General features: G+C 38.7%; 3 protein-coding genes across 13 annotated transcripts; 1 reads left to right on the forward strand and 2 right to left on the reverse strand.

Moving 5' to 3' along the window:
• Positions 1–488: 488 nt before the first annotated feature.
• Positions 489–9,220, forward strand: LOC111194821 (uncharacterized). 7 transcript variants are annotated; one of them, XM_049477955.1, is made up of 8 exons: positions 489–598; positions 2,098–2,167; positions 4,374–5,298; positions 6,800–6,896; positions 6,989–7,090; positions 7,173–7,348; positions 7,716–7,817; positions 7,909–9,220. In XM_049477955.1, the coding sequence occupies exons 3-8, from the start codon at positions 4,376–4,378 to the stop codon at positions 8,807–8,809; spliced, it is 2,301 nt and encodes a 766-aa protein (XP_049333912.1). In that variant the 5' UTR covers positions 489–598; positions 2,098–2,167; positions 4,374–4,375; the 3' UTR covers positions 8,810–9,220. The 7 variants fall into 7 exon arrangements, with proteins under 7 accessions (XP_049333912.1, XP_049333903.1, XP_049333952.1 ...); XM_049477979.1 differs by lacking the exon at positions 489–598 and adding an exon at positions 1,860–1,894; XM_022679927.2 differs by lacking the exon at positions 489–598 and adding an exon at positions 1,920–1,990.
• A 45-nt stretch (positions 9,221–9,265) lies between these two features.
• Positions 9,266–16,189, reverse strand: LOC125801397 (uncharacterized). 2 transcript variants are annotated; one of them, XM_049478074.1, is made up of 6 exons: positions 15,909–16,189; positions 11,619–12,699; positions 11,245–11,435; positions 10,969–11,092; positions 10,319–10,464; positions 9,266–9,354 (listed from the first exon to the last, which is right to left on the reverse strand). In XM_049478074.1, the coding sequence occupies exons 1-6, from the start codon at positions 15,913–15,915 to the stop codon at positions 9,347–9,349; spliced, it is 1,557 nt and encodes a 518-aa protein (XP_049334031.1). In that variant the 5' UTR covers positions 15,916–16,189; the 3' UTR covers positions 9,266–9,346. The 2 variants fall into 2 exon arrangements, with proteins under 2 accessions (XP_049334031.1, XP_049334021.1); XM_049478064.1 differs by having other exon boundaries at positions 9,327–10,464.
• A 7,456-nt stretch (positions 16,190–23,645) lies between these two features.
• Positions 23,646–49,657, reverse strand: bub1 (BUB1 mitotic checkpoint serine/threonine kinase). 4 transcript variants are annotated; one of them, XM_015608507.3, is made up of 28 exons: positions 49,134–49,657; positions 48,744–48,803; positions 48,413–48,554; positions 47,305–47,501; positions 45,455–45,495; positions 45,278–45,360; positions 45,090–45,133; positions 44,690–44,862; positions 44,390–44,514; positions 42,171–42,371; positions 40,059–40,273; positions 39,537–39,586; positions 39,320–39,436; positions 38,693–38,800; positions 37,748–37,826; positions 36,992–37,064; positions 36,478–36,652; positions 36,077–36,143; positions 33,519–34,973; positions 32,299–32,539; positions 30,892–31,138; positions 29,491–29,631; positions 29,131–29,231; positions 28,119–28,280; positions 27,782–27,939; positions 26,043–26,220; positions 25,814–25,920; positions 23,646–24,209 (listed from the first exon to the last, which is right to left on the reverse strand). In XM_015608507.3, exons 1-28 carry the CDS (start codon positions 49,154–49,156, stop codon positions 24,014–24,016), a joined length of 4,959 nt encoding a protein of 1,652 aa, XP_015463993.3. In that variant the 5' UTR covers positions 49,157–49,657; the 3' UTR covers positions 23,646–24,013. The 4 variants fall into 4 exon arrangements, with proteins under 4 accessions (XP_015463993.3, XP_007259947.3, XP_015463994.3 ...); XM_007259885.4 differs by having other exon boundaries at positions 36,077–36,146; XM_015608508.3 differs by lacking the exon at positions 42,171–42,371 and having other exon boundaries at positions 36,077–36,146.
• Positions 49,658–52,537: the final 2,880 nt, after the last annotated feature.

Consider the following 52,537-nt stretch of genomic DNA (forward strand, 5'->3'; position numbering starts at 1 on the left):
AGCTAATATTGCCCTGGCTTACCCAAACACTCGGGGTTCCTTAGTGTGGGCAGGCTGCATTAACAGCTAAACGTTAGCGATAGTGCTAATGCTGCAGCTTTAGTGGGAATCTGGAAATTTAAGCTTACTGCAAATAAACAATAGTGATTTGCTCAGCTAAATAAACAGTTTTCAGGAGAGAAATCTGTGTAGATTAACGCCTATGGAGTCAAAAAAGGGTCATAAAGATTTTGAGTTTGTAAAACAGAAGTCACAAATGTGTGCGAAGCTCTAGCTGCAGTTGCGAATTTTGACCCTGTTTTACGCCTGATTGGCACAATGGAGAAGTTTGCCCTGAACGTGGACTTACAGGCTGCTCAGCCTGTAAGGCTGCATCCCGCCTCCTCGATCACAGCCAATCAAATAACAGCATAGCCAAAAGCCCCGACCATGGCGCTAAACCCCACCCCCTCGACCAAAACCAATGAAAAAACAGAATCGTTAAAAAGCTCCGCCCACAAGCACAACCAGTGAGAGACGAAATCACGAAGCCGCGCTGGGATTCAAACTTTCAGTCTGGACAGTAACTGCTGCTGCTGATGCTCCTGCTGCATGTTCGGTAAGTTCTAACTTTAAATATATTTAAACATGTTTTAAAGGAATGTCCAGTTGAACAGAAATATCAGTAAAAAATGAATGAAAACTAGTCAGTTCCTCTGTGTTGTTGAGCTAGCTGAGGAGCAGCTCCCAATGTTTTTAACATGTTGGCTAACGTTAGCTAGTTAGCAGGCTAAGGAGCCAGTACACAGAACACAGCAGAACACAAGCTTTCATGTAAAGACAGTGTTGGTGTTTTAGCTAGGTCAGAATGCTATTGTAAATAGCTTACAAAACTTTAAAGGAAAATGCACATCTTTCTGGTCTAAATGCAAAGCAAGTAACATAGAAACAGACTGATTTAGCCTGTTGGTCTGATTTAGCCTGTAAAAACAGGCTGAAGTTTAGCCTTGTGGTTATTTCATATTTAATCAAACTTATTTCATATATAGGGTAACGTTACCTGCCTTCAGTGCTCAAACGTACAGACTGATATAATTGCACTTATAATATTCAATCCATACATGTTTATATACTTATATTTTCATATTTAAGCTGCTCTGATATTTTTTACTTAAAATGCACTAATGTGGATATAAAAATTGCAGTGGTCTTAAAAAAAGAATACTAAAGATAATTGCTACCAGGTTGATTGGAAGCCCAGAAACTATTTTGTTTTACGTTGTTGTTTGATACTTCTTCTTAGCTGATGTGACATGTGCAAGCCTCGGAGGCTGAGGGGAAACACATTTAGCCTGACATAAAGGCTGATTGGAGGGCCAAGTTTACTGTAGTTTATAAGCATTCCTTAATTATGATGCTCCTAAAGCCGATTAAAGTGCCAGTGATCATTATACATAGATGCTTATTATATATCCTTCCAGGCTGGTATGAAGTGTGCTTGCCTCAGAGGCTGATGGTAAATACTCTTTGCCTTCCAGGCTGGTATGAAGTGTGCTTGCCTCAGAGGCTGATGGTAAATACTCTTTGCCTTCCAGGCTGGTATGAAGTGTGCTTGCCTCAGAGGCTGATGGTAAATACTCTTTGCCTTCCAGGCTGGTATGAAGTGTGCTTGCCTCAGAGGCTGATGGTAAATACTCTTTGCCTTCCAGGCTGGTATGAAGTGTGCTTGCCTCAGAGGCTGATGGTAAATACTCTTTGCCTTCCAGGCTGGTATGAAGTGTGCTTGCCTCAGAGGCCGATGGTAAATACAATTTGCCTTACAGGCTGGTATGAAGTGTGCTTGCCTCAGAGGCCGATGGTAAATACTCTTTGCCTTCCAGGCTGGTATGAAGTGTGCTTGCCTACGAGGCCGATGGTAAATACCTTTTGCCTTCCAGGCTGATATGAAGTGCGCAAGCTTCAGAGGCTAATGGGAAACCATTTTCTGTCTTCAAGGCTGATTGGAAGGATGGTGATAATTTACTGTAATTGATTTAGCATCACTTATGCAAGATGCCTCTGAGGCTGATTAGAAGACCAATGCTAATCTCCCTTTTTTGCATTTTATGTACCTTTCAGGACGATGTGTGCAAGTCTAAGAGGCTGATGGCAAATACTTTTTGCCTTCCATTCTAATTACAGAACCAAGGTAAATTATTAAGTGTCACTTTATCAAGATGCCTCTGATGCTTAGAAGACTAGTGATAATTTCACAGATGTTTGTTATATATTTTTCAAATAGTTTTATTGTCAATTCTGCATTTGTTAAGGACATACAGAGGATTGAAATTGTGTTACTCTCCTACCCAAGTTGCAGCAAAAATAAACATTAACAATAATAGATTCAATACAGATAAACTAAGTATATAAATATATGGCTGATTTGAAGTGTGTTTGCCTCAGAGGATGATAGGAAACACCTATTACCTTCCAGGCTGATTGGATGGACAATGACAGTAATTTATTTAAAATTATGTACTTAAGATGCCTCCAACATAGATTATAATGCCACTGATCTTTCCATATTGTTGCTTGATATAATTTACACTTTGATTTACTTCATGGGTGATTTAAAATTGAAATCATTTGAATCATGTTGAAAGGCTCATAACCTTAAGGTTGTTTAAGAAGTCAATGATCACTTTGTAATGTTACTCGGGTATATGTCTATTAGGCTGAATAAAAAGTCAGTGATAATTTACCTTAATTAACATGAGTATATTATATGCCTTCAAGGCTGATTATATGATAAACAATAATTTTAGTGTTACTTAGATATATACCTCAGAGGATGATGTTAAGTGTACAAACTTCAGAGGAGCATGGAAATATACCTTATGACTTCCAGGATGATGGAAGAGCAAAGATTTTCGCTAGAAATACTTTTTTTGTAAAAGGACATTACCTCCTAAGCTGATAGAAAAGACCATAGGTTGATCAGAAGGTGAGTGGTCATTTTCATGTCACAGCTCTGTTTGTAGCAGATAAAGCTCGGGAATAAAAACAGTGCAGTCATTTTGCATAAGCCATGATATGTCTGGCTATCTTGCTGGGTGTAGGATATTTATTTCTGTTTTCATTATTTCTGTTTTTCATGATTGTTACACTGGCATTCTTTATTTAAAGGGATAGTTCAGGATTTTTGACATGAATCTGTACGGCATCCCCATTACCAGTGTGGTGCATTCACTCTGACTGACCCCCGACAGCGTCCTGTGAGCAGAGTTCTCGTCCAGCTTTGGTCAAGGAGAAAGTAGTTGGGCAGGTTTGCTGGAGCCAGGAAAATAAAGCGTTTCTCTTCCCTAAACAATATGTGTTCAAAAGAGTGATTTATCTGCTCCAAACCCGCTGTAGAAAAAACGGTCCCACCTTGTAATCACTCGGCCCTATTTTCTCTAAATTCGTATGAACACATATTGTTTAGGGAAGAGAAACGCTTTATTTTCCTGGCTCCAGCAAACCTGCCTAACTACTTTCTCCTTGACCAAAGCTGGACGAGAACTCTGCTCACAGGACGCTGTCGGGGGTCAGTCAGAGTGAATGCACGACACTGGTGATGGGGATGCAATACAGATTCATGTCAAAATTCCCCAACTATCCCTTTAACAGTATGTATAGTTTATATCATAAAAGCATATTCTTTTTCCTGTTCTCTATGGAATATCACTCAAACTTTGCTTGTTTTGTACATGTTGGATCATAAATGCAATTATGATATTATACACTGGGTGTCTACTACACTTATCGTCTATTATCATTGTTACTTATAGGTGCAATTTGTAGTTCTACAACTAGACCATCTGTTTCTATGTATAATTTGTTAGCAGCCTGAGTACATTTTAGAGCAGGTATTATGTGGTTGGTTATTTATTCCCAGCACTGCAGTGACACTGATGTGGTGGTGCTTTGTTAGTGTGTGTTGTACTGGTGTGAATGGATCAGACAGTTTGCTGGAGTTTACAAACATCTCAGTGTCACTGTTGGACTATGAATCGTCCACTAACCAAAACTATCCAGTATCCCAAATTGTAGAGTAGAAGTGTAAAACAATATAGATAAATAACATTTTGTGTTGCTGTATTAATGCTCAACAACTCCACTCCAAGGTAAACCAGTAGCATAAAGGTGCACCACTAATGTTACAGTTGGTAAATCTATGTATATTTCATGTTTTCCTAAAAATCAAAATACATCACCTTGCTTATAATATTGCAATATATTACAATATTTGTATTAATACCTCTGTATCGTGTTGATTATAAAATTGCCAGTTTTTGTCAAAAGTGTCCAGTTGCTCTTTGATCCTATTAATATTATGTTATAGGTTATTTAAATATATGCCTTTTATTTTCCAGCAATGGAGGCACACTGGATTGCTGCAATTGAGAGCTCTCTTCGAAAAGAGGCAGATCCTAAAGTCAAGAGGTCGATTCAAGTACTGTCTGGTCAGAGTCAAGATGCCTTCATGTCTTCACATCTGCATTACCTTGAAGAATGTGGCCTTGGTAACTTTGTAGCCATGAAGAAACGACATGCCAATCATTTTCAGTGGCGATGTGAAAGAGCCAGTCACTGCAAGGGGAAGTCTACTGGAGACCCCCAAAAAACAAGAGCCAACAGTTGTGGGGCCTACGTATCTTTCACATTTGTAAACAAGAACTGTTATGATGGGTGTATTATACGACTCATGAGTGACCATTCTGGGCATGATCCTAACAGTCCCTTAGAGAGCACTGTAAATCGGATTCATCCTGGTCTCACTGACTACATTTATACCCTCATTCAGCAGGGTCACACAAATGCTGAAATACTGCTCTGTTGCAAAGACTGGTCGGACACACAGAGCCAGTCGTATCTCAAGGACAGAAGGTACCACGTAGCACCTGATGATATTAATTTTATACGGAAAAGCTATAATGCACATACTCACATGGATTTAAATGACTGTGTTAGCGTGGACCGATTAATCAAAAGTAAGTTTAAAGATGACATCATCTACTACCAGCCTTTGTCACACTCTGAAAAGCAGGCACTCATCATTGTTTTTAGCACACCTTGGCAGAGAGATCAACTGAAGAACTATGGCTCTGACATGATATACCTTGATGCAACATATAAGGGTATTACCCAGTATGGATTCGCTTTTTATGCTGTCATCATTAAGTCTTCCCAGGGTCGTGGAGTCCCAGTGGCCTTCTTCATTTTAAGTGAGGAATCTACAGAGAACCTAAGTATTTGTCTTCAAAAGCTGCAAGAGTGTGTTAATCCCTTTCAACCAAGGTAAAACTAAAAGGTCTAAAAGGTAATGGATTACAATAAATATGGAATAGGAAACTGTATTTTTGCTCTTAAATGTATATTCAGCATTTGTGATGTGCTAATGTCTAATATATTTTGAATTCTGAGTTTTTATTATTTGCCTGGGATATTTCACAATTCACGATTACTGGAGAAACTCGGCTGTGGCAGTCTTGACCCAAGTTTTCCTTCTACCTATAGCGAATTGTCCAAACATTGGCTGGTGTCCAAAATTGAATTTGTCATTTAACATAAACTTTGGCCTGACGAGAAAAATAGTAACTTAAAGTAGCATTAAACACCTTTGACTCATACTGTAGCTGCATTTTGTAGTTCAAAAATTACAGACTGTAGTCCATCTGATTCAATGCATACATTGTTTACCCCTTTCACCCTGTTCTTCAAAGTCAGAACCACCACAGAGCAAGTGTTATGTGGGTGGTGGGTCATTCTCAGCACTGTAGTGACACTGACTTGATGCTGATGTGTTAGTGTGTATTGTGCTGGTGTATGTGGATCAGACACAGCAGTGCTATTGGATGTTTAACACTTCAGTCTCACTCCTGGACTGAAAATTGTCCACCAACCAAACCTATCCAGCCTACAGCATCATGTGACCGCTAATGAAGGACTAGAGGATGACCAACTCAAACTGTGCAGCAGCTATCGTCTATGACTTTACATCTACAAATTGGACCAACAATGTAAGAATCTCTGACTTGAGTTGACAGTGTTTCAAAACTCCAGTAGCACTGCTGTGTCTGATCCACATACACTAATACAACACACACTAATATACCACCACCATGTCAGTGTCACTACAGCACTGATGATAATATATCACCCACATAATACCTGCTCAGTGGGGGTCCTGACCTTTTGAAAAACAGGGTGAAATGGGTTAACAATGTATGCAGTGAATCATATTGTATACAAACCGCACCAACAGTACCAGGCAAAAGTGTTTGGACACTTTGCCATTCAATTGAATGATCATTTATTAAAACTGTTTGGTATAACTCAGTTATGTTTCTGAACAACTGATGTAAAACTGGTAAAGAATGTAAAAAGGGCACTAGGAAAGACTGCTACCACCCAAGCTGATTACAAAAGCAATCATTATTTGTGTTCTAACTTGTTTTGCAGACATTAGATGCCATCAATACAGATGTACTAGACACTGTATTCCAAGAATAATACAAAATCCTATCATCCACTGGACAGATAAGAAGGCCAATGGTCATTTTACGTGGTACAATTTTGAATAGAATTCATGTGACTACAAGGCTGATATTAAAGACATAGACCTACCTTCTAGACTTTGTTAAAAAGGCACATTTCCTTCCATGCTATTTCTCACACACACACACACACACACACACACACACACATATATATATATATATATATATATATATATATATATATATATATATATATATATATATATATATATATATGAAATTATGTATTTTATTTTCAGGTGTGTCATGGTAGACAGAGATCTTAAGGAAATCAATGCAGTGCAGAAAGTGTTCCCACACACTAGAATACTGCTGTGCTGGTTTCACGTTCTTCAGGTAAAATTCCCCCACAACCACAGAATAAGATTTCATTTAGCAGAACTGTGCATATGTTTTATTATGCATGTATTTCTATATGTTCTATATAGGCAGTTCATCGCTGGATGCAACGCCAAGATGAATGTAAAAAGCAACCAGCTTTGAAAAATGAAGTCATCAGGGCAATGATAGCACTCAAACAGTGTGCAACTGTAAGTTGCTCACATAGTTGTGTCCAAAATATTTTGTCTGTTGATAATCCTTTAAAACTAATGTTAGTCTTTGCTTTTTCAGGAAGCAGACTTTGAAGAGAGGTCAAACCAAGTAGTAGACAGCATTGATGAACTCTCAGGCACAACAACTATCTCAAACTATTTAAAAATGCAGTGGTTTCAACATTCCAAGATGTGGGCCAACTTTGGAAGAAGAGTATTCCACCAAAATAGTGAAACCAATAACTTGGCTGAGAGGTTTGGATGTCTGTAGTCTCCTGCATTGGTTACCAGCCCTGGTTCTACATATTTAACGTTGCTCAAAAACACATAAAAAAACTGATGAGGAGCATGGAAAGGGCAGTACATAAAGTACTTCAGGACCAAGGCTGCAAACCACTTGGCTAGCTTTTTTTTGTGTTCTTCAGTCATTTTACTTAAATAGTCCAGTATAATACTTGGACTTCTTTTTGGTGTGTTGTTTTGTGTTTCCTTGTTTACTGAATAAGGCAACTGAATGATATTTAACTTGAAAAATACTTTATTGTAAGTGTTTGCAATTTTCTTCAGCTCATTCATCTTTTAAAATTTCAGCAGATTTTTGAGCATCTGTTTTGTTTTTCAGATTCTTTTTCAGCATGAAATACCAATTTCTTCAAGGGTATGCAAACAGACGTGTAGATGACTTGCTTCATCTTTTGAGTGAGAAGGTGGTGACATATTACAGGTTAGTTGACAGTTATTACTGAACTTTTGTGTTTTTAATTACAATATTTTACCCATTTTTAACATTATTTTAAATATGTTCTGTCTTTAAGCTACCTGGAAGAACTCTACAAAGCGGGCCGGATAACTGAGTTGAAGAAACCAGACATGGGTGAACTTGTGTCTAGGATGAAATACAAAGGCTTGCATGACAAAGTTGTTTTTCAGTCTGCTGGCCAAATATTAGTACCTTCAGAAACCAGTGAGGGAAAGTGTTATTTTGTTGATCTCATCACAATGCTCTGTGAATGTGATTGGGCTGAAAGGGGAAACCTATGCAAGCACATTGCCTTGGCAAAGCACGTTTGTGAAGAAAGAGATGTGGACATAGATGAGTGCAGAAGGGAATTGGCTTGCTGTCTGTCAGAACAAGGCAGTTATGAGTGGGATGGAAATTACTTAATTGTACATCACAGGCAAAGTTTTGGAGTTGTAAACTTGCAAACAAAGCACTGCACATGTCTTGCTAGTAGCTTAAAAGAAATATGTGTGTGCCTTAGAGTTTCAGAGATCCTAGTCCTGCGGGATGGTCCAGAAGAGAACATTCAGTCATTTGAAGGTGTTTCAAACCATGTAAAAGAGCATGTAACCCCATGCAAGACTGTAAAAGAAATGATAGGGGCATTGTACAACTGGTCTGAGAGCACAGAGTTCTGTGAAAGTCCAGAATTACTGTCTGCAGTTAACAGAGTTTATCAGCTTGCTTTTGGACAGTACAGTAGCAACACAAGGAAAAGAAAGATTCAAAAGCTTCACAAGTACAGACTAAGAGTCAATGAAGCAAAGAAAACAATACAGAACATGCACTCGTACACGCTGAAAAACAGCTTAAATCGTGCAATGCGCTCACATAGGCCTGACTCACACTTTAAAATTACTGCATTTAAAAAAAGAGTCAGAGATGGTAAGCACCGTATACACTTCCGTGATACTAATAAAGCCATGCAAAAATAAAGTTGCAATTGTGGCCAGTATGACTTTTCTGTATTTTGTACTGGGGCTGTCTCCAGTGATTACTACAATAACAATTATAATATATATTATAATTGTAAAAAACAAAATCTTTGAATGTTAACTGCCATTTCTGTCCATATCTCGTTTCTCCAAAAGCATTCTCAACAGCAGATAGTTCCATTAAATAAAAGAAAAACCCAGATGCAGTGTTTCAAATTTTATTAACTTTATTAACATAAATTTTTCTTCTTAAACAATAAAATGCAATCACAGTTTCTGTAGTTATTTAAGAAAAAAAATGCAGAAAAGAAAATGTATTTGTGTTAGGATTGTTACAATAATACCTGGAATAATGTACAGTATATGAAATATAATAAACATGTTCACAAACATATACATGGACCTTTTTTTATGTTAGGAAAATAAATGTACATTGACAAGTCAACTTGACATAATAAAAAAACTATATACATGTAAACCGTTTTATTAATGTCTGTGCTGGGTTCTTGGTTCTTAATGTCTGTGCTGTCCCTTGGATTACGTGGCTAGAAAAAAAATTCTTGGACTAATAACACCACAAACATATTTGGCAAAATGAATATAATGACATATACCAATCAGACATAACATTATGACCACCATCATGTTTCTACACACACTGTTCATATCATCAGCTTGGCAAACCACTGACCACATAGGAGAACTCTGTAGTTCAGACTGGTTCAGTACTTAGTTTGTAGTATGTCTGTTTCTCTATATACTTGATTACCTTGTTCTTCAAATCACCCCCGCAGCATCACCACAGAGCAGGTGTTTTGTGGGTGGTGGATCAGTCTCAGCACTGCAGTGACACTGACGTGGTGGTGGCTTATTATTCTAGTGTAAGTAGATCACACACAGCAGTGCTGCTGGACACCTCAGGGTCACAGCTAGATTGATAATCGTCCACCGCCCAAGACTATCCAGCTTCCTGGGCAGTGTCCTGTGACCATTAATGAAGGTCTAGAGGAACACAAATTGTGCAGCAACAGATGAGCTCTTGTTTCTGACATTACACCTACAAGGGGGAGCAGCAAAAACAGTGGGAGGGGCCAAGTGTGTACAATGAGTGGACACAGTGTTTAAACACTCCAGCAGCCCAACACACACTAACACACCACCACCACATCAGTGTCAGTGCAGTGCTGAGAATGATCCACAACACACATAGTACCTGCCCTGTGGGGGTCCTGAACATTGAAATACAGGGTAATAAAGTATACAGAGAAACAGATATACTACAGTCTGTAAGTGTGGAACTACAAAGCGCTCCTATTTGTTTAGTCAACCTGATAAAATGTACAGGGTAGAAATGTGGAGATGGTCATAATATTGCACCCCATTGATGTATGAAGATGAATTATAGGTTACATGATTGAATTTTAGTGTCTTTCAACAATGGTGGATACAAACGATAGAACACACTACACTACAATTGAAATACACAAGAAAATATATTTCAAGTCTTACCTTTAAGTGCTGCAATTTGTGCATCAGCACATTCAGTGAACAGGTTTTCAAAGATATGCAAGAGTGAGAATCCAAGTCCATGGGTAGCCAAGTTGAACATGCCAGCCTCTGCTTTTATGCCTTCACTGGCTGTTTTGATCATTTCTCTTATAGAAATAAATGTATGATTAGTTTACAGTAGGGCTGTAATTCTACAAACATGACACTGAATTTAAATTGTTTTTACAAATATTTTTTTCTTTTGATCCGCAAATGAGTGTAATCCAATTTCCTTCCATTTGTTTCTTAATTAGCATGAAATAATGACAGATGTGCTATGATATTTTAATAAAATAATAAGAAGCAGAATATAAATAAATGCTGTGAAATGAAACATAAAAAAATTTAATATTCCTGGTTTTCAAAATATAAAAATATTTAAAAGACAATTATGTATAAAAGAGGATTGACTTTCTGGAAGATATAAGATATGTTTTTCTATTTTACATAAAGTATTATCATATGTTTTAATTATGCATCATGGTCACATTGGAGTACATCTGTATTTTTTATCTGTACATCAGATATAACTGTTTAGGAAAAGGTGTGGTGTTACTTTTATAATATAATTTTAAACAAATTCTAAATTTGAAATTAAAACAGACTCTTACTTGAATAATGCCAGGTGACCAAGGGCCACATCGGTGTCTCGTTCCTCTAATAACTTCACCTTACTGAAAGGTACTTGTGTTGCCACAAGGTGACTAAGGCTTTGGCTCAGATCAACTACCTCCCCTTTGAACATAGAAGAACATTCAATTTAATCTAAAGTTCTGAAATAAGATTAATAAGTCTTAAATGTTCATAGACATTGCTGTACAGGATACACTTAAAAATGAAAATGTTAATATTCTACACTGCACTACATGTGGTAATCTGTACTGTACCCTCTGTCAGCTTGCTGCACATGGAGGTCAGTGTTGTAACTGGCCTTGGACAGACCCCTACATTGTCCAGTTCTGTCTTGAGACTAGCTTTTTTGTTTTTGTCCATCCTCAGGTACGCCACACAAGATGCAAGGGACATGCCCTCTGGTGGCCCAACTCTCCTTTTCAGCTCCTCTACAGTCACTGAATATCTTATTAAAAAAATCATGTCATTAATTTCAAACAAGGGCATTATATATTATAGGGTTACTTCTTCACTGATTCCTATACTACTGATCACTAATCTGGCTTCTGCCTTCACACAAAACATTATATGAAAACCACATAACATTTAACTACAATCAAATTCACATATTGTAACTTTAAGTACACACCTCTTTTTACGATGCCCAAATCCAAGAGGTAAGATGGCCTCTACCTCTTTAAAGAGGATCTCAGATGGACAGGCATTGCTGCAAAGGGTTGGGCTATGGGGAGTGCTTATGTTATTAGGTCCAGAGGTGGATGCTATTTCTTCAGTGGGTCTTATTGCTGGGGTCGGTGCTGGTGGTGAAGTGATGGCTGAGGATGGTGCTGGCGGTGAAGTGATGGTTGAGGATGGTGCTGGGGTAGGTGCTGGTGGTGAAGTGATGGCTGTGAATGGTGCTGGTGGTGAAGTGATGGCTGTGAATGGTGCTGGTGGTGAAGTGATGGCTGAGGATGGTGCTGGGGTAGGTGCTGGTGGTGAAGTGATGGCTGAGGATGGTGCTGGTGGTGAAGTGATGGTTGAGGATGGTGCTGGGGTAGGTGCTGGTGGTGAAGTGATGGCTGTGAATGGTGCTGGTGGTGAAGTGATGGTTGAGTATGGTGCTGGGGTCGGTGCTGGTGGTGAAGTGATGGCTGAGGATGGTGCTGGCGGTGAAGTGATGGTTGAGGATGGTGCTGATGTAGGTGCTGGTGGTGAAGTGATGGCTGTGAATGGTGCTGGTGGTGAAGTGATGGCTGAGGATGGTGCTGGTGGTGAAGTGATGGCTGAGGATGGTGCTGGTGGAGAAGTGATGGCTGAGGATGGTGCTGGTGGTAAAGTGATTGCTGAGGAAGATGTTAAGGTGGGTGCTTGTGTTAATATCTTGGCTGCAGTAGAAGACTGTACAGGATTGGGGGGCTTTTTTGAGGGAAGAACTAAGGGGTGGCAGGCTCTTTTGCGGCTGCGGGTCATTGGGGCAGATTGTGAAGGTGGAGTAGAGGATGGTGCTGGGGTAGGTGCTGGTGGTAAAGTGACAGCTGAGGAAGATGCTAAGGTGGGAGTGTGTGTTAAAATCTTGGCTTTGGTAGAAGACTGTAAAGGGTTAGAGGGCTTTTTTGAGGGAAGTAGTAAGGTGGGGCAGGGTCTTTTGCGCCGACGGGTCATTGGGGCAGATTCTTTAGGTGGAGGAGAGGATGGTGCAGAATTTCTCACAGGCCGGATAGTTCTTCCTACAATAGCAAGCCACAGACAGAGACAGACTGTCAGATAATAATGATGAATAGAGACAAAGAAATGAATCAGCTTGTATCACCTAAATTTTAGGGAAAATGTGTTTAGCAATCAGGTGACATTCTGATACTCAGCTGGACTTGTGGGCTAATCTGCAACATAAAAAATAAAAGGTTAATGATGCTGGAACACTGCATGTTCAAGGTATTATGACTATTCCTATATATCACAGGCTTACTGTGTGGTCTTCGTGTTGACTGTCCTGGTAAAGTGAGTAGAAACGTATACAGATATATTGTTATGTAGTACTCAGTAACAAGTAGCTAATCATGTAGCAAATCACCCTCTCAATATGATATACGATTGCCTTTCTTACAGTCAGGAAAACTTATTTTCCAGTAGAGTTATATTAAATTCATAAACATGCAGTGGATAATCACCTCTGCAGTCACAAACCTGACATAGGCTATATGTAAGCCCATTATGTGTCATGGGCATTCATGGGCATGTAGTGAAGTAGTGAAGGCTTAAATGTTTCTACAAAAATGGTAAATTATCAGCTGCCACTTAAAAAGCCTGGAAGATGAAATTCTTCTGCATTAGGTATTAAAAAGTTGAGCTTTTTACATCAGGCTGACATCCAATTAACTGACGCTAGATAAGTAATTTTACAACTTTAAAAAATTATTGTTCATCCTGATTCTTTAAGAATTTCTGTTCCATCAGTATTACGTTAACAGTAGCTTCTAAGTAAATATTACCAAAAAGGCAGCAATATGAAATAATTGGATGTTTAATTAATATGACAAATACTATAAGCCAATAAGCAACCTGTTAGTCTTTGAAATTAGTCATTTAATTTCATCATTTTGATGCAACATAAAATAATCACTGGCCTTTAAATCAGCCTGGTAGGTAGCTTACTTTCCTTAAAGATGGTGCCCTTTACGTTAGCCTTGAACAAATGTACATACCTGAGAGTTAACAAAATGCCTCAAAATACAGCATAAAAATATATTTGGTCTTCTCGTCACCCTAGAGGTTTATAGTCTATGCCATCAGCCTTTGAGGCATCAGTTAATGGGTAAAAATATGCAATTTTACAATTGCACCACTTACTTCAATTAAAATGTAATATCACTTATTACTCTCTTCCATTATCCTGGATTCCATCAGCCTCTGAGTCTTCCTAACTTTACATCAGCCTGAAAGGCATATAACTAAATAGATGTTTTTTCTAATATATAGTAATAGTTGTGATTTTCTAATCAGTTTTTCAACATGGCACCTGTGATACCAGATTTTAGGTAAATCAAATGTAAATGTTGTCAAGAAACAATGATAAACTATAACTCATATTTACATGCTCCAATCATCCTGGAATTGTATCACTGTATTTACAATCAGCCTCTGAGGGAAGTAAACTTCACATCAGTCTGAAACATATGTAACAAGCATCTATGTGAAATGTTCATTGGTTTTCTAATCAGCTTCAGAGGCATCCTGCATAACTAATGATAAATAATTACAGTAAATCATCATTGACCCTTTAATCAGCTTTGAAGGCAAAAGGTATTTACCATCAGCCTCTTAGGCAAGTACACTTCACCAAGAAAGAGTATGACAATGGATGATGAACACTGCCCTTCTAATCAGTGTCAGAGGTATCTTGCATAAGTGATGCTAAATCAATTACAGTAAATTATCACCATCCTTCCAATCAGCCTTGAAGACAGAAAATGGTTTCCCATTAGCCTCTGAAGCTTGCGCACTTCATATCAGCCTGGAAGGCAAAAGGTATTTACCATCGGCCTCTGAGGCAAGCACACTTCATACCAGCCTGGAAGGCAAAGAGTATTTACCATCAGCCTCTGAGGCAAGCACACTTCATACCAGCCTGGAAGGCAAAGAGTATTTACCATCAGCCTCTGAGGCAAGCACACTTCATACCAGCCTGGAAGGCAAAGAGTATTTACCATCAGCCTCTGAGGCAAGCACACTTCATACCAGCCTGTAAGGCAAATTGTATTTACCATCGGCCTCTGAGGCAAGCACACTTCATACCAGCCTGTAAGGCAAATTGTATTTACCATCGGCCTCTGAGGCAAGCACACTTCATACCAGCCTGTAAGGCAAATTGTATTTACCATCGGCCTCTGAGGCAAGCACACTTCATACCAGCCTGGAAGGCAAAGAGTATTTACCATCAGCCTCTGAGGCAAGCACACTTCATACCAGCCTGGAAGGCAAAGAGTATTTACCATCAGCCTCTGAGGCAAGCACACTTCATACCAGCCTGGAAGGCAAAGAGTATTTACCATCAGCCTCTGAGGCAAGCACACTTCATACCAGCCTGGAAGGATATATAATAAGCATCTATGTATAATGATCACTGGCACTTTAATCAGCTTTAGGAGCATCATAATTAAGGAATGCTTATAAACTACAGTAAACTTGGCCCTCCAATCAGCCTTTATGTCAGGCTAAATGTGTTTCCCCTCAGCCTCCGAGGCTTGCACATGTCACATCAGCTAAGAAGAAGTATCAAACAACAACGTAAAACAAAATAGTTTCTGGGCTTCCAATCAACCTGGTAGCAATTATCTTTAGTATTCTTTTTTAAGACCACTGCAATTTTTATATCCACATTAGTGCATTTTAAGTAAAAAATATCAGAGCAGCTTAAATATGAAAATATAAGTATATAAACATGTATGGATTGAATATTATAAGTGCAATTATATCAGTCTGTACGTTTGAGCACTGAAGGCAGGTACCCTATATATGAAATAAGTTTGATTAAATATGAAATAACCACAAGGCTAAACTTCAGCCTGTTTTTACAGGCTAAATCAGACCAACAGGCTAAATCAGTCTGTTTCTATGTTACTTGCTTTGCATTTAGACCAGAAAGATGTGCATTTTCCTTTAAAGTTTTGTAAGCTATTTACAATAGCATTCTGACCTAGCTAAAACACCAACACTGTCTTTACATGAAAGCTTGTGTTCTGCTGTGTTCTGTGTACTGGCTCCTTAGCCTGCTAACTAGCTAACGTTAGCCAACATGCTAAAAACATTGGGAGCTGCTCCTCAGCTAGCTCAACAACACAGAGGAACTGACTAGTTTTCATTCGTTTTTTACTGATATTTCTGTTCAACTGGACATTCCTTTAAAACATGTTTAAATATATTTAAAGTTAGAACTTACCGAACATGCAGCAGGAGCATCAGCAGCAGCAGTTACTGTCCAGACTGAAAGTTTGAATCCCAGCGCGGCTTCTTGATTTCGTCTCTCACTGGTTGTGCTTGTGGGCGGAGCTTTTTAACGATTCTGTTATTTCATTGGTTTTGGTCGAGGGGGTGTGGTTTAGCGCCATGGTCGGGGCTTTTGGCTATACTGTTATTTGATTGGCTGTGATCGAGGAGGCGGGATGCAGCCTTACAGGCTGAGCAGCCTGTAAGTCCACGTTCAGGGCAAACTTCTCCATTGTGCGCCTGATTGATGGACCAATAGGAAAGCTTTATCTAGACCAATCAGGTTACGGGGTTTGTTTAACCAATCAGAACACTGGGTGGGTCTCTGCAGCTCGGAGTACTGGGCGTGTCGAAAGGTGGTCGTCTATTGGTCTATTGGAGCTGTCTTTTCAGCGTGGCCGCCATTTTGGAGTCGGTCACCATGCGCCCCCCAGTGGATTAATTTACACTGAGTTTAACAAACCGATAATATTAATAACTAACTAATAATAAAATAAGTATTTCAGTATGAAAGCACGTATTTGTAATGTGTGACAGTGTCCTGAATCATAACTACATCTCTGCTGTTTGTAACAAACCAAAACGTGTGTAAATCGGGTAAAAATTGGTAGAGTTGTGAATATTATTGTTTTATTAAACTCCTTCCTCAGTGTAAATTGATCCACTGGGGGGCGCATGGTGGCCGACTCCAAAATGGCGGCCACACTTTTGACGCGCCCACACCTTTCGACACGCCCAGTACTCCGAGCTGCAGAGTCCCACCCAGTGTTCTGATTGGTTAAACAACCCCCGTAATCTGATTGGTCTAGATAAAGCTTTCCTATTGGTCCATCAATCAGGCGTAAAAACAGGGTCAAAATTCGCAACTGCAGCTAGAGCTTCGCACACGCAGCAGAGAAGATGAATGAGAGGATTTTTAGCTCCACACTGAAAAACACCCACTGTCACATTTACAACCTCACAAATTCCATGTGATTTTTGGTCTGACCCAGCTTAAGCCATTTGAGCAGTACTGATTCACACATTCAAGAGATTGGATTTACACATTTAAAAATATATATTTATATATAATTAAAATATTTTTTCACATTTGTACATTTGAATTATTATTAATATTACTTTCTGTTTCAAGTTTGCACATTCCAGTTAATTTGTGGATTTGGATTTTTGTGCATGCAGTTGTTTAAACGCAGTTACAAGTTTCAGTACATTTGTGACTTCTGTTTTACAAACAGCAAATCATAAAGCCTTTGCAGTCCATGCACTGTTTGTTGTTATGTCAAATAATCTATGTGCCTCTGGGTCTTTCTTTCACTTTGTTAGGGCTTGTTGTGTTGAGATGCCGGTTCAGAAATATCCTGCAGCTTCACTGCAGCTTTACTGACCTCAGCGCTCATCTTGTTGGAGCATCAGGTTAGTTTTAGCAGCTTTAAACTCACAAGTACTGAGAGCACAACCAATAGCATTAACGTCAATATACAGCAATAAAAACAGCTTTTTAGACATGGGAACATGCTGTTATTATTATTAACTGTTGTTGGAAAGCACTCTGAAACTTACAACAACATTAGTCTAAAAATATCTAGACTATCTAGAATATCTAGATCTGCCTAAAGCTCCTGGAGAGGGCATAAAAAACTTTGCTTTTATACACTCTTATATTTTAAGCTATATAAATATAAGAGTCTATATAAATATAAGACAATGCATTGTCATCTTTTTAAAATTTCAGACTTACAACAGAAATCAGTAACACATGATATAAATAATGTTTAATTTGTAAATTGACCTTTACTCTCCTGAGTAATTACACTTTCATTGTAGATAACAAGTACTGGAAACCCACATTGACATGCCAAAAGTCATGGGATAACAGTATACAAAGTAATTATGTAGTATTACCTCAGGGGACAGCCTCGGAATGCCCACACCTGTATAAGTTACATAAGTGACCATAACACTAATTATTGATGTTTGAGCGAATCCTAATGGTGGGTCCCAGATATATGGAACATTCCAATTTCAAAATATTTCCACATTTAACATTCCTCGATCCACAGTGTCGTGTTTAGGTAATTTTAAAGAATTTCTATAGTTCCATTTATCAAGTCATTTAAAGACAGTGTAAAGGACAGTTTGTGTATTCTGATTATGTAGTAAACTAAATCTACAAAAATGAAGATACTTGTTTTTTCATTGGACAACAAGCATATTTACATTACATGCAATGTTCTTGCGTTTGTAATAATAATAATACATTTAATGTAACTGTTGGGTTAATTCTTTATATAAACATTAACATTTTTAATAAAGATAAGTTACACAATAAAAACATTAGTATAAAGACAGTTTGGTTTATAATGCACGAGAAATCTTTTTTTTTTTACCTTTTTATTTTATTAATAATTAGTCAGTCGAAAAAAATATTGACAGATTAATTGATTATCAAAATAACTTGTTACTTGCGACCCTATTTCTGACACTGTATAATCCACTGTTCTCTAAAACACCAAAGACTAAAGAACAGCTAAAATAAGTAGCTGCATCTTAAAGCCTGAAATTAGTTTATACTTTGGTCCCTTTTTGTGATTTAGCTGTTTCCGTAAATGATGAAAAACTAAATGTGCAAAAAGCACAAACATAAAGGAGGAAAGCTGCTGATGATGATAATGCACAGATGGTTCATATCAGGCTTCACCTCCAAACTTCCTTCTGCTCTATTGAACTGCAGAATTAATGTCCTGTTGTAAAAATCTCAGATTGTGGTAAATTATGTGCCATTTATATTTACAGCCTTTTGACTGCGCTATTATATTTATTAATTACCCTTCAACTGCTCTCATTAGCCTGCAGGCCTCATCTTTACTGATTTAATAAAGGTTAAAGGTTTCTCTCTGCTGTCCCCTGCAGGCTGGGGCTTAGCATTGCTGCTTATTCCAAACCAGCCCAGAATAACAATAATGATAAAAAGTAAGTGATGTTCTGGCAGTGAAGTAAAAAAGGGCTGTAAAAATTTAACTTTCTGGTATAAAATAAAACACTAAAGCTCCCAAGTGAGTGATTTGACTCTTAAAATGAGTAAAACACTTTACTGCAGAACCACTGAGGAACCTGTTTTTTTTTTAAGTACAAGTACTTTTGTAAATAATGGTGCATCCTTCTGTGTCAAAAATCACTTTTGTAGTTTTTGTAAGGTCTGTGATAAGTTGCATCTCTGTTAATGTTCTTTCTATTGTCTTTAAAGGAACAATACAGTACTAAAATCACAGCAAGTGAGTAAAATGGCTACCACTGTACAATGTCAAAACATTATCGAGAGCTGTCTGTCCCTCCCCCTCCTCAGACAAGCTCATGCTACGCATGGTAGCTAAACTTTTCTAAGAAATTTGTAATATTAAATACTATGAAAGTTGCTAAGGTAATGTATAGATCTGCAATGTTTTTATTGTTTACAATAAACCAGATCATGTGCATTTCATAAAACTATCTCTGTTAGCTAGCTAGCTTGCTTCACTGATGGGCACATGAGCCGAAGCGAAGTTTAGGCTATCCTGAGAAAAAACAAAAACAAAACACTTTTGAAAACACACACTTTGTTACTTCCTTATTTTTCGCACTATAAGGCACACTTAAATTATTTACTTAAATTAGTTAGACACCCCACCACCACCACCCAGCGGCGAGACCTGCTGAATTAGAAGTTCCTTGTAGTGTCACTTAAAATGTGCCTTTTAATTCGGTGCGCCTTATGTATGAAAATATATCAGGAAGTAGACATTGATTGATAGTAATCCATTGTGCCTTATGGTGCGAAAAATACGGTAAGTACTTTACAAATCCTGTTAGTATACCGCTAGAGATGGTATTTATGAGACCAGCTACTGAATGAAATGTGCCTGGGAGTTCTTGTTATACTCAACCCAGTATCAGTTTAAGGATAAAGTCCAGGCCTTCAACAAAAAGAGCCAATCAGCTTGATGCTGACATTTCAGTAATGTGGAGATCTGTGCCTGCTTACTGATTTAAAATAATGTTGTTGAAACGATAAAACGATAAATAACAAATTGTTAGCTCAGTTAGCCCTGTCTCGCCATGGAGCTTTTTAGAAGGTTGGCCAGGCTTTTTAGGTTGGGTGGTGTTTACTGCCATTTCTGCTAAACTAGTTCACTTGCTCACTTTCATGTGTGCATCGCGTTGTGTTTGCCTGCTACTTTATTTCATACGTGGCCACCTGGGGTGAGAAAATAGGACTGGGGAACTGGTACTAGGCGTGATCAGACACACAGACAATGAAAAACAAACATACTGTCTGAACCACTGCTGGCTTAGAATGGTTACTTAATGACACATCCTTATGATCTTCTGTGTTAAAGGCACAAAATATATAAATATAATACAAAATCAGACCTAAAACAGGGATTCTGGCATGAACTACACTTCAGGATGCTTGACCCCTTCAATGCTGTTTTGTGGCCTTTTGTTTCCCCCGGTTTCGACCTGGTGAAACTCATTATCATAAACAGATGGAGAATGGGAGACATCCGGCTGGGCCGTGTCTCACACTCACCCAGCGTTGCTCAGTGGATGGCAGGGTGCAGGCTGCTCAGGTCAGCACCTGTTGGTGATTACGTGTGAGTTATGAAGGCTTGGTGTTTACCTGCAGCAGATTTCTCCCTGCGTGAAGGAGAAAAAAATGTCTGCTATGCGAAATCCGTCACACAGAGATTCAGAGCCAGAGTTTAACACTGACACAGCAGCAACTCAATCCAGACACCTCTCACTGGCCATGGTTCCCCTGAGCCAGTTTAGAAGACACTTGTTCATGGTTCATGTTTATAGGACCAGAAAGTGTTATATTTCTGCACTGATACATAAAATGATCAGGATGTGTCATCACATAATAATGAAACGTTAAAACTAAGCACTTAAATCTACACAAAACAATTTATCTTCTGCCCATCCCCAGTCTTATTTCCACCTCCTGGGTTGCCAGGTATGGAATACAATAGCATGCAACTACATGCTGCAGCCCCAGCAGCCTTCTAAAAAGCTCCAGTGCATGGTTGCATAAAATACTTTACGTTTTTCCCTTAAGTATAAAACTATAAGGAAGTTTTTTTTCCTTTCCTAAGGAAATGACTTAGGTGTGTTGCAGTAAACTTCTACAATAACCATGACAATGACTCACTCCAGCAGTAATAACTGTTTACTGCTTTAAACCGGTAAACACTATTAAATTGCTAACTTAGCGATGTTGTCGCTGGACTTTAGAGCTCCTTCTAATTAATTATTGTAAAAGCAAGTTCATCCCACAGAAATAAATATCACCAAAATAATAAACAGTGCTGTTTGATCCTACTTTTGGTTCAGACTTTTCAGTTTATTCCTGTCTTTGGCACTCCTGCCTAATAAATGAATTAACGACCATATTCATTATTAATTTTTTAAAGGAATCCATATTCTCTGTTTTAGGGATTTAAGGTGAGGTTTTGGTTCCCTTAAATAATAATAAGCTAATATATGGTTGAGAATTTATGCAACACTTAAGGGAATATGTAAGGAACATTTAATATTTAAAGGAACATTTAAGGCAGGGGTGTCCAAACTTTTTTTGTTGGGGGTCAGAAGGAGAAATATATGTGCAGTCAAGGGCCACAGACTCTGTAATAACACAAACAATGAAATATACTACTTATAATAATACATTTTCTTGATTACTATCATTTACACAACATTTTACTTAAGCTACTATCTGTATCTATCTTTGACAGTGTTGTGAAAACTACGATTTCTGCAGATTAATGTTTCGTTTCATAATGTCCATTAATACTATCCTCCTTTATAGTGGCAACTGATTCCTGACAAATTAAAAATACATACCCTCTAAACTCCATTTTCCGTTTCTTTGGAGTTGACATGTTCTCCCAAAAGCTCAGCAACATTAATGTTGGAATAATGAAGGAAGAAAAGGTGATGAGGAACGTTTTAGATTGTGTTTATGTGATAGCGACACCTAGCGTACAAACTTTGAATCTCACATTATAAAAAACCTGTTTAATAGCGACAGCAGCTTTCATTTTATTTCTTAAATACCTTGCAGGCCATTCTAAAAAAAGGAAACGGGCCGCAAATGGCCCGTGGACCATAGTTTGGACACCCCTGATTTAAGGTGTTATGACAATTTCCCTTAAGAAAGCGCTTAGATAACACTTAGGGCAGTGTTTCTGCAACACACTTATCTTCAAGGGATTTGTTAAGAGCAGTCTTAAGGGAAACAGTTCACTTAAGCTGTTTTATGCAACCAGAAACAGAGACGGAGTAAAACAGAAGAAAATATTGTCAATGAGTTTGATAGATGGATACAGATTAGAGCCCAGAAGGACTACAAGACAGATGCTAAGATGGCTAATTTTCTACTGAACAGGTGAGCACTGAGCCTCAGCTGATGTTACATAAACATTTGCTGTGTACAACTTGCTGTCGGTTGCCACAACAGAAGTTCCTGAACTCATCTTGTGCTCGATTGTGTAGATTCAGTGTTTTCAACCTGGACATCCACAAGAGCTTTGTGCAGAGACTGCTGTCTGCAGTATTTTGAAATTGGACTGTGGTATCCATATCCTACACTTGCTGTCATTTAGTACATATACTTCCTTTAACCAAGCTATTACTTCAAGTTTACTGAAAAATGCTGCTTCGCTAAATGTTCCTCAGTACTGACCCTGCACTGCAGTTTCTCTCTCTGACCAGCAGGAGGTTAACGAGCCACACTGAGCTGAACCCTCCCTGCCTCATTACTGCACCGAGACCTGCGGGCAGGCCGAGAGACACAGAGACAGAGAAACAAAAACAAATAGCGCGTTTATCTTGTTTCTAAACTGTATTTTCCATGCTTACAGCCACACAGGTCTTAATAAAAACTCAAGACACAAAAGAAACACTATTTTTTTTTTTAATGAACCAAATGTGTAAAACTAAAAACTGAATTTAATGAAGAAAAAACAAAATGGTTGTAAAGCTGAAGTTTTCTCCACTTCCAGGCAGTTGCAGGTATCTGTTAAGCGTTCCAGGTTGTTTTAGCATTTGTTGCAATAAAGTGGCCAAGATATTTAAGCTAATGCTTAGGCGACTGCATCTCAGTTGACATGATTTGTAAAATGTATGTGTAAAATTTCTACTTTTACAAGGCCCTATAGTAAACCCCTGCTTATACAGACCAAACTTGAGGACTTTTCAGGTAGATAAATAACTTCAGTTCAGGATTGTCCAATAAGAGGGAAATTCCAAATAGACACTCCTGAACTTTACCTACCTAAATATATATCCGGGTTTTATGAAATATGTAATATGTAAAACTGAAAGTGCACCTGTAAAAGTGTTTGTTTCCCGGTGATATTTGGGAAAGGGTGTGTTTAATGGAGTCGCTGCACATCATTTGCACATACTCTTGGATGGACACTTAGCTGACCAGTTCACAAAACCACATACACAAATTTTGGAACACATTTAAGTTCAGCAAATGTATGGATCCTGCCTGGAAATGGGAATTCATATAGTCTAGTTCATAGTCTTATAGTCTATAGTATAGTTCATATAGAATTTCCCTGCTAGTAATCAAATTACAAAGGATTTGTTCATGACTTAACAGCAACATCTAGTGGACAACAATGAAAGCGCAACAGAATAAAAATTTAATGGAACTGTGATTTTTTTTTTAGCTTTATTGATTTTCTTTACAAAACAAAATCAATCAGTCTTCTTTTTTTACAGTTTACATTCAAAGCAGTAAAGCAGATAAAAGATTGTTTCAAGATTGTTCTGTTGTTTTTTTCCTTCTACAGATAACTCCCGAGTGCCTTGGTTCCTCGTTCCATCCACTTACGCCACTCAGGTGTGGCTGATCTAGTCCCACCGCTAATGCAATCCATCGGATTCACCTGATCCAGGTAATACAGTGGCACCTGAGAAGCTGAAGATTTTGGTGTTTGGAAAAATAAACACAGCAGGACTCATTTAAAATACTAGTTAAAAAAAGTTAGAAAAACAGAAGGTAGAAAACTATCTGCGAGCCCCGCGGCTCTCCAGGATCTGCACCACCAGTCGGTTTTTAAGGCCGCGCAGTTTGTTGCTGTAGTTTTCCTGCAGCACCACAGACAGATGCTCACGCAAACTCCGCAAACATAAGGCAGAGTTACAGTCCGGAACATTCAGCAGCACATGGAAAAACTCCTGCCATAGATCACTGTGAGGATTCCTGAGGAGAGAGGGAGAGACAGACAGGTAATGGTTAAAAAAGAAACCCATACAGGGAGTTCTCTCCAACCCTAATGAATCCAAATCAATACTATAACACCACTGTACAGTTTTTCTCTGAGTAGGGGTTGCACGACTAGCATTTTTCACTAGTCGATTAGTTGTTCAAAAAAGTAGTCGACTAGTCACAATGTGCATAATTAAATAATAATAAAAAAAAAACAGGTGATCGCTAAATTAATTAATTTATTTTTTTTATCTGTGTCTAATGCTGACTGACGTATTTGTTTTTTGTTGGCAAATATGATTTTAAACAACAGATGGACAGGCTGCAAACTACACCTCCATATTCAATGTTTCTTTGGCAACACCTTTAAAAAGGAAAATAAATACATTTACAAATTAATTCAGCTGCACAGGATCTTACACCTCATTTCTCACAGTGGATATTTCAACATGGAACATACAAGAACACCATAAAATTCTGATTAAAAAAATATCTTCCTTGTGCAGTAAATTAAAAAAACATTATCACTTGTTCACCTTATGTTCTTGGTTCAAGTTTAAATAATCAGAGCATAAAAAGGATGTAGGCTAAATCCTATCACTCGGGTACTGCTGGCTGGAATAGCCAGATACACTTTGCAAAGTTTGGCAAAATCAAGGTTTGGTTAGCACAGGGTTTTAAAGAGCTGAGTTCTTTACATTCTACTAGAGGACTGCGTGTTACTGCTTTTTTAAGTCCTGATACCACCCGATCCCACTTAAAATCGCTTGTTTTAAGCCCACGCCCGGCCGCAAAAAAAAAAAAAAAAAAAATCTGCGTGTGTGGGTCCAACCTCTGCTTTGATCTTCATTAGTAATATTTAGAGGGTTTTTGTCACTTGCATAACTTGAAACTGCTACTGCTTTCTTTTTTTGCAGCTTTCATTGAGTGCCAGTCATACTCAAATTCTTTTTAGAATTACATTTCTTTGAGTTGTTCTCAGAGCTAAAATGCATTGATCAGGATTTAAGTATTAATTTAAGCCAAATGAAAAATCTTGTACAGGTGGATTTAGGCCTACACACTGGATAAAGGGATTGCCCACCATAAGGATTCAATTACAGTTTACAAGGTACAAATTACATATCAATTAATTACGGCCACTTACAGCTTTAGTTTAAAAGATTTTAGAGAAATTATATTTTAAAGGTACAAGGAACACTTAACCTATCATTATTTGTTATCAGGTGAGGAAAAATAGGCCAATTTTAACCCTTTGGGTCTAAGGGCATTTTCTCGATGTTTTATATAGTCATAAATTAACCTTAAAAGACATTTGTCTATACTAAAATACGCTTATGTTTTGTATCACGAATGGTCAAAACAATCTCAGTTCTTTCAATAATGAGGCTGAGAGCAAGAGTGAAGAGATAATCTGGCCCTAAACCTGAAAAACAAAGTTGAATCACAGGTGGAGAGCAATTTTGGCATGCCTGTGCATCAATCAACCAGATTGCTCTTGGGTATATATAAATCCACATCAGATCATTTAAATGAAGATACATTTTTTTTTTATTACTACCCACTCCTAGTAAAGAACTTCATGGATGAAGTCTCACCTTTTAAAAATGCCATTCGTTTTCCAAACTCCACCCTCATTTCTCACTTGCATGTATGACCCGAAGATCATGCAGTGCACGGTGCCGGCAATGCCAAAGTAATCAGTCTGCAGGACAACAAACAATTATCAGGTTATCAGGTGTTTCAACAGGAGTGAATTATTAAGTGTTAAAAGGTCAGGAATGCATGTTTTTCAGCAGGTGTTCTGACAGGACAGTGCGGGGTTACCTGGTAGTTCCACGGCCGGCCACTCAGCATCTCTGTGCACTGGAAGCCAGAAGTCATGCAGCGGGCAGTGAAGGCCGTGCCCTCAGGGAACAGGGTCATATCAATACTTTGACCAAAATCTATCAGAACCAAGCCGTGATCCAGACTCTCAGCATCCAAATCCTCGTTCTCCAGAAACCTGCACAGAGGATTGAGTGAGGTCAGATTAACAGTGTCCCTCACAAAGAGATTTTCCTCACAAAAGAGTCAGAATGTGTTTACACTCCACAGGTTAGCACTACAGCAGTCCATCAGTGTGCACTCTCCAAATCACTCTAGTATAATGTTCCACCTGCTCCTACAATCATATAATTTTAATATAATGAGGTATCAGTGATGATTGGCAACTAACTCAATGCAAGTTTTTGACATGTGATAATCTTGAGAAAAGAACTGACAGACAGAACTAATTCAACTGAATTCTCTTATACAGTTCCTGACCAAGGGCTGTCAAATGTAATGGACTGTTACAAAAGCATTAAAATGCCATTTAAAGCCAGCAGAGCACATTTTCTCTGTGCTGCAGTCTGAGTGAAAAACATCAATACAGATTAACAGAATCTTGTGTGCATTCATGAATACTATGGATGATCCAACTTCTTTTAATCAAAATAATAATAAAAAAAATATATATATCTGACTGTACCTTACATAAAACCAGTGCAGTCCAAAATGCTTCCTATCCAGACAGGATTAATTTCTTAGGGGGTCCTGAGGTAATTTTCTGTTTTATGGGGGTCCTCTGTGATTTAATTCCCGTCCGGAACGGCAATGTATGTTTTTTTTTCTCAGATGATTCACATGTCTGAGTTTTGTCTCCTCGCGTTTAATAAAACTTAAAATATTACTCACTTTTATGCACCTTGATTACACTTTGGGCGCAAATTTCTGCGTATCTACGCTGTAAACTTAACAGCGGGTGGAAATCGGGGGGCTACATGACAGAGAAAGCCGAAATCCTCACTGATCCTCCTGCTTTTTTCAATTGCAGTCTGGATGCAAGAGTTTTATCACTGAGTAAAAGTGTGACATTTTTTTTTTTTTTACAGACGTCTCCCTGAGAAACAATTTCTGTCCGGTAGGGCTTTGTACTCCGTGATAAGGCTCTTTCATCTGGACTGCAACGGAAAAACAGGAGGACCAGTGTGTTTTTAGGGTTTATTGGTCTCGTTCAGTAGCTTCTCCATTTCCACTTGCTGTTGTGTTTACGTGGATCTTCAAGGAAACGCGCGCCCAAAGTGTAATTACGGTGTGTGGCAGTGGACAAATAGCAATTTTATTAAACGTGCGGTAATGAAACTCAGTAATGTGCGTCGGGACGGGAATAAAATCACAGAGGACCCCCCATAAAAGTGAAAATTACCCCAGGACCCCTGAGAAACAAACCTCCACCGGATAGGGCTTATAACTACTCAAGAAGTGGGTGGAGCTTAACTGCTGCAGGCTGAATACATGGCACTTATGTTTTTTTTTTTTTTTTTTTTTTTTTTAATCATAGAAGTTTCAAAGATTAGGTCCGCTTTAATTGTGAAAACGTCACATAGTAGGTAAAGCAACTGGTAACTTAGATTCTGATTTTTTTTTTTCAAGAAGCATTGTATTATTTAAAGATATGATCTATTATTTAGAATTGTTTTAGGCATCATCTTGTCCAACTATGCTTCAGTAAGCAACATGTCCTCGTCCTGACTCTCAGTTACCTTTCTCCAAGCAGGAAGTTGTCAGGTTTGATGTCGGCGTGGATGATTTTGGCTTGATGCAGCTGCTCCACCATCTGCAGGATACACATGCTGAAGTACAGCACCAGCGGCTGGGGCATCACCTTCTCACTGCGGCTCTTATACAGATTCACCACACTCTAAACAGGCAAAAATAAAAAGATATAGAGATAGAGAGAGATAGTGAGAGACAGATAGAGAGAGAGAGAGAAAGAGAGAGATAGGAAAAAAAAACAGAAAGTGAGATGATAAATTGGTCATAAGAAATGGAAAGTGATTAAAAAATGAAACAAAAAAGGAATGTTACAGCTTTGCTCACCAGCAGAGTCCCGCAGTTGTGCAGTTCCCCCACAAGCACACTGCCATTGGTGAACAGGTGAGCGGAGTGGAGCTGGTTGAACAGGTGACGCTCTTTCCGCAGCACTCGAGCATTTAGCTGGCTGTTGATGTAAAACTCCCATGGGTTCGCCGGCTTCTGCACCTGATCAGGTAAAACAGCAGCATTGTGGAGGGTCACAATTTTACATTCGAAAAAACAAATAATTTCAGGAAGAGCTCATCTCCACTAAATTCTTGACCTTTTCTTGTTTTAAGGCTGTGGTTCTCGCTGTTGCTTGTGTACCTTTTTTTTTTACCACACTCAAATTTTTCTCCTTACACTCAAATTTCCATTAATATGCTTAGATACAGCGCTTTGCTAAAGACCTTTTGTGGCTTACCCTCTTTGTGGAGGGTGTTAGTGGGTGCCTTCTGCACAACTGTCAAGTCAGCAGTCTTTCCCCATGATTGTGTAGTCTACAGAACCAGACTGAGGGACCATGTAAAGGCTTAAGAAACCTTTGCAGGTGTTTTGTGTTGATTCACTGATTACATTCTACAAAATTTATTTGATTTTTACATTATTATAATTTTCTGAAATACTGGTTTTGGGATTTTTATTAGCTATAAGCCATAATCAAGCAGAGCTCAACTTCAAATAAATGCAGCGGCCGCACGGCATCCAGCCAAACACATGAGCCTCACACACACAAAACAGTCGCCTTTAAACATGAAAGAGATGCTGAACTTAAGTTTATAGTGAGGTTAATTAAAAATTCAAATGAATAAACTTATGATTGACTATTTCTGTTGCTAAAAAACGCCACAGACTTGCGGTAAGCCAAGAGATCCTGCACTGTGGAATGCGCTGAGGAAAAGTGCTGTTGACATGCATGATAACAGTTGCATCCAACAGGTAATGTAAGCTTACATAGCTTAATTAGAACATTAGCCTTGTGTCTGATACTTTTGCTCATTCACGTAATCCAAAAGTGAAACATCCCTTTAATTACCTTTAGGATGAATTTTTGTGAGGTTGTAAGGTTGGTAGCCTGATAAACGGTGGCGAAAGCACCCTGTCCCAACACAAAGTCCACCCGCAGAGAGTCCTCACCTAAAATTCAGAGAAAAATGCAAACGATTAAAACTTCACCCAAAAACTGAAGTAATACCCAACATTCATATTACATATAGTACAATATTCAAGTAGGACATAGTTATTAATTGACCAAATTTTTAGTAAGAGCCAAACTCTTTAATGCTCATGAATCTTCATGGAGCATTCTGACAGACTATAAAACACAACAGGAAGCAAGGGGGCACCAGAGCAGTTAACGTTAATCCTACTACAGGTAAAGCAAGTGTGTGTTTACCCATCTGTACGGACATCTTGGGGGTGAGTGTGGGCAGGCCTCGAGTGCAGAGGCTGAGGTTCGGGTATGAGGTGAGGGGCGTCTTCAGGCTGGAGAGTAAAGAATCTATCAGGTCCTCATCCCACGGGTCAGACACCAACACTGCAGAGAGGTGCAGAAAGAAGGGAAAAGAAATGGAATGTAAACTTCATTTTGAAAAGATGTAACAATACATTGTCTCATACTATATGGTGGCTTGTTTTTTAAGCTGGGGTTAGGAAAACTTTTATCCATAGTTTCTTACTGCATGGAAAAATTACATAAAATGACAGATGATTTTGTAATGTGCTAATCCTACCAAGTCAACTGCTCAGATTTTCAATAAATTATGACCTTATTTTTCACACTATAAGGCACACTTAAAGTACTTTAATTTTCCCAAAAACAGTCAGTGCGCCTTACGTATAAATTTTACCAGCCAGGTTGCAAGGAGTAGTAAAGCCACTCCACTGAAGTAATTTCAGTTTAGATCTCCAGCACAGAGACTGGAGCAGTGTTATCGTTAGCCGCTAACTGCGCTAAGCGCTAGCTTTTTAAACCATTCAGAGGGGAGTATATCGGACTGTAGCATGCTACTAAGTCTGGCCAGCACTGCTGTTGCATTAGCATTACCGGCTAATCAAGATAAGCGCTAGCTCTTTCGCCTTTCAGAGGCAAGTATTATCAGCCTGTAGCCTGCATCTAACCCTGGCTAGCACTGCTGGAGCAATATTAGCATAACTGGCAAACCACACTAAGCGCTAGCTCTTTAGCTGTTTAGAGGTAAGTGAGAGCAGTATCAGACTGTAGCCTGAATACAAGCTACAGGGGAAGAATCGCTAACTAATATAGCCCTGTCTTACTGGAACATTCAGGGTTCTTCAGTCTAGCGCTGTTGGGCGGCATTTACGTCTCGCTAATGCTAGCAGTTAGCCGCTAATGCTGCTGCACCCAACCACAGTGGAAATCTGAAAATCTAAGCTTTCTGTAAATAAACAGAAGCGCTTTACTCAAATAAAGCAGTTTTCAGAAGAGAAATCTATAATTAACATCCAGTGAGCCTTATGTATGAAAATAGATCAGAAAATAGACATTCATTCATCATTCATTCATTGCCTCCCCGAATCTTTTAGTTTGTAGACTAATTTGAGTTTGATTATAATAACTGACTACAAGGCAGATCAGAGGGTAGGAACAGTTGTGTAAACTCCAATGCTGTTCATTTTTCAATTGACAAACGAAAATTAACTGCGACTGGCACAACCTCCTGCCAATTCTGAAACCTTCACCGCAGCATCACAAGGGCGTAAATCAATCGACCTGACTGAATGAAGTCTAAACTAATTAGTCTAATCAGTGTGATTGATTAAACGCCGTCAGCACCTGAGGGAGTGTAATCAGGTATGGAAGCCTGCAGGGGGCTCATTGGAACATCACACTGCAGCAGCTGGGCAGAAGCATCCACTGATTTAGATTTTTGCTGAGGTGTCATCATGACGTCCAGATCAGACTCAGTCACACGGGCTGGACTCTCTGGACAGAGCCAGTTCAGCCCCGAAATTGGTTCCGGACTCATTGGAACATCCTGGTTTTGGTTGGAGGACTGCCTCTGACTCGACAAGAGGGATTTCTGTACAAGAGAGATATTTATAAGCTGTAACAGGCGTGGGTTAAACTGGAAAAATACAATAATTATGATACTCATCACAATGCATGATATAAATGAAGGTTTTTGTATTTTATGCATTTTATGTTTAACACTATTATGGATATAACAAACTAAATAGTAAATGGTAAAAATCTAATCTTGATTGATCACTAAGCCATTAGTCTCCTAACCTCTCTCACACAACACAGCCAGATCTTAATTTGTTCGGCAAATGAATGTGGTTTAAACACTGTAACTGTAAATACAAAAAATTAATTTCTCCAGAGTGGAACAGTATATAAAAAAAAAAAATGAGTAGCCACTCCAGATTTAGATACATTTTAAACAAAACCTAAAAGGTGGTATTGTAACAGACAAGGAAACATTTATTAATTATGTGTGTGTGATTAAATTACAGTCTCATGTTTATTGGTATTATGAGCCTCCTCTTGTAAACTAAAAAAGCAAATGGCCTAGGCCTGAGCCGAGCAATATATCAAGTATCAAATATCAATGCTATCATCAAAGAGTGCTTAAAAATCTGAACATTTCATTACAATTTGTGTAATTAAAAAAAATTGGATAATGTGCTGCAAAAATGTAATAGTAAAAAAGAAAATCATTATCCTATTCCCAAAAAAGTATTTGAATAGGTAAACAGCAGAAGTTACCACTGCTGATGCATGCTGTGTCTCTTAAAAAAGTAAATAACGATAAAATAAAAATGTAAAAAAATATATTGTAACATAATATTTTTACCATATCAGCACCGTCAGCATAGAGCAAGGGAAGTGGCTATACTGTTCATATTATCAAAATTGTATTGTGTTGACTGAAAGGAGGGATCATATATTTCTCCTATATCATCCAGCCCTAACATGGCCCAACATCAACCCTATTTTAGCTGATCGACTGCACTGATCCATCATGTTAGAACATTTTTGAAATACGTAAAAGGGTAAGATGGACAGAGAAATAAAGAAATAAAATGACCATAATGGCCTGCCATCCAATCTGCTGTTGTTTTTACAGAGTTTATGCAGTTAATGTATAGTGGTTGTTTAAAAAAAACAGATGTAGATCAGAGCTTGTATTCATGCAGGTGTCTGAAATGTTCAGATTTTAACACTGCCACTATTTACCTCCAATACCCTCTTATCCGATTTGCGCCTGTTAAAGGATCTCTTGGAGAGCAGAAGTCCAGACTCTTCCAGCTTTGATAACTGATGCGGATCTGATTCCTCCATGGGCTCAGGACTCTGCGGGACGTACTGTAGTTCAGATGGCCTCCCTGGGGTCTGGTTCACGCTCCAGCTGAGTTTGGACCTGGAAGCAGGAGCTCCGGGGGTTTCTCTGTGAATTGTCTGGGATCTGTTCATTGACCTAGGATGATAATCATACAAAAAAAATCAAACATTAATTTAATATTGACACAATTACTGATTATAGGAATAGGTATATTCCTCAAGTTGGCATTAGGAGGAAAAGCTTCAAACTGCTGCTTCAGTTCAGTGCCCGGTTTATCTGAACAATTGCTAACTTGGAGATACAAGTTGGTGACAATAGTTGCTTTGGTCCACTAAGTGGAGCTGTGCATCAGAAGCAGAATTCAGACACCAAAATATCTTAATCTTCTGAATACACCTTATGAAATTTGTTGGCTCTTCAATATTAGTGACTATGGAGATAAAAGTACTACTTAAAATGCTATTACACCCTTGAAGAAGAAGATTTTTATTTCCCCCTTCCTTTTCCGAGTGTGTTTGCTAGGAGGGTGGCGAGCCAGAATTTTTGTCAGCCATTTACAATGTTTTCTTTTGAATTGATTATACAACAAAAATATGACAAAATAAAATATGTATAAAAAAGAAGAATAAAATGATAAAGATAAAAATTTGAAACGATGCACAAGGGGAGCTAAAAATTAATAAAAGATCAGTCCATTAACAGATTATCCACAGGTATGGGGTAGTTTTATCTAAGGCTTAAGACATTTTAATGGATATTAAGTGGATATTAAGTTTACAGACATTACAATATGATTCCTGTTTTTTTTTTATTATCAATATTTCAAACTAAAATAAATTAACATTTTGCACAAACAAAACTGAAAATAGGGTCCAATACAAAATTGAAGTTATCTAAATCCCATGGCTACAGAATCTCCTCGAGCTAAAAGCCTCCAGGACCCATAAATAATGCTGCTGGTTAAGAGATGTTTTTTATTATATATTTAAAAGGCCTGCAGATAACCTAATTAATAGAATGACAAAATATGAATAATATGAATACACCACCATTTGTAATCCTAACAATTAAGGATAATAATTAGCAGTTTTTGCTATTTTCTTTGCTAGCTTACCTGACCATCACATCCAGGTTGGGTTCAGAGAGCGGGACTGGACTGTCCATCTGAAGCCAGTCGGACCCTGGGATTGGGTCTGGACTCATGGGAACATCCTGGATTATTCTGGGCTGTGGTTTTGGGCTCTCTGGCAGCGTGCAGGACTGGTGTGATACAGGTCGGCTCACCTGAAGGCTCTCGAAGTTCAGCTGTTTTTCGGATTTTCGCCGGTGAAAAGACTTCTTGGGCAAGAGAATATCAGCCTCACCCTGACCAGAACACATATTGATGGAGGAATTGAGTTGGTCTGGTTTTAGCTCTCCCATTAAATGCAGGCTAGAAGAGTTGAACCCTTGGTTTGAGTTAACCTGCTGGTCTGCCTTGAACTCCCTGCTGTGACCCATTTGACTGGTTCTCTCTGGGCTCTGGTAAATACTCCAGCTGGGTTTGGTGCTGCAGCTGGAGTTCAGCTGAATGGCAGTTGAGTTAAGCTGGTCTTGTTTGGGTTCTGCCACTAAATGCATGCTGGTTGAGTGGAGGTCCCCACTAAATTGAGTCTTTTGGGTTCTCTCTGGGCTTTGGGTGGTGGAGTTCATGGTTCTGTCTGGATTAACCTGCAAGCCAGTTGAGCTGAACTGGTCCTGTTTGGGTTCTCCCACTGCCAAGTGCATGCTGTTTGAGTGTTGTTTGGGTTCCGCACAAAAACTAGCCTGGTGGGATTTCTCTGGGCTTTGGTAGATGGTCCAGCTGGGTTTAGTGCTGGAGCTGGAGTTAGCCTGCATGCTAGGTAAATTGAACTGGTCTGCTTGGTACTGCTTTACCGACAGTATGCTGTTAGAGGTCGGTTCTGTGTTACAATCTGTCTGGCTGGTTTTCTCTGGGCTCTGGTAGATGCTCCAGTTAGGTTTGGCACTGGAGTTGAGGGCATTGCTGGCCTCAGCAAGGGAGCAAGATAGAGAGTTCATCTGTAGGCCATTTGCATTGGATTGGATCGGTTGAGGCTCTCTTACAGACAGCATGCTGCTTGAGTTGAGCCCTCTGTTCGAGCCCGTATGGCTGGTTTTCTCTGGGCTCTGGTAGATGCTCCAGCTGGGTTTGATGCTAGAGCTGGAATTAAGCTGTAGATTAGATGAATTGAGCTGGTGAGGTATTTGCTGTTTCACAGACAGCATGCTGTTGGACACAGGTTCTGTGTTAGAACCTGTCTGGCTGGTTCTCTCTGGGCTCTGGTAGACACTCCAGCTAGGTTTAGTGCTGGAGTTGAGGGCTCTGCTGGCCTCGGCAGTGTGATCATGTAAAGCCAGGGGGACCAGCGTCTGCCTGCCGATGCTGCAGCTGGTCTGGTCGTGGGTCAGCGTCTGGTTCTGCTGAGGAAGACTCACTCCCTCTCCTACGATGGTGCCCTGAGCCCTCAGACTGCACTCAGGAACTTCAGACGGCTTCTCATCAGAAGGACTCTGCTCCAGGATTGGACTGTAAATGACCAAATCAGAGGAGAGATAAGAATATATCAACATATTATACTTTTAGCTGTGAATATATTTATTTAATTATCCCCCCTCTACATTGTGAATACTGAAGTCATCCAGTCTGTAAAGGAACACTTAAAATCATGTAGTGAATTTAAAAGTGTTTAACACACCAAAATACTCTGTGAAGCATTTACATGAGCTCGTATCTTAGGTTTCTGAGGCTGGTAACTCTGATGAACCTATCCTGTGCAACAAAGACTGTAATTTAACTCTGTGTCTTCCTTTCCTGGGAATGGTCCTGATGAGAGCCAGTTTCATCATAACATTGTTGTCTTTACAAAGGCACTTCAGGATACTTTTAAACTTCTATTCTTTACTTGTTGAGTAGTTCTTGCCATAATATGGATTAGAACATTGCTCAAATAGAGCTATTCACTGTACACCAACTCTACCTCTTCACAACTTTACACCTGATGCTCTCAAACATATTAAGAGGCCAACAACAAAAAAAAATGTAATTAACTCTTAACAAGTTCAGCACAGCTGGCTGAAAGCCTAAAGCGGACTAAGAAAATCCAAAGCAGTCATCTAAACAAAAGGTGCTACTTTGAAGAGTCTAGAATATAAAATATATTTTTTGTTTACTAAATAATTCCAGGTTATTTTTTTATTGTTTGGATGAGTATTAAATCTACAATGCAGAGACATTTTTAAAATAATGAAAAAAAAAAAAAGAAAAAAGAAAAAAAAAAAATTCAAGTGTATTTTCACCATATTGCCTATAGTGTTTTCACCTTTTACTGGACAGTATTCTGTATAGACATTTTCAAATCAAAGAAAAAAAGCATGGTCCTTTATGATTGAAATCATGGTTGTTAATATTAATGCGGTAATTACGCATCAGTGCGGTACATTAATAATGCTAATGATCTGAACACAGTTAAAGTAGCCCAGATGATGGACAATTGAATTTCCCTACAATTTCTTAAAGGATTTTAAAGAAATAATAAAATTAGTGTAGGGGAAAAAAAAATCTTGATACGTTATTTATATACTAAACTCAACAATACAAATCAGGGAAAATGGCATTTGTAATGTTAGTACCTCAGTTTGGCTGGCTGGCGCTGATACAGGTTTTCCTCTGTCCCACTAAATCCTCTGGCAGTGTTTTCTACTACACAGAAAAAACACACACCAACTTGTAAATGATCAACACTTGTTTTTAACACACTCAACACGTGGATCTCCGATCTGTACAAGCTTATCTCATCATATTGCAATCTAACAATTACCGAATATACTACTGGAAGGACATTCATAAAACAGAGCTTCTCAGTTAGCCTGACAGCTTCAGCTCAAAAGTGAGAAATGTAAAGTTAAACTAAACTGAAAAAAAAATCCCTCTTTGTTAAACAGCCACCTAGTCACAGTATCGGTCAATTTACATATAAATAAACAAACCAACAAACCAAATGATTAAACATTAGACTAGAGGAAGTTCACACCCTGATTGAGCTCTGTGTCCCAGGTGTACGGGGCAGTGGGGTGGAGGGGGGTGGATACCAGGTGGGCAGCCATGGCAAAATCACGAGTATGATTTGGACAGGCAGTTATGGAGGCATATTGAGGACCCCACATCGCACTCTCGTCTGTCAGAGACTCCGGACCTACAGGAGTGACCTTCACACACACAAAAACAGGTTACAATGTATTTCACACAAAGCACTGGTATATTTATGATTTAATATTACAATACTAAATTAGGAGGTATTTGCTCTTAATGCAGCAACACAGTGGAGGTAGTGCTGTAGCGTGCATACATTTATGGCATGTGTCTGAGACCCTTATCCAGCCTATTTTAATCCACCCTGCCGGGCCAGGGAAGAAAATGCTGTTACCCACTACGCTAAACAATTCACTGAGACAGATACGGATAAGCACCAACTGCATGACCTCCAGTGCGCTACTGCAAATATTACACAGGCTTATATTCTGAATGTGATCGGTTATTTCACTCACATTGGGTTTGGAGACCGGAATCTCCATCAGGGCTCGAGCTGCTGGTTTGCTCTTCTCCACCTGTTGTTCCTCACTAAAACAGTAAAAAACACGCCAATGTCTCTCAATTCTTTATAGGACCAATAAATGTAAAATAAAAAGTTTTCCTTTGCTGTGTAAAAGTATAGTGTACTGCATATTAGGACTGAGGGACGATTCTGAATCGATTAACAAATGCCAAAAATCAATTTCAGATCTACCAACATCTTTGCATTTTGCATAACGGGCATGCAATTTAACCTCTTAGTACACTTGTATGGTTCCATGTTCTAAGTACTTACAATGTTTAATTTAAAATTTCCCTCATTTTTGTCTGTGTCAGTGTGTTTGTGACCCTGCTTGGTTGGTTAGCAAAGATGTCTCACACACACACACACAGATGCAGACAAACAGAATACAAAGCTACACTTTATTTAGTTTATTTCATCTGTTAAAGCTCCTCAGTTAAAGTGTGTTACAATGTTCTAATTTAAAAAGCACCAAAATTACCCTAAGATGTTAATACAGAAAAAAATAGATCCAAAGCCCTACTGCATATTATATCTTATTACATATCTTTAAAGACTTGATTATTCATAGCTTCTGTATCCCTTAACATTTCTGAGAAAATATATGATTTATAAATGTTCATAAAACCACACAAACATTTTAAGAGAAGCTTATAAATGTAGGATATATGCGTCCTTTTCAGCGAATAAAACAAAGAACTGTCAGTACCTTCCAATCTTCACATTTTCATCCTGGTATATCCTGAACGACATTGAGGAGGGTGGATTCGCTACAGATGGGGCAAAACCTATAAAAAGCCAAACACATACATAGAAAATGAGCACATAACAACTATGCTACGTTATAAAGCTAGGTTAGCCTGGTAGCTCCAGTGCTATGCAGACACGCTTTCATCAACTACAGCAGGGGTGGGCAAATGGGGTCCAGCACAATTTGCTGATTTTCCTGCTCCAGCAGAACTACTAATTCTGGAAAAGTAACAGCTGAGGTCAATCACATTTGAGCAGCAGAATCCTCCCCTCCAAGACTGAAATTGCCCACCCCTTGTCTACAGTCCTGAGGGTGTAAATACAGCGGTCTGTAAAAATGTGGGCACCCGTAATAATTTTCATGATTTTCCTTTATGAATCATTGGAATGAGACCTTTAACTGAAATTGCTGATCTGAACATCCATTGTTTTTACATTGATTTTAAAATGTCTAGTTGTGGTCACTAGTACGAATGAATGACATGGGAGTCGTTTTTTTGCCTGTATATATACACACAGGTGTTTCTGTAAAGCCTTGCTTTAGATCACTGAATTAGAGGTCTCTGAAGAAAGACAGGATATGAGCTCTTGCTCATGAATATTCATACGTGCAAACGTATCCCCTCTAATTGGTTAACAGCACTGCCGCAAAAAAAAAAAAAAAAAAAAACTACCTCCCTTTCCCCCACAGTCCATTTTACAGCTCTAAAACTTAAAGGACAAAATGTTTTCAAAGATACATACAGCCTTAGTTATAAAGATAAAGCACTGAGTGCTAGGTAAAGTTAACCCTTGAACTTCGCTTAACGTCTTAACGTGACTGCATGACTAACATAACAGTATCTCTTATAATCCTGGAGTAACCAGCCTCCAACAGCTATAAAAGTGGAAGAACCTCCCTCACCGTTTACTCTGCAGTTTTTCTCAAAGCTGTCATCAGCCACCTGGCTGGTAGTATTGAAGACGGAGTCCTGCAGCAGCGTTGGAGCCTGGAACATGTCCATGATCACGTCTAGAGCAGAGAATCAAGTCACCAAATCAGATTTACAACAGTCTTTTAATTTCAGGGTTAATTAAAAAACACCAAAGAATAATGTATAATATACAGTCTTCACAACTCACTTCTTCCCGAAACAACAACCTCATTTTATTCAACTTAAAAATAATAATCTTGTTCTCTTCTTGGAGACATGTATCATTGTAACTAGGCTATTACCCTTAAAAGTTAAATTGAAGTTTTTTATATAAGGCATTACACAAATAACTTATGACATTGGTTGTGCCTGATCAGGGCAATTCAGAGCCGGCAGCATCCTCTCAGCAATGTAAATAAACCCCATGATGGGTTTTATATCATTAATTTGGGGTCAACAAATGTTCCAGCACATCAAATTGAATGGTTCTCTATGTTTATATAAATATCTCTGCGATAGTACCAGAAAGAGTGTTTAAAAAAAAAAAAAAAAAAAGTGGTGACAAGTGGGAGATCTAATAACTGGGGTCTGTGCTGGTGCTAGGAGCGTGTACTTACCCAGAGCCTCCCGAGTGTTGACAGTGGGAGAGGGGAGTGCACGTGAAGGAGTCGCCGAAATCAGACCCAGAGATGTGTTAGGAGTGACATGAGAATGATTAAAGCCTCCGTGAGATGCTGAGAGAGGGAAAGAGAGAGAACAGAGAGAGAAAGAGAGAGTGTAATAAGCCTGTCGCTCTTCACAGTGAAAGAAGAAGTATTACATTTCTGTACTCACTGTCTGCATTAGCATCTCCTCCATCCATCTCTGTTTTTTCAGATCTGTCTCTAAAAAAAAGCAGCAAAAAAAAAAAGGTCAGATAAAGTCATAACAAGCAGGAAATTATTGCTATGTTCACAATACGGCTGTTTATTGGCAATAACATGTAGACTACAATACAGAATATACTATGTTGCAATGCTGTAAGCTAACCAATATATTGTTTAAAATCTTACACCCCTAGGGCACTGAGTAAGGGATTTAGTGGTGAGATTATGACCTCAAAACAGATAACCTAAAATTCCTAATAGTATAAAACATTAAGCTGCTGAACATTAAACGATCTGCAGAGACTGATATTTTGACTGTTGTGACTTTTGTGATAGCATTGACAGAACTGTATTGTCACTTTGACTAATCAATAAAATAACAATTATACTATTATAGATATTTTAAGGAAATAATGACGTAACGAAGATTTTTCCACTATATTCCAGCCGGTAATTATATATATACATTTTAAAGTACACCTGTCCTCACCTTTCAAACACTGCCAGCCTCTGAGAGCAACTTTCTAGAAGCGAACGCTCAGCCTGGCTCTCACACACGCTTGCGGTTCTCTGGTCTTGCAGCTGTAGTGGAACTGGAGCCTGTGTGTCCAGGTCCAATGGCCTATTCACAGCTGCACTGAGTGCACTGCTGTGTGCAAGTTGTGAAGCTGCGCTCAGAGACAGGCTCAGTCTGGAAGCTGGAACCTATTGATAGTCAATATAGCAAAAAGAAAAAAAAAAATCATCACAATTAGCACTGGGTAATATGACTAAAAGAAAAGTCTCAAAAATTCTTCACACCTAAAAATTTGGACCAGAGTCCAAATATTCACTGAGGGGACTAAAGAACTTCAATACTTACGGCCATTATCAGCTATGGGATGCATCTCTCTCTATACATCATATTAATTGGTTTGTAGAATGTTATTTAGGAGTTCGGCAAGTTGCTTTGCCAGGTGTTGTGAAAAACACAACACCAGCAGAATGAGTGTAAATGATTATCCTCAGATTAATTTTATTTCTGTTTATAAATAATACTGCTCAATACTGCTGTGTGACAAACCGGACCATGGTTCAGTAGATCCGCACTGAGACCTCCTCAGCTGTGAAAGGGTCCACAATCCTTGGTCAGACCAAAAGACCAGAGATTGGTCCGACCAAGGATTGCAAACTCTTTCACACCTGATACCCGCTTTTGGTTCGGACCCAAACTGAAGTCAGGAGCAAACAAGGTCTTTTTTGCAACTTGTGTAACAGATAACAATATGTTCATTTTACCATCTTGTACAAAATAGTTTCAAATACATTGATATTTACAATATACTGTGCATCTCTATTCAAAATACATTACTGGCAATAAGACATTATTCAAAAGGACACAACATAAATATGTACTCATTTAATATACTATTTCGAACAACCACTGAAGCTACAAGTCATGAAAGTTTTATACGGATTATTGTTTTAGGGGGACTATAGCTGTAGTGGAATTAGGCAGACGTCGATAAAAGCCGCGTGTTTCCGCGTGGATTTGTTTGCATGAGAGAGCCAGTCCCGCTGCTCTCTCGCCGGATCTGTCAAGCAGCGACATCTATCGGTTAGAAACTGTAGTGCACGCAGAGTTTATGCAGCAGTCAGAGTGAGCAGCACACGCGCGCACACACGCACAGCGGAGAGTTTGTGTGTGGGGAGATGTGTTAGCTAGCTGTGTTTTAAAGCCGCATTCCACCGCTCCGGTGCGGGAGTATTTAGGGAGTATTTTGGCTTTAAGCCAAATGAGCGAGGAGAACCATCAACGCGAATCAGCCGGTATGTTTACAAGGTTTCACAACAGTGGAAACAGAAGCTTTAAGATCTTATTTAAAGCTCAACCATTCAGCCCAATCCATCCAGCTGAATATTGAATATAAAAATTGTTACCCCAGGGGCCCAAGCCCCACACACTAAACATGCTGGTGTTTCTGGCTCAGAATTTGTCTGACAGTTACATTAAAAACATACATTTATAGCATCTGTGTGTCTTCGATCATATGGACTAAGCTAAAGTGTGTTTTACAGCATATACATATATGATCAGAAAAAGGAATCTGCAAGTGCCCATGTGTTCAGAGTTTTAAAAAAAGAATTAATGTAAATATGTTACTTTAATCTATTTGTTGTTACTTTATTTTTTGAATAAGGGTCTGTTTAATATTTAGTGCAGTTTGTCAGAACTCAGGGTGGGGGTACTTTATTTGTTTTAGTTATTTAGGATATTATCTGCTCTTACTATTATAAAGTTAGTTTAAGTGTAAAATGGTGTAATAGTATTATGCTAGTATATTATTAGTGTGGCATATTGTCTTAAAGCACCTTTGGGAGCCCAGAAGCAGGAAATTCTATAGTGGTGCTTTAAAATAAGAATATTATCGTTTATCGCAATAATTTCTGGGACAATATATCGTCCTGAAAATGTTATTGTGGAATACATTTTTATACATTTAGTGATAATTGACTTACAATTCTCAGCACACTCAGACATTCCATAAAAAAAAGAATAATAAAAAAAAAAGTATTGATAAAAGAATCATGCCATAATTTAGCACAATAAAATCATGCCTACCCTTGTGCTCTGCCACAGCAAGTGGGACTCAGACTTCCTCCCGTTAAGCAGAGGGCGCTCTGGTGCATGCTGTAATCTATGCATGTCTGAACAGGCAGCCTGTTCCTTTGTCACTGATGTTGGAGCTGCAGCTTCAGCCATGGCTGGGGTCAGAGGTGGTCTTACTGACCGGTCCAATGGGCTGCACGATTCATTCAGCTCCTATAAAACCAAAACCTTGTAACAAACTTCAAATATACACTATATTGCAAAAAGCATTTGTTCACTCATCCAAATCACTGTATTTAGGTGTTCCAGTCATATTTACGGCCACAGGTGTATAAAACCAAGCATCTAAGCATGCAGAGACACTACTACAGACATTAGTGAAAGAATGGGTCGCTCTCAGCAGCTCAGTGAAATCCAGTGTGGTATTGTGATAGAACGCAGCACCTGTGCAACAACTCCAGTCGTGAAATTTCCTCACAACTAAATATTCCACAGTTAACTGTCAGTGCTAATATAACAGTGTGGAAACAACAGGGAATGCCAGCAGCTTAGCAATATGTAAAATGACCAGGCAGGATCAGCGGATGCTGAGGCACCTAGTGCGCTGAGGTCACAAACTTTCTGCAGACAATCCCTACAACCCTTTTAACATTTTAATATCAATATTTTCTGAGTGAACAGTGTTGTCTCTGTGTCTGTGTGAGTGACATGACAGGCTGCTGCCTGAGAAGTGTGAGTGTGAGGGAGAGTGGGCGTAAACACGAGGTAACCGCAAACATGAGGTAAACACCTACGTCAGAATGCTGTTTGTTGACTTCAGCTCAGCATTCAACACAATCGTCCCCCAACAGCTCATACACAAACTGGACAGTCTGGGGCTGAGCACTTCACTGTGCAACTGGCTGTTAGACTTCCTGACTGGGGGCGAGGGCCAGCAGACTGCGAGACAGCCCCATCCATCAGGCTGTGAGGATGCTGAACTCTCTTCCTGCTCTACCCCCATCCCAATCCTGCCCCCAGCACACACTCACTCAGCATCCTGACCCCCCCACTAATAAAGTACTGAAACTCTGCACTACAATGCACAAAGTACTGGTCCCTTCCAAACGGACTTGCACTACACAACACCTGCACTACTGATATACTTGCACTGTCAATACGCACTTTAATTCCACTTAATTAAACTGTGAACTTTAAGGACTTACGCACCCATTCACTTTACCAGCCTTAAGCTATATACCATATACCGTATTTGCACTACTGTTATTTACTATTTTTACTGTCATTCCATCTCAATCACCATCAATATTGCACTATTGTCTTACGTATGTTTATTGTGTCTTGCTGTATTGAACATATAGTGTCTCCCACTCTTTTATATTATAATTATATATCTATTTTTACTTATTTACTTATATTTATATATCTATTCCTCCCCCACACCACTGCACCTTGTTTTTGTCTCATGTATGTCTATTTGTGTCCCTGCTGTATTGTACACATAGTGTCTCCCATTCTCCTTTATTATATCTATTATCTGTACTTGCTGTAAAATTGGGAAGGAGAGTAACGTAATTTCAATTCTCTGTATGTCCTGTACATATGCAGTATTGACAATAAAACTACTTGACTTGACTTTTGTATTGTATGGCCTCCACATGGCTGGGCGCGTGCATGTAAACGCAGTGGCTGACAGCCTGTGGAAAGTTGCGCACCTTAAGTATGACAGTTTTGCACAGATATTTCCAGTTACAGCTGAAATCATGCTTTTAAATCCTGGAAAATACACTTATTCACCTTTTAAAAAGGCCATTTAAATGCCTGATTATTGTTGTTTTGCTTTTTTTCTTGGATTTTGAGTGATTGACTGACTCTAAAACTCTGTCAGTGCAGATATCTGACGCGAGAAAGGCGCGGGTGAGGTGGTGAGCTGGTGACGTCAGTGCTGTGTGTGCTTTTTTTAGCTGTTTTCTGGAGGGGAGGGGCAAAGAGAGCTCTCACAGACCTCTCCACTCTTCATCACTAGTGAAAGGTCAGGCATTGTTTAAAATTACAATATATATATATCTCCATCCATCTGGCATTCCTGAATGAAGCTGAGCCAGGCTCGGCCCCATTATTTCCTCTGAAAGAAACTCTCCTAAAGCATCACTGTTATTTTAACGGTCTATTTCATCTTAAATACCTGAGGTGAAGAAGAACTCAGTGTGTGTGTGTTGTTGTTGTTTTACCTGCTGCAGGAATGTGTGTTTGGTCTCCTGTTGTTCAGTGCTCAGTTTGCTGTTCAGCTCTTCCAGCAGCTTCTTCATCCTTATCACCTCCTCCTCTTCCTCCTCATGCTTCCATATCACTTCCTCTGAACACACACAATCAACTTGAGCTTTATTATATACACATCTAGGATAGGGCAAATTTTAATAAAAATGTACTTATTTCCCATATTAAAGTAACAGAATGTAGCGCATAAATGTATACAACTGTATTTTATTCTACAATTTTAACTCTGTGTGAAACACGTGTGTTCAACTCACCCTGTTTTCTCAGCAGCTCCAGCTGTTGGCGTTTGCTAAAGTACCGCCGCGCTCTGAGCTCCTCAAAGGAAAGTTCAGAACCTTCACACTCCAGCTCCTTCACGCAATACATCGGCACACTCTCCACACTGCTGCTGCTCCGGGGCATTGGATTATTCTCAGAACGAGAGATTCTAAAAACAGACACACATAGTTCAGTGCTGCTCATATGAACTCCAAGCTGATACACATAATTAGTCACATATTTTAATACATTTAAATTGTAATATTCATATGCTACTAACGTTGTAGTAAATAGTGTTTTAATTAGTATAACAGCAGGGTCATACTACTATGGGTTTTTCCCAATCAGGACAAGTGTTCAATTAATAAATGTATCCACAAGAAAAAATGAACTTACATGCGAATAGTTCGGTCTGCCGGGAGTGGGGAGTTGTCAGGCTCCTGCAAAACAACATATTTGGAGATGTTATAATATATAATAATTAGAATAAAACTCCAATCTAATAGCAATTTAATAAACACAGAAAAACCTAAGGCAAATTCCTAAAATATGACCAAACAAAAAGAAAAGCACTGACTGCATACCTTACAGTGTGGCTGGAGCGTCTCCCTGTGGCGTGGATTCTGATTCATCAGCTGGGAATTTTGCAGAGGATTTCTCACATGATCTGATTCATAAAGACAGAGACAGAGGACAAAGTTTATTGGAGCTCTCAAACTCTAATTAGCTCAGTGTGAATCCCTTCTGTAGTTATTTCTTACCTGAGGCTGCTTGGCTTTTACCCATTCTACTCTGGAACAGCCTGGAACAAACACACACAAAATAATGAATAAATAAATAAAATAATAAATAAATAACATTTATCGGCAGGTAGTGGGATATTAAATTTAAGAAAAAAAAAAAACACCACAAAATTAATGCCACTTTTGCTTTAACAAAATGACAAAAGGCACACAGCAATAATATTATGTTGACAGGTTTTACAAAAAGCTTTTTTCAAACAAATTGTTTTAATAAAATAAAATAAAAAAAAATTTAACAAGCAAAAACGGAACTGTTCTGAAAATTTTAAATAGGGTCCAATGCAAAATTTGACTTTTAAGCACTGTTCATCTACATCTACATAAATAATGCCAATGGTTCCATTTAGTTGAGCCTGCAATTATATTAGTAAGATAACATGCATATACGATTTGGAAATTGTATAATGCAATGCGCAAAAAAAAAAAGAAAAGAATAGTGTTTCATTTCTGTGGCTTTTAAAGACATTTAAGACTAATTAATATATTTTTTTTAGAGATATTACCGTATTTTTCGGACTATAAGGCGCACCGTATTATAAGACGCACTATCAAAGAACGCCTATTTTCTGCTATTTTTCCATACATAGGGCGCATCGCATTATAAGGCGCGTTAAGTGACACTAGAAAGGGTGCCTATATCAAAGTGAACAGGGGTGGCGCCATGTTTCCCTTCCCCCACCGGGGGTGGTCGCTTGCCGGTGGAGCGTCTCAGTATACAAATCTAGCTCTTTCAAAGTCAAACGAGTGCTGGATATTAATCTACACAGATTCCTCTCCTGAAAACTGTTTATTTGGGTGAGTAACGTGCTTCAGTTTATTTACAGTAAGCTTAGATTTCCAGATGTCCACTAAGGCTTGCTGCACCAGCGTTAGCATAGCTATCCGCTAGCACGCTAGCTAGTCACCTAAACTAGTAAAGTTAACCCAAACTTAAACGACAGCGTTACACTGAGTAATCCTGCGTGTTCTGGTAAGACAGTGAGATATTAGCTAGCGATTCGTCCCCCGTAGCTTGTTTTAACACGGTAAACAAGCAGATTACAGGCTGATAAAACTCACCTCTGAGAGAGTTAGCGCTTAGCATCTAGCTAATGCTAGCCAGGCAAAGCAGCACAGACTTACAGGCCGATAACTCACCTCTGAACGGTGAACGCTTAGCGATTAGCATCTAACTCTAATAATACTGCTCCAGCAGTATTAAAAGTGCTAAATTTAGAAAATACTGATCTCTGAACAGTGAAAAAGCTAGCTAGCTAAGCGGTTAGCATCTAGCTAATGCTATTGCTGCTCAGCCTCGGAGCTGCACGGCTCTGGACTCTGTATAGCACTGAAACTCTCTATAACGCTGCACGGAGTGTGTGTTTACTGCTCCTTACAACCTGACGAGTAAAATCCATACAAAAGGCGCACCGTATTATAAGACGCACTGTCAATTTTTGTGAAAATTAAAAGTTTTTAAGTGCGCCTTATAGTCCGAAAAATACGGTAATAGTATCTGAAGATACTATCTCTACATGGGATAAAGGAAACATACATTACAAAAACAGATGCAAATAAATTTAATCATGTCTGATTGCATCATGGGTCAGTGACCAAGCAATCAGTTTTTCATTTTATCCTGTTTATAATAAACTGTTACTGTTATTTTTAGCTATTTCAAAAATATTAATTATAGACAAACCGAACAGAATTCACAGGTGATGCACTGTTACTCTCCCGTACAACTAACTAAAAAGCATCACCAATCGTTTCCACAGTGGACAGATGTAAACCTAATGTATGCCTATGTGATGCCTGAGCTCACTGACCTGTACTGCTCCTGGATCGTGTCCATGGGTTCCGCCTGGTTCTCGATGGCTCTCTGGTAGACCTGCTCAGCCTGAGTGAACAGACCTTTACTCTCGAACTGCTGAGCCCAGGCCACGTACAGCCCTGCTGCCCGAGCCCCCACACCCAGACTGTGCACATAACTGTACAGCTTTATGGGCTCTCCGTAATACCCCGCCTACAGGAACAAGGAGCACACAGTGAGATTTAACACAACACAGCCGCTACATAGAGCTGAATTATTTCACATCATACATACCATAACCTGTTGAAACAACAGAAAAATAAATAAACTAATAATGAGCAGAAACACAGACAGGCAGACAGGCAAGAAGCAGCAAAATATTACAAACAGTGACAGTTACTGTAATATTGCCCCTGTACTCTACTTCAATCCATTAAAAAAATGGGATTCAAGTGTAGACTTTCAGCTTTAATTCACAATTAATACTACATAACATTTATGCACTTAAGCCTTTTTATTTGACTTGAGAAGCTCTGATTTCACTCTACAACCACAAATCAACATGCATATAATTATTTAATACTTATTAATTATAAATAAGTATATTATAATTATTTAATAATTATTATACAGGCCCATAACATACTAACAAAATCCCTTTCACCTTGTTTGACAAAAAAACAACGTACGTTTACAAACCAGGCCTGCCAGAATTGTAATTTTAGGTCAATCCTATGGCAATGTAAAGGTTACATAAAGGTATAATAATGCAGTAAGACCCTTTTAAGAGCATCTTTTGTTAAGAGGATATTTTATCTTTATTAATGATTAAGTATATTCAGAAGGTTTAACTGGAATATAATGTTTTAATAAAGAACGTTGCCAAAATAAAAATGTGAAAACGTAAATAGGGAAACGGCATCTGAAAATTAATTACTCCTGTAAAGTAAAGATAACCAACATTTTTACTTAAGTAAGAAAAAATATTTGTACTTTATTACTTGACACCTCTGAAACAGACAGGAAATGTGTAAGACACATCATATTGCCTTGTTTGCAGACAGACAGAAAGACAAGTAAAAAGCTAATAGAATAAACACGAAGAAGAACACCCCTCTACTTACACATTTGATGCAGTGGTTGATGTATCTGGGGTCATTGCGGTAGCGTTTATCCTGCAGAAACGTCTGAACCAACCTCTCCAGCACCACACACAGATTACTCCTCTCCTCTGCTGCCAGCCTGCACTCCAGAAACTCCACAAACCTGACACAGAAACAGAGTGATCAGCCTGTAAGTTATACACACATACACCAGCACCTTCTCAATTAAAGAACTTTATAGCTATAGATACATGGGCTACAAAAAAGTCTCACAACTTCATAAACGACCGTCAGTAGTGCATGCAGTAAGACATGCAGTTTAAAAAAAGAGGATAACATGGAAATTACTTACTTATCCCATGGATCAAGAGGATCTTCTCCAACATAACTGCTCACGGTGGCTTCAAATTGCCTACAAAATCACATTAGTAAGTAATTAAACTAGCTAGTTAGCAAGATCTGAAGTGCACAGGTTACCATTGCATAAACAGCCAGTACAATTAACAAGCAAATACTTTAAGGACTAAAAAACGCATTAGAGCTAGCTGGTGAATAAAACTGAAATACTTAGGTTAACTAGAGACCGAATAAGGCCCACCTTAATGGTGAGATGTTAGAATGTAACTGTGGCACCATTTAAGGTGGACAGACACAATTGTGAAGCGGCTGGGTAACTTAACGTTAGACAGTTAAGCTAAGCTAGGAGACAAGCCACAGCCGTATGCAGAAATATGTTACTTACTGTAAATAACTGTTAATATCCATTGTTTATTTTTCTCCTCCTCAGTCCGTAACCCGACAACTTATTTAAACCTTAGTTTTTAACATTATTATCTAAATAAACTCCGCAGGTCCGACTCTTCTTCTTCGTCTCTTCTAACGACACAAATGTTTTCAAATCACCCGCTGCCACCAATCGCAGCGCTCCTCCGACCCAAAGCACTAATCGGATTGGAGAACAGCGAGCCCCGCCCCCGAGCCCTCGCAATGCGCGTTCACGAGTGGAAGCTATGGCTCCGTGTGTAGGGAGGAAAACACCCAGTGATGTCTGAATCTGTCCAGCCTTCTGTTTTATAGTGCTAAAATGCTTTTATATAATGATCTGGGGAAAACTCTGAGGAGTTTCTTTGATTTTACCGAATTGTGTAAATAAATTTCAGAGATGAGGGGCAGGAAAGATCGTGTGCGCGCACAATCGCGCATGTGTGTGCGAGTGTGTGAGAGAGAGACAGAAATATCTCTAACGGGGTCGGAGCTGGAAGTCTGAACCGGAGTGTTACTGCTGGACACCATAAGAGCGCGCCGTTCAATCATTCAGCCAGAAAACAGATCAGTGCGTTGTGCGGGGGCGGGGCAGATTACGGCGGAAGTAGGGGTCAAGCTTCGTGCCTTAACTTGCTTAAAAAAATAGTAACGCGTTACTGATTACGAATTAGCAGCGTGCGTTAACGCTTTAACGTTGACAGTCCTAATATATATATTGGACTTTGAATGAAATTTCCTTACCCAACCTCTAGTCTAAAAAAAAAGATAAATCCAAAAAGAGCAACAAAAATGCACAATAAAAAATAAGTGTTCAATGGACTCTGTGGCCCCTTTGTTAAATTGCTAATAGCTAACGAACACGCATAAACAGTCATATGTAAAAGTTTGGGCACCCCTATTAATCTTAATCATTTTTAGTTCTAAATATTTGGGTGTTTGCAACAGCCATTTCAGTTTGATATATCTAATAACTGATGGACACAGTAATATTTCAGGAAAGAAGCCATTTCTGCAAGCACGCCACAAACAGAGTCGCCTGAGGTGTGCTTTTGCTGTTTGGATACACCTGGCTATGAAGTTCAAAGCTCAATGAGATTACCAAACCAAATTTTGTGCTTCAGTAAGTCAGTAAAAAGTAGAGATATTCAAATCAATAAAATGATAAGGGTGCCCATACTTTTGCACCAGTCAAATTTTGGTTTAATGCCTATTCCACATTTTCTGTTAGTACAATAAACCTCATTTCAATCCTGAAATATTACTGTGTCCATCAGTTATTAGATATATCAAACTGAAATGGCTGTTGCAAACACCCAAATATTTAGAACTAAAAATGATTAAGATTAATTTGGGTGCCCAAACATTTCCATATGACTGTAAACATTCATATCAGTGAGCTGCCCGAGCCTCAGCTAAGTAATGTGGGCGGTAAGACATAAAAAAAAACAAGTGGCAGTCTGTATTATTTTGATTCTAAACTGAATGCAGAAGCATTTTTGAGTAGAGAAGTGATAAAATATTGCAAAAAAACTGCAAAAAAATCCATTGGCAAAAACTAGACAAAATATATGCGAATTAAGACAAATATATGTATATTAAGCAAAAAAAATCTGCCAATGGGGTAAGCAAATTTTTCTTAGTAAGATTTCTTACAAAAAGCAATTGCAAAGTCTCACAATTATTGAAGTAACATCTAAATCAAGTCACTGTTTTGAACACAAGAATCAGAATACCTTGATTGCTGCTTGACTGTGCTTATTTTTAAAATTACTTAAAATAAAGTACAAATACTAAGTAAGAATGATTAAGATAACTATCCCTAAAATAAGCAAAATAATCTAACACTTACAATGCTTAGTAAGACAAAAAGTCTTATCAGAGAAGAAAATAAGATTTATTGCCTTAAATTTAGAAAATTTGCCAAGATTTAGTTTTTTGCAGTGTAATACATTCCATCTAAAAACTGGGGAGTCGGGTCGCTTTTTGCGGGAGTTCTTCTGCCCGTGTCACGTGTCTTTACATACTTATGTCACATGTACAACCTCTGAAAGAAGATCCGGCTCAGTTTTACTGAACGCGAGCGGCTGGTGGAGCAATGGAGACTTCAGAGCTCAGCAGGTCATTTACTCATACTAAAAACAATGAGGGACTGAAGTTTCTGACTGAGCGTCCTCTCTCTCTCTGACTGAACAAAACTTGGAATCAGATTTATCCACTCTGAAAGGAGACCATATCAACACCTACCCAGTTCAAAATGATTCTCCCACGTTTGGTGCAATTACCCACTCTCACAGGAGAGGGCCCTAAATCCCCAAAATCTCAAAACTACAGACATCAGCTTTAAAGATAAGTCATCTTTTTCATTTTAGAGCAGAAATGGTGAGTTAATTTACCCCACAGGCCACATAATACATTTTAATAGGCCATGTCATCAGATTCACCTCAATTTGGCTCAAAGTTAATTTAATCTTGTTAAAAATGCTGCAGTTATATGGTTTTGATGAGCTATTAGAGGTAAAAGTAGATGTTAAACATTAGGCGAAAATGTGAATGGGGAATAGTGAATAAAATATATTTAACCTATATCATTATCTAATCAACTTTTACAAACTTTTGTGAACACATTCCAATATCTTTGCAGTAAAATTGAGCATTAAATTCTTAATAGGTTCAAATGATTGGTTCGTAGTCTCATAAATTAATTTGCTGTTTTTTAGTAACTTACTTGTAGTACTAGTAGAAATCTAGTCTGCTTTAGACTTCAACAAGCTCTTTTAAGTATATTTCTGTTTTTGGTGATTTGTTGTTTCACATGATTAAAAACAGATTTCATTAGATGTCTTTAGGTCTAACTTTAAATAAGGAAAGAATGGATATTTTGACGCTTTGCACGAGATATGGAAAATACCTACAGCAGGTGGGTGCTTCAAGTAAATAAGCTATTTTTACATATCGAAGTCTTTGTCTGCATTCCGTTGGAGAGCGGTACACAGTATGCAAATACGCGTCTGGATTGTGCCAATCAAATGTAATCAGGGCGTCTGAGAGGCCGTAACTGCCACGCCCACAGTTTATAAGGGCGAGGCGTGCATTGCAGTTGCCAATCTCCTTTGAAACATTTTAACCTTGCAGCTTTAATTTTTGTAGTTCATGAACGTTAAATATAGATATTGTGTCAAAATGTCAATATAATTCAACCAAAATAAACGTGCTTATGCAGCCATGCCTTTAGATACAGTATTCACCATGGTCATTTCTAAAGGGAGCAACACATGCACTAATTTTATTGCAAAAAATACATGGAAATATATGCATGTTTACCTAAAACTAAAGACCGAATGAATCCCTATTTACAGTTTATGGCACTATTGAGTATTTCAG

The sequence above is a fragment of the Astyanax mexicanus genome, chromosome 1 (assembly GCF_023375975.1).
Source record: "Astyanax mexicanus isolate ESR-SI-001 chromosome 1, AstMex3_surface, whole genome shotgun sequence".
NCBI classification, from domain to species: Eukaryota; Metazoa; Chordata; class Actinopteri; order Characiformes; family Acestrorhamphidae; genus Astyanax; species Astyanax mexicanus.

Coding starts and splice junctions, on each gene's coding strand:
- LOC111194821 (XM_049477946.1), top strand. Junction 6,897..6,988: donor GCTGGTTTCACGTTCTTCAG/GTAAAATTCCCC, acceptor TGTTCTATATAG/GCAGTTCATCGCTGGATGCA. Junction 7,818..7,908: donor AAGGTGGTGACATATTACAG/GTTAGTTGACAG, acceptor TCTGTCTTTAAG/CTACCTGGAAGAACTCTACA.
- bub1 (XM_007259885.4), bottom strand. CDS start 49,156: ATGGATATTAACAGTTATTTACA. Junction 37,827..38,692: donor GAAAAACTGCAGAGTAAACG/GTGAGGGAGGTT, acceptor GGCTTTTTATAG/GTTTTGCCCCATCTGTAGCG. Junction 25,921..26,042: donor GCCGGCCGTGGAACTACCAG/GTAACCCCGCAC, acceptor GTTGTCCTGCAG/ACTGATTACTTTGGCATTGC.
- LOC125801397 (XM_049478064.1), bottom strand. Junction 11,436..11,618: donor TTTGGGCATCGTAAAAAGAG/GTGTGTACTTAA, acceptor TTTTTTAATAAG/ATATTCAGTGACTGTAGAGG. Junction 10,465..10,968: donor GGTCACCTGGCATTATTCAA/GTAAGAGTCTGT, acceptor TATTTCTATAAG/AGAAATGATCAAAACAGCCA.